The sequence below is a fragment of the Tenrec ecaudatus genome, chromosome 1 (assembly GCF_050624435.1).
Source record: "Tenrec ecaudatus isolate mTenEca1 chromosome 1, mTenEca1.hap1, whole genome shotgun sequence".
NCBI classification, from domain to species: Eukaryota; Metazoa; Chordata; class Mammalia; order Afrosoricida; family Tenrecidae; genus Tenrec; species Tenrec ecaudatus.
The window spans coordinates 144,493,408-144,554,355 of NC_134530.1; the positions used below are offsets into that span (position 1 = coordinate 144,493,408).

The 60,948-nt window shown below is 55.1% G+C and overlaps 1 protein-coding gene across 2 annotated transcripts; it reads left to right on the forward strand.

Moving 5' to 3' along the window:
• Nucleotides 1-19,967: 19,967 nt before the first annotated feature.
• On the forward strand, nucleotides 19,968-54,347 carry SLC6A17 (solute carrier family 6 member 17). Of its 2 annotated transcripts, none has more exons than XM_075540294.1 (11): nucleotides 19,968-20,250; nucleotides 25,190-25,347; nucleotides 28,741-28,867; nucleotides 29,453-29,634; nucleotides 31,098-31,208; nucleotides 47,272-47,513; nucleotides 47,746-47,938; nucleotides 49,763-49,955; nucleotides 50,445-50,604; nucleotides 53,025-53,187; nucleotides 53,976-54,347. In XM_075540294.1, exons 1-11 carry the CDS (start codon nucleotides 19,968-19,970, stop codon nucleotides 54,342-54,344), a joined length of 2,181 nt encoding a protein of 726 aa, XP_075396409.1. In that variant the 3' UTR covers nucleotides 54,345-54,347. The 2 variants fall into 2 exon arrangements, with proteins under 2 accessions (XP_075396409.1, XP_075396410.1); XM_075540295.1 differs by having other exon boundaries at nucleotides 49,772-49,955.
• Nucleotides 54,348-60,948: the final 6,601 nt, after the last annotated feature.

The window sequence follows — 60,948 nt, forward strand, 5'->3', positions numbered from 1 at the left end:
GCCCTGCCACAAAGCGGCACAGGCCTAGCAAGGGGAAAGGCAGGCTCTCCGTTCTCCAGAAAGAGACATCATGCCCGGGCTCTAATTAAGGGTTTCTGATCACCTTCCTTCAAGGGCTCTTCAGCATTCCAGTGGGCTAATGCAGGTAATTGGCCGCCTTTGGTTCCCTCTGCGAGCCGCTCGCTCTCAGAGACAAGAGAAGCTAGCCCTTGGTCATCACTGTGGGGCCCCCACGAATGAGGGAAGGAGGGAGGGAGTGAGGCCCTTGCTCCTCCGTGTCTGGACTTCGTATTTCTGAACTCTTCAAATATATATTTTTTCCAAGTTGGAAAAGTCACAATCCTTGTCTGGGAACTTGAGTGCCATCAGCACCCCAGGGCCCTCTTCCTCTCTCTCTGCCTTTGAAGCCTAGTCCAGGTCACCGTCAACGCTTACCTGCCCTCCCTGCTTTCCTACCCGCTGCCCGCTGGCACCCAGCTATGCCATTTAAAACAAGCAGCCCACGCATGGCATCGCCTCCTTGAAGGTTCCCAGCAGTTTCCTGTTGGCTTTGGGATAAAGCTCAAACTTCTCCCCACCATCTGCGAGCCTGCCTGCTCTGCCTGCCTGTCTCAGCGTCTCACGCTGCCCTCCCTCAGGACGCCCTGTGCACCTGGCCCTTCCTTCGTTCCCTCGTCCTCTCCTGGGGGTCTATCCTGGGGGCCTCTCCCTCATCCCGCAGTGGACCTCTGCATTTCCAGGTCCTTCTGTCCTGCGCGCTTTCTCACAATATCCACCTGGCTTATCCGCACCCTCTACGCAGGTCACCTTATCAGAGTGTCCTGCCCAAACCTCCCACACAGTGCAGCATTGTAGCAACCTCTGCCACACGCTTCTCCCATTACCTACAGCTTCTTGTCCAGCGATAAATAATGTTTAAGCTATATATTTATTGGATGTATTTATATATACTACAGATATTACACAGTAGCCCTGGTGGCACGGTGGCTACTCATAGGGCTGCAACTGACTGCAAAGTTAGCAGTTCACAACCAGCAGCAGCTCCAAAGAAGAAAGATGAGGCTTTTGACTCCCATCAAGAGTACAGTCTTGGCAACCCACAGGGCCGTTTCTGCACTGTCCTGTGGGTTGGACTCGAATTGACGGCAGTGAGAGTGATAGGTATTCCATATATACGGTATAGCTATCTCATTTTTGTTATCCCTCTGTGAAAAACAGAAACACAAGCACATTGCCAATCCCAACTCATGGGAAGGCCCCATGAGTGGCCGAGTAGAACCGGGTGCCACACTGGGCTGCTAATCAGAGGGTCAGCAGTTTGAAACCACCAGCCAATCTTCAGGAGAAAGATGAGATTTTCCATTCCCATAAACAGTTGTAGTCTCAGAAACCCACGGGCAGTTCTAGCCTGTCCTTTAGGGTGTCGTCTGAGTCTAAGGGCAGTGTGTGTGTGTGTGTGTGTGTGTGTGTGTGTGTGTGTGTAACCTTTTAGAAGTAACTTGCCAGACATTTCCTCCAGGCTGCCCCTAGGTGGATTCAAACCACCGACCCTTTGCTTAGTAGTTGACTGTTTAGCTCAGGGACTCTGTGTCCTAGGCTGTACCTCCCGCAGGGCAAGGGCTTTGCTCTTTCTGCTCTCTGCTGGCTGGTGCCCATAAATAAGCGTTGAAGGCAGCGGAAGGAGCGAGGGAGCAGCAGGGAGGAGGCTTTCTGTCAACAGCAGCTCTAGTTTATAAGAGTCCTGGCCTCTGTCCCCCTTTCAGCACTGACAAAGGCAAGTGGAGAGTCGCGGAAGTACAGACTCCTGTCCCTGCACTGGCCACTGGGTCCTCAGGTGCAGAGCTTGCTCCCTATGGGCAGCGGGGCATGGAGGGGGCGGGTGGTGAGCAATGCAGCGTGAGCCTGTACCCCCATGTTCTTGGGGGAGTGCCCCTCCCAGGCCTGGCGGGAGCACTGGTGTGCTCTCAGTTTATCCTCGAGAAAACCCTGTGAGGTAGGCACACTCACGTCAGGCCTTCAGAGCCAGAAACCAAAAACCAAGATGCTATGCACTTTTCCAAAGACTCAGCGAGCCAGTGGGTGTGCAGGACTCACATGCAGATGCCTCTGACCCCAACACCCATGACCTTTCTACCATGATTCTGGGTTGAGTCTGGGGCTCAGGGTCTGACCACACTGGCCAGATGAGGGACCTTCACTCTCTGGCTGTGTGGCCACGGAGCAGCTACCTTATTCCACTGGTTCCGGGATGCATGTGTTTGCAGGCTGTCACACCTTCACCTTAGGACATGGTGCACGGCCTATGATATCTCAGTGTCTGTTGGTTAAGTGATCTGGTTGGCTGACACTCTCTGGTGGGTTCAAGAACACGCCAGCACCAGAGGATCTGAAATCCAACGAGATCATACCCCCTGGAGCTGCCGTCCATGCCTTCACTTGTGAATGGGGACGTGTGGTGCCCGCCTCCTGCCCTTACTGGTGGGGGTGGAGAAATTGGTTGATGTAAGGCGACATCAGCACAGTGGCTGGTGCTCAGGAAGCATTGTCTGTATCAGTGGGTTTCAACTTTCCTGATGCCACGACCCTTTCATACAGTTCCTCATATGTGGTGACCCCACCCCCAACCATAAAATTATTTTCGTTACTATTTCATCACTTTAATCTTGCTACTGCTATGAATCGGAGGTCCCCTGTGAAAGCATCGTTCAACCTCCAAAGGGGTTGAGACCCACAGGTTGAGAACCGCTGGTCTATATGCTGTTGTTGCCACCGTCATCATTACCACACTCTTATCTTTAGATGAGGAGTCCAGCACATAGCGTAGCAGTTATGTGTCGATTGCTATCTGCAAGGTCAGCGGTTCAAAACCACCAGCCACTCCGGGAGATAAAGATTGGACTTTCTACTCCTGTCAAGAGTTACAGTCTCACAAGGGACATTTCTACCTTATCCTGTAGGGTCACTGTGATGGCAGAGAGATTGAGATCTTTAGGTGGTCCACCAGCGGGTCCCTCAGCATCTAAGTTCTAGTAAAAGAGTGAGTCCCCCCCCCCACCGCACCCCATCCATGGGGTAGCTGCCTGGCTGCTCTGGCTTACATCCTCCTAAGCGTCATCTTCCCTCCCCTCACATGAAATGGTGAAACACAACCAAAATGTTCTATCTGCACCGGCCCAGCTCACATTCTCCGGTGCCAATTCCTCCCCCTCTGGACCATCTGCCCCCGTTCCTGCTTCCTTTCTGTCTTGACCAAGCAAACAAAATACCGACTGTGGAGAACGCTCCACAAAGGCGGCAGGAAGGGGAGATGGGCTTGCAGGAGGCTCCGTGGCGCTCTGCAGTCTTTGTTGTTTGGGGTATGGGCTTAGGAGGCAAGACCGTGCCCTTTCCAAGTTTACTCCTTCACAGGAGGAGAGTGAAGCGCAAATACTGGCCCTTCCTTAGGAGGCCTGGTAGGGCGTGATTAAGGGCAATGTAACTGAGAGGAATTACTGAAACCCAAATGAAGGCTGAACATGACAGTGGCACAAGAGGAAAGTAAAAGGAAATAGAGGAAAGAACTAGGAGGCAAAGGGCATTTATAGAGATATAAATACAGGCATGTACATATGTAAATATATTTATATATGAGGATGGGGAAATAGATCTATGTGCATATACTTATAGGTTTAGTATTAAGGTAGCAGATGGACATTGGGCCTCCATTCAAGTATTCCCTCAATGCAAGAATACTTTGTTTATTAAACTGGAATTCTATGATGATCACCTTCCCAACACAATCACTGAAGACAAAGCGGGTGCATAAGCAAATGTGGTGAAGAAAGCTGATGGAGCCCGGCTATCAAAAGATATCTAGGGACTTAACAACCTGAAGGTAGATAAGCGGCCATCTAGCTGAAGCAACAAAGCTCACATGGAAGAAGCACACCAGCCTGTGTGATCAAGAGGTGTCGAAGGGATGAGATATCAGGCATCAAAGAACAAAAAAATCATATCATTGTGAATGGGGTGGGGGGAGTGCGGAGTGGGAACCCAAAGCCCATCTGTAAGCAATTGGACATCCCCTTACAAAGGGTCACAGATAGGAGACGAGCCAGTCAGGGTGCAGTGGAACAACGATGAAACATACGATTTTCCTCTAGTTCCTAAATGCTTCCTCCCTCCCCCCTACCTACTATCATGATCCCAATTCTATCTTACAAATCTGGCTAGACCAGAGGATGTACACTGGTACAGCTAGGAACTGGAAACACAGGGAATCCAGACGGATGATCCCTTCAGGACCAGTGCTGAGAGTGGCAGTACCTGGAGGGTGGAGGGAAGGCGGGGTGGAAAGAGGGGACTGAATACAGGGATCTACATATAACCTCCTCCCTGGGACAGTGGAAAAGTGGGTGAAGGAGATGTTGGACAATGTAAGATATGACAAAATAATAATTTATAAATTATCAAGAGTTCATGAGGGAGGTGGGAGCAGGGAGGGATGGGGAAAATGAGGAGCTGATGCCAGGGGCTTATGTGGGGAGCAAATGTTTTGAGAATGATGAGGGTAATGAATTACCAAATGTGTTTTATATAATTGATGTATGTATGGAATGTGATAAAAGTTGTATGAGCCTCCAATAAAATGATTTAACAAACACTGGCCCTTCTTTAAGAGGAAAGGAGGCCGGTGGCACAGTGGGTTAAGTGGCAGATGCAAGCGTGATGGTTCGACCCCACCAGTCGCTCTCTGGGAGAAAGTTGAGGCTGGCTGCTCCTATAAACATCGACAGTCTCAGAACCCTGAGAAGCAGTTGTGCCCTGTCCTATGCTTCAGAACAGACTCGATGGCAGTGGGTGCGCTCCAAGAGGCATAAAGCTATTGACTCGTGGCCAGTCAACCTTCTTAGACCATCTTGGCTTTAAAAATACACGTGGGCCTCCCTGGAGCAGGATGCTGTGTCCGTAAACGGGGAAATGTTGAAGCTGGGAAAAGACATTAAAAAACTCACTGCCACCGAGTCAATTTTGACTCACGGTGGCCCTGTAGAACAGAGTAGAATTGCCCCTGTGGGTTTTCTGAGACTGCAACTCTTTACGAGAGTAGAAAGTCCCATCTTTCTCCCACGGAGCCGCTGCTGGTTGTGAACCGCTTACCTTGGGTAAGCCCCCGACGCCACCAGGGCTCCTGAGGGCAAAGGCAAAAGGCGCTGGCAAACGTGTTGGTTGTTCCGAATGGACCCAGGCTGTTCATCCCTGGCATGTCTACTGTATTTACGGAGCATGTTTCGTCCGACCTGGTCCGGCAGAGACAAAGATGGACTGACTGCAGAGATGGCTGGAACAGAAAGCAGAAACCAGGCAACTCCATGCACTGGTGTCTGAAAGTGACCGCTCTGTGGCTCGAGCCTCAATACGTGTTACTTTCTCTTTCTCCTCCCCATGTGGCAGCCAGATGCAGCGGAAGCGAAGCCAGGCGCCCTATTTTACAAAAGGAAAGCTGGCTTCTAAGCCCGGGTCCTCCCCACACGTGCAGCCGGGCTGTGCCCCATTAGCTAAGCCAGTGCATGCTGACTTCCTGGGGGCTCAGCATGCCCCTGGTCAATCTGATAGCTTTTCACCCCTGCTGCTTAGTTCCAGAGGCAAAGGCTGGGATGAGGACCCAACATCGGAAGCCTGTCCTTCTCGGAGGGTAGAGGCAGAGGGACCCCAGGTCACCTGCCAGCGCCATGCCACATCGGTCCATGCAAACGTTCGGACTAACCCGTGTGTTCTTGATGCTGCCTGGGCAGGGTGTTGGGGAGACTGGAGGCGTCCTGGCTCTCAAGTTACTTCCTGTTTAGCAAAGGAAGCCAACAGCTGAACAACTAGTTCTACCTGGAGGCCGAATGGCGAGAGTGGAGAGGGGCGTGCAGAGGAGGGGGAGGAGAGCAGCAGAGGCTGACTCAGACCGCCATGGACTGGGCGACAGAGGCTGGCCAGGGGGGCTCGGCCCGCCTCTTGGAAGACGGAGGCAGAGGGAGTGGTGAGTTGGTGGGCAGTGGCGAAGGTCCCCCAGTGGGAGAGCCTTTGCTGCCTTGGAAAGGGCACTGCGATCTCTTCAGGAGGGGGAGTCGGGCGACTTGATAGTTTCAGTAAATGTCTCAGGAGGCAACGTGAAGCTGTGGAGAAGCCTAGAACACGGGGACGGCAAAGAGAGCCCGCCTCCACAGACTGGAGTGTGGGCTGGTGGAGAGGGGCCAGGGGCGGTGCTGGGGCCCCGCCTGTGTCCTGGGCAAGAAACTCCAGGGCCCAGCCCTGTCAGGACCAACGTGCCCCAGGTGGCTGGCTGTCAGAGGTCTCACCAAAACAGTTAAAAATAACCTGGGGGACAATTTATGTGTCTGATGACACTCAGGCCCGCTTTGGGTTCACCAGAAGCCCAGAGGCCTGGAGGTAATTAGGATGGCTGTCTGGGCCATGACCCCTTGCCACATGGAAATTAGGAAGTTCTCGGGGATTCTCTGAGGGAAAGGGTCCCTTCCCACCAACTTTATTCATGAATTGGGCCCTACCTCTGAGCCCTTGGATCCCTGGTGGTGTCGTGGTTTACACATTGGGTTGCTAGCCGCAAGGTCAGCAGTTTGAAACCACCAACTGCTCTGCAGGAGAAAGGTGAGGCTGTTTAATCCTGTAAACATTGGCGGTCTCAGGGGCCCACAAGGGCAGTTCTACTCTGCCCTATAAGGTTGCCATGAGTCGGAACAGAGCTGATGTCAGTGAGGTTCTTTTTGGTTTGGTTTTGCTTAGCTTTGAGTTTGAGGCCCTCAGGCCCAGGCTTCCACCCACTAAATGCTGCTTCTTTGGGGTCCTTCATGGTTTCCTTTTAAGAATGTTCTTAAACGCATTCTTCCCAGAGCCACAGGACCCCAGTTAGGCACAGCCCTGGCCTTGGCCAAACGGAGCACTGTGGGGCCTGCAGTCACCCCGGCTGCCTGCATCCCAAAGATGGCAGCTTCTCCACTCAGCTTCCCTGGGGAGGCTGACTTGGAAAATAAATGATTCCGGTTTGTCCCCTGAGTTGCCTGGTACAACCTTCCCGAGAAAGAGAAGCTGGGACCCAGGAGGCAGGTGCTCGAAGGGGCTGGTTTCCCTTCTTCTTCCTCTTGGGGCAGCTTGGGGCTGGAGGGGTTGACCTGCTGGGGCGAGGGGAGCCAGCCCTGCCCCCGAGCTGATTGCCCAGGGCTGAGCTGTACCCATTGTTGTGCCGCCTTCAGCTCTGGCCAGAGATATTTTTACCTGTCTGCCTCCCAGCCACACTCTTTTAAAAAATATTCCCCCTTCCCCTTTGAAGAACATTCACTGTTCACTCGCCCGGCCCTGTTTCTAGCTGATGTGCTATTCTGAGCCGTAAGCCGCATCTGTTGCTAAGTGACAAATCTGGCAACGGAGGGTTTCTGGGCCCTCGCGCCCCTTCCGAATTGTGCTTTAAGTAATTGAGGCTTTCTGTGCTGAGACGGCCATGGGACTTAATCATCTGATGTGTTGCTCATGAAAGCAACTTTACAACCCACCTCAGCTACTACCGGGGGCAATCGGAGTACGGCGGAGCTGCGTGTTAGCCAGCTCCTACCACGGCTCCCGGAGACAGGCCGCTGTGCCTGGAGGGCCACAACCTGGGCCCAGGAGGCCACCCAGACCAACCCATTTTGCACACTGGGAAACTGAGGCCCAGGAGGCTGCAGCAGTGGTGGCAGGCTGTGTACTTGCGTGGCGGTTGGCCAGGACCAGCCCCTGACTAGCCCGGCAAGAGGGGCTTCTCTGTTCTTGGTGCTCATGCCAGTGGATGTTTCCGGTGCTGGCTAGGTGCCTACTGGGACTCTGTGCCCTGGCTGGGAGCTGAGCTTGTGACAGCACGTGGGTGCTAGCTCCTAGGGAGAAGGGTGATTCCAATCAGCCACCGCCACAGAGGCCCTAAGAGAAGTGCTCATCCGTAGAGTGGCAGGCACCCAGGCATCAGAGAGCCGGCAGCTCTCTGTCAATGGCAGCAGGCACTGCACCCCCAGCCTTGCTGTCCCCAGCCGTGACGTAGGCTCATGGCTCCTGCCCTGCTCACCTCCCTGGGCAGCGGTGGCGGCAGCAGAGGCAGCCGCGTGACCCACACAAGGCCCGTCACAGAGGAGGCGGCACTCGGGAGTAGGTCCAGGGTGCCCGGCACTGTTCTCAGACCGACACAGGGTACAACAGTGTCCACGCAGCACAGAGCAGTGGTGCTGTTTGTTGTCCCTCGCTTGGCTGGGACTTCTGGTCAGCTGCAGGGTTTCCAGGCAGCAGACTACCACACCTGCCTTCCTGCGAGGTCGGTGGAAACGGCCATGCTTTCAGGGGGCGGTCGGACGCGGGGCTGGCGGCGGCCCCCATGGCAAGGTGGGCACTGTCCCTCTTCACTGTCTGCAGCTCAGCGAGGCTGAGGAGTGCACCCAGGTCAGGCAGGTGGTAGGATTTGAACGCAGGTCTCCTGATCCCCAAGGAGAATCACCAGCCCAGAGGTGCCAGCACAAACATGTGTTTCAGTGGCTTCAATTGTGAGCTGTTGTTTTCAGCAGGCAAGGGATTACTGACCCTCTGAACCCCAAGCCAGGAGCCTCACAGTCCCTCGCCGGCTTCTTGGGACCCTGCGGAGTGGTGGGAGGTTCTGGACTCCCTGGGTCCTGCTCCACAGGGGCGGACGGCGCTGAGTGGCGTTGCTGTGAAACGCATTTTTCCTACCCCACCTCGCCCCGGGCCCATCCTGAGGAGGGCCGGGAGAGTCACGGGGACTGAGCTGTTTTTAGACACATGAAGTCCCTCGGTGCATGGCTGCCAACACTGGATCCTTGCTGTGTGCCAGGCTCTGCTTGGGTGTCGTCCATGTCGACTCAGTCAGCCCTCTAGCCACCTTCTCTGGGAAGTGGACCCTGTCCCCAGGCAGAGACGGCACCTGCCTTGAACTAGACTACGGGTCCAGGGGGTTGGGAATACCTGAATGAGCAATTTTCTTCTTTTCTTCCTGTCTCTGGGCATCAGTTTCCTCCTCTGGAAAATGAAAACATTGAGGCAGGTGATTGGGAAGGGCCCACAAGCTCTGAAATTCAGAGCATGACTTCTGTCACCTGAGCATGTCCAGCAGGCACAGAAGCTATGCCCCTCCCCCATGATTGCAGTGTCCCTGCTGCTGCTGTGGGTGTCTGTCTCAGGCTTGACCAGAGTGTGCCAGCTTTGTCCTGGAGCCCACCGGGTTCACAGCGGTGACGTTCACCCACCCAGCCCTTCCTCATGTTGGTCCATGGGGCACCTGTTCACCAGGCTGGTTCATGAGCAGTGTGGGCTGCTGGACTCCTGGGAGCCCACACCCCACCCCTGGTCAGCTCCCGCCATGGCATGGCCAACGATAAATCAACTCGGTGCTGCTCTAATCCCTCTGCAGGCCTAGGCGCCGGAGAGAGGCTCTGAGTGGAGGCCCTGCTGAGTGCAGGCTCCAGTAGCTCAGCCCGTGTCCCTACCCCTGGTCTTTAAGAAGTGTTCCTGACAGAGAGCTGTCGGGAGAATGTGGGCCGAGACCAGCAGCCACTGGGTAGGCCCGAGGGGCCCTGTGTTCCAGCAGCCTATGGACAGGGCCCTGCTGGCGGGGCGGAGCCTCATTCTGGCACCTTGGGCAAGGACCTGCGTCCCAGTGGTCCAATTCTCAGGGACACCATTCCCCTTGTTTAGCCTGAGTCATGCTGGGCCTGGGGAGACGGACAGGCCCATTGACTCTCAAGGGCCACCTTGGGGTAGCCTCCAGGACACTTGGGGTGTTCAGCTGACCCAGGGCCACACATATCCCCTTTCCCCACAACACACACACACACACACACACACACACACACACACACACACACACACACACACACACACGGTGAGCGGTGAGGGCACCAGCTCAGGGCCCTCCCGGCAGACTTGCCTCTACCGCCCTCCCATCGTGCGCTCAGGCTGCCTGGCCGAGCGTCCTGGTGGCTTGGGCACTTAGTCTGTTAGGCATTATTCTAGGGACCCTGGTAGTGGAGGGGTTAAGTTGGGCTGCTAACTGCAAGGTCAGCCTTTTGAAACCACCTCGGGAGAAAAAAACAAAGCTTTCTATCCCCGGAAAGCATTAACTGTCTCAGAACCCACAGGGGGCGGCTGTGAGCTGGTGTCGGCTGGATAACAGTGAGAGAGGGAAGCGTTATTCTAAGTGCGTCACACTTGATGATGTGTTTTTCTAAAGTGGAAACGTGATGCTATGTCGAAGTGAAATCCACCTCGCCAACAGCTAACCGTGTTGAAGTGCACACTCCGGGCCCTTGAAGGAATTCCCAGTGCCGGGCCACCTCTCCCTCTCTTAGCTGCAGCACTTGTGCATCCACCCCCCACACACCGAAAACCCCACTGTGCACCCCAGCAACCGCTGCCCACTGCTCCCTGCCCGCCCCTGAGGGCCCCCGGGTCGCCTGTTTCTGGGTCTGGTCTTCTGTGGATACCACACAGAGAAGGTCAGCGACAACCCGGCAGGGCCTTTGGTGTCAGGCTTCTGTGGGGCACACGGCTGTCTCGGAGGTCATTGATGTCAATGGGCACGCCAGGGTTGAGTAACAGTCCCTTGCAGGCACTCAGTCACGTCCCTTGTCCCCAAGATAACCCTAAGATGAAGAGTCCTTGCTTAACAGTGGGGAGAGAAGGTCCAGCCAGTCACTTGTCCGAGGTCACCCTGCTGGTAAGTGACGGTTCCGGGCACTTCGATGGTCCAGCCACGCGGCTAGCCCACGTGAGTCAGGGCTGTGACCCCATCCAGCTCAGGCACCGCTGGATGGACTCGGACCACCACCTGTCCTCAGTAGGCAGCACTTCCCTGTTTGTGACCCCAGTGGGTGGCCCAGCCCGGCTTGCCTACAGCCTGTGCTCAGAGAGAGCCCGGCAGCCTCTGAGGCCTCGCTCCCTGGTGCAGGCCTGCAGGGGGCTGGCTGGGAACGTAGTCCAAACAAGATTCCGTGGGCTTTGAGGCAGTCTGCCCCAGTACCAACACAGCCCAGGACTCAGACTGTGCCCCTGAGCCTGAGGCCAGGTGGGGCATTGCCCACTGGTGGGGCCCAACGGCTGGCTTGGGCTGGGCTGACTAACTCCACCTCCATCTGCCGGGTCTCCCTGCCTCATTAGCAGGGTCTGGAGCCCCTGCTGGAGGGCTCTTTGCCAGCCAGCCAGGAGGGTGGGTCAGCACCCAGCCAGAGGGAGGCGCCCCTTCCCTGAGCAATGAGCTCGGCCTGTGCTGTGCGCATGGTACATGCCTGGAAAACAAACGGAGCCGGGCTTCCGGAGGCAGTTGGTTCCCTTAATAAAGTAATTACAGAGCCGGGTAAGTCACATCCCTCGAAAGATGCAGGACGAGGCAGGCCAGGGCGTGCACATGTTTCATTTTAAATCCTCCAGCCTCCTCCTGAGGAGGTGCTTTGGAATACGGCCGAACGTTGGGATTCTTCAAAGGACTCCTTGTCTTCCTGCTTGATTTCCTTAAGGGGAAGCATGGCAGACAAATGAGGGCGGGAGGCAGCAGGGGGAGGGTGCGCGCCCTCGCCCGTGTTGTGCAGGCGTCGTCTGCTGTAAAGCTGTCGAGGGAGGATGGAGATCCAGCTCCTGGCTGCGGCAGCCGCAGATAATGTCAGTGCTGAGCGATGACCCGGGCATTGCTGGCAGCGAGCAGACACCACTCAGGCGCGGCTGCCAGAACTCGTAACTGAGCCTGGCCAAACCCCGGTCGTGCCTGGAGAATGAAGGGCCACAGGCGGTGATGTCCAGGGCACCCAGGCGGGGATCCTGGGCCTTTCTTTGCAGACAATGTACACGCGCCTTTTACTTCCCTGGGAGTCTGTTAAAAGCTCAGTGGATGATTTGGTAGATGTGGGGGGCGGGGGGCTCTGCATTTCCCACCGACTCCTGCTACTGGTCCATGGAGTGCGTTTCAAATAGAAAGACCCCAGAGAGGGCACACAGGTGGTCCCACAGCTGACCAGGTGACCTAGGGTGCTTTGGGTGATAAGAACCCGAGGGGTGCTGATCTGACCGCAACCTTGGCCCCCCGGGGATGGAGAGGCTGTGGAGTCAACCCAGGGATTTTAAAAGCCACCCTTTTTAGAGGAACCCCTCCGGTAGGCATGTGCAGGGCTGCTCACGCCAGTAAAAATTTACAGCCTCTGTGTCAGGCCAGGTTGACCAGAGACACGAATCCAGTGATACTCTTATGGCTAAGAAGGGGCTTTACATCAAGGAGTAGTTGGTTACACATCAAGAACGCTTTCCAGCCCAGTCCACCTCAAGTCCGTAAGTCTGACACTGGTTCCTAAGTCCCTCTCGGGACTCACACAGCCACCTGCAGTGGCCCAGACTGCGGGAAGATCACAGGCCCGTGGGTGCAGAGTTGCTTGGGCCCAGGGTCGGTGGAAGCAAGGCAGGGCCCCGGCAGTCTCAGGGTCTGCCAGCAGGGAGAGAAAAGCAGAAACGGGGAGGGGCCGAAGGCCTTCATTCTAAGAAGACCACACCCCCAATGAAACAGCGGCAGGCTCTACCCTGACTGACAGGTTGAACTCCACCCCGGCCAGGCTACGTGGCTTCACATGAACATGAAATTAGGTAAGGGACATGCTCAGAAATCCCCAGGGGCAGTCCTCCCCGCCCTACAGGGCCAATGATGAGTCCACATCGACTTGATGATTTAGGGTGGTTTTGTTCTTGTTAGCCGCCCTCAAGTGGACTCTGACCCCCAGCGAGCCCGTGCACAGCAGGCCTACCCAGCACGGTGCTGTGCCAGCCTCCCCATGGCTCCCAGGCCCGAGCCCACCGATGCAGCCACAGTGTCAGCCTATCCCGTCCAAGGCCTTCTTTTACCAGGCACGATGTCCTTCACCAGGGGCTGGTCTCTCCTGACCCATGTCTAAAGTATGTGAGACGAGGTCTTGCCATCCTTGCCTCTAAGGAGCACTCTGGCCGTGCTTGCTTCAAGACAGATCAGTTTGTTCTTTTAGCGGGACCATGGTACTTTCAGTAGTGTCCTCTGGCAGCACAATTCAAATGCGTCCTTTATCTTTTTTAATGATCTTCTTTATTCAATGTCTAACTTTCTTTTCTTTAAAATTAATAAATCATTCTATTGGGGACTCTTACGTACATTATAACACTCCACATACCCATTGTATCAAGCTAAGTCTAACTTCCACATGCATATGATGCAATGGAGAATATCCTGACTTGTGTCAGGTGCACCTCAGTCCTCAAAGTAGCATCCTTGCTCCCTTCAGAACTCCAAACAGGCCTCGTGCAGCACATTTACCTAATGCGATACATCTTTTGCTCTCTTGACTGCTGCTTCTATGAGCATTGATTGTGGATCCAAGTACGACAACATCCTCGACAACTTCAGCCTCCAACCTCCTTTTATCACGAGGTTTCCTATTGGTCCAGTTGTGAGGCTTTGGGTCTTTCTTACATTGAGTCGTAATCCAGGCGGAGGACTACAACCCTTGATCTTTGTTAGCAAGTGCTTTGAGTCTTCCTCACTCTCAGCAAGCAAGGGTGTGTCACCTCATACCGCGGGCTTTTTATAAACCTTCCTCCAATCCCGATGCCCCACTTGTCTTCATATAATCCAGCTTCTCTGGTGACTTGTGCAGTGTAGAGACTGACCACGTACGGTGAGAGCACACAACCCTGACACATGCCTTTCCTGATTTTAAGCCATGCAGTGTGCCCTTGTTCTGTTCGCCCACTGCCTCTTGATCCACGTGCAAGTTCTGAAGGAGTGCAATGAGCGTTCTGGAATTCCCACTGTCCTCAAAATTGCCCACAGTTTATCATGGTCACACAGTCGAATGCCTTTGCATAGTCAATGAAACACAAGTAAACAACTTTCTGATACCCCGTGCTTTGAGCCAAGATCCATCTGGCATCAGCAATGATATCCCTTGTTCCAAGGCCTTTTCTGAATCCGGCCTGAACCTCTGGCAGCTCCCTGTCAATGTACTGCTGCAACCTTTGTTGGATGATCTTAAGCAAAATGTTGCTTGTGTGCAGTATCAATGATACCGTTCTATAGTTCGAGAATTCTGTTGAGTCACTTTTTTCTGGAATGGGAACAAATATGGATCTCTTCTAGTCAGTTGATCAAGTAGCCGTCTTCCAAATTCCCTGGCGTAGATGAGTGAGTGCTTCCAGTGCTTCTTCGGTTTTCCATGGGTATTCCATCAATTCCTGAAGACTTGTTTTTGGCTAGTGCATTCAGTGTAGTTTTAATTTCTACCCTCCGCACCATTGGTTCTTGTCCATATGCTACCTCCTTAATTGGCAATGTGCACCAGTTCTTTCTGGTACAGTGACTCTGTGCATTTTTTCCCTATCTTCTCTTGATGCTTCCTGCATCATTTAATATTTTGCCCATAGAATCTTTCAAAATTGCCATTTGAGGCTTGAATGTTTTCCTGAGGTCTTTCCGCTTCAGGTATGCCGAGTGTGTTTTCTCAGGTTTTCTAATTCCAGGTTCTTGCACATTTCATTATAATATTTGGCTTTGTCTTCTTGAGCTGCCCTTTGGAATTTTCTTTTCAGCTCTCAGACTTCATCCTTTCTTCCAGTTGCTTTAGCTACTCTACAGTTAACAGCAAATTCCAGTCTCTTCTGACATCCACGTTGATCTTTTTTTTTTTTCTCTCTTGTCTTTTTAATGACCTTTTGATTTCTTAATGAGCTGTGGTCCTGATGTCCTCCCACAGCTCTTCAGGTCTTCTGTCGTTATTGTTCACTGTCTCAGCTCTGTGCTTGAGATGTTCTCTAAATTCAGATGGGGTAGACTACAGGTTACATTTTCACGCATGTGGATTGGTTTTAATTTTCTTCAGCTTCAACCTGACCTTACATAGGAGCAATTGATGGTCTGTTCCACAGTCGTCCCCTGGTCTGCTTTTAGCTGCTGATATTGAGCTTCTCCATCGTGTCTCCCCCCAGATGCGGTTGATTTGACTTCTGTGTATTCCGTCTTGGAAATCCATGTGGATAGTAGTCAGCTTTTCTGTTGTTGAAAAAGGTTTTTGCTATGAGCAAGTTGTCAAGTTCGCAAAATTCTATCATGAGATCTTCAACTTCATTTCTACCAGCAACTCTATATTTTACAATGACTGTTCCTTCCTCTTAGCTTCCAACTTTTGAATCGAAGGCAGGCTCTATCACTAATAGCTGTCAATGCATCTTGATTGCGCGTTTGATCCATTTTCGACTGAAGTCATCGGTAGAATCTTGTATTTCTTCATCACTAGCTTTTGCGGTTGGTGCATAAAGTTGAAGAATTAAAAAAAAGTTGAAGAATAGTTGTGGTGACTGGATTTCCGTGAATGCGGATAGACACATTCTGATTACAGATAGCTTAGTACATCATGATGGGTTTTGCAAGATCCCTGCTGACAGCGAATGCCACACCATTCCTCATTCCTCTTGATAGTGTTGTCCTGGCATAGGAAATCGCATGCTTTTCTGGTTCAAAATGGCCAACACCAGTCCATTTCAGCTGACGAATGCCTAGGATATCGATCTTTCTGTGTTCTTTTTCATTTTTGAACTCTTCCAGTTTTCCTAATTTCATCCTTTGCTCAGTCCCAAGCTCCAATCATCAGAAGATTTCTGCAGCTATTTCTCTTTACCTGAATCATACTCCATCAGCAAATGGAAGATCTGGAAGACTCCATTACTACAGGCTTTACCAGACTCACATCACCATGGTCATCCCCCACACACACAGACACAAGAAATCAGCTCCCCTGCAGTCACATTTTGAGTACCCTCAGACCTGAGGGGCCCATCCTCCAGCCGTATCTCTGACAATGTTCTGTCTCCTTTGGTTAGGTTTCAGTATCTGACAGTTCTTTGAAGCTATGCATAAGGTTTTCAGTGGTTTCTTCCTCCCAAATGGGGCACCCAGGCTTTCTTTGCTGTCTGTTCTTAGTCTGGAAGCTCCACTGAAACCTGTTTACTTTGGGTGACCCTGCTGACACTTGAAATAACAGTGACATAGTGTCCAGCATCACAGCAACACACTGGCACCCACCACAGTATGACAAACTAACAGTCAAGTGGGGGAGAGTGAGTTTAGGTTTATAGAAAACTAGACCAGAAATACAGAGTTCTCATTTGCTCCTTACTCCCTGGATGCTTTCTTCCCGTTAACATTTCACATTGGTGGGGCACAAAGTGTTAGCTAATGATAGCCGGGCACCATCAGCTTTCTTCACCACATTTGCTTATGCACCTGCTTTGTCTTCAGTGATTGTGTTGGGAAGGTGAGCATCTCAGAGTGCCCGATTATTAGAACAAAGTGTACTTGTGTTGAGGGAGTACTTGAGTAGAGGCCCAATGTCCATCTGCTTCCTTAATACTAAGCCTATAAATATATGTACTTAGATCTATTTCCCCATCATCATATATAAATATGTTTTCATATGTACATGCCTGTATTTAGACCTCTATAAATGCCCTTTGCCTCCTAGTTCTTTCTTCTATTTCCTTTTACTTTCCTCTTGTCCCACTATCATGCTCAGTCTTCATTTGAGTTTCAGTAATTCCTCTCAGTCACATTGCCCTTGATCAAGCCCTACCAGACCTCCTACATCCTCCTCGCCATTGATTTTCAATCACTTGTTCCCTTGTCCCAGGCTTTGTTAACACCACTTCCTTTCCCCTGACTCCCCCTTTCCCAGGCCCCCCCAACTGTCGTCCCATTGTTCTCTCTTCCAGCTTATCTGCCTATCCCATTCAGATAGACATGCAGAGACAACAATATGCACAAACACAAGACTGAGAAAAACAAAGCAACACTAGAATATAAAACAAAAGCTACCACAAAGCAAAACAAAAACCAATGACAAAAAAAGAAGAGTCTATAAATAGTTCAAGGTCTATTTGTTGTCCTTCACTAGTGTTTTCCAGTGGAGTCTGATGGGGTGCAATGCCCTGGCCCCACAGTCTATTTTTGGTGTTCCCTTGGGACTTCATTGCTCTGCTCTCCTTGCTGCTCTGTTGCATGCCCCCAGCGTCTCGCCTTGGTGTGGTGATGTCAGAGCGGGCACAGTTCCTGCCTGGTGTCTCCAGTGTTGTCGCCCGTGGTGCTATGGGTCCCTGAGGAACGTCATGTTTCGTGGTGGAGCCGGCTCTTTGGTTCTCTCTGGGCATTGGCTGCTTTGAGCAGAAATATTGTCCTCAGGGCTTGGTGGGTCAGGTTGTGCTTCACTCTTTCCTCCCGCCCCCCCCCCCCACTCTTGTGCTCCTGTGTGCTCTGATCAGACCTGTCCCTCTCTTTGAGCTGTAGCTTTGGTGCTGTCCTCTGAAATGAATTCTTCTGTGGGGAGGGGGTGACTGTCTGCTTAGTTGCTAATGGGGTCGGCCCCTCAGGCCTCTCTATTGGTTCCCTGCTTCATGTCAGTGTGTTGCGTTCTTGTCTTGGAGCACTGGGTTGAAGTCTGGTCCCTCTCCCTGTGGAGATATCAACAACACCGGGTCTTCAAGGCTTGAAGGTAAACAAGTGGCCATCTAGCTCAGAAGCAACAAAGCCCATATGGAAGAAGCACACCAGCCTGTTCAATCACAAGGTGTTGTTGGTATCAGGTATCAGGCATCAAAGACCCAGAGCAAAAAATCACAATGTGAATGAGGTGGGGAGTGTGTAGTTGAGGCCCAAAGCCAATCTGTAAGTAATTGGACATCCCCTTACAGAGGGTTATGGGGGAAAAAATGGGCCAGTCAGGGTTCAGTATAGCACCGATGAAACATACAACTTCCCCCTCCCCACTATCATGGCCCTAATTCTGCCTTACAAATCTGGCTAGACCAGAGCATGTGCATGGGTACAGATAAGAGCTGGAAGCACAGGGAATCCAGGACAGATAAACCCCTCAGGACCAATATTGAGAATAGCCGTACCAGGAGGGGAAATGGAAGGTGGGGGAGAAAAGGGGAACAGATTACAAGGATCTACATATAACCTCCTCCCTGGGGGATGGACAACAGACAAGGGGATAAAGGGAGACATCAGACAGTGCAAGACAAATTATCAAGGTTCACGAGGGAGGAGGGAGAGGTAAAAATGAGGAGCTGATACCAAGGGTTCAAGTAGAAAGAAAATGTTTTGAGAATGATGATGGCAATGTATGCACAAATGTGCTTGCCTCAATGGATGTATGTATGAATTATGATAAGAGTTGTATGAACCCCAATAAAATGATTTTTAAAAGAGAAAAATATATATACAAATATAAAATAATTAATCACATAAAAAAATGGGAGCTAATGAGGTGGGGCGGGTACAGGGTGCATTGTCATTAGCCAAAGCCCAAAGTTCCCATCCTCATCAGGGTTGACACCTCGTTGTACCTTGCATGGTGGGAAGGCTGCCTGGTACTGAGCCAGCCCTGGGGATTGGACCTGAGTTCACATCAGGTCTCACTCTTTGTTTTCTACTGTCCTGTGGGTTTCAAGTGCCTAATGCCATGTGTCCACCATCATACAGCAAGAAACACTTCTCTGACTTCAAAGATCCCTGTGTTCTCCTCTTTCCCAAAGACTTTGAGTCTTCTCAAAACAAAACAAAACCTCACTGCCTTTGATTCCAAGCTGATACATAGCAACCCTGTAGGACAGGGTGGAACTGACCCTGCAAGTTTCTGAGACTGTGACTCTTTATGGGAGTAGAAAGCTTTGTCTTTCTCCCACGGAGTGGCTGGTCATTTCGGACTGCTGACCTTGAAGTTAGCAACACAATTCATAACCATGATGCCACCAGGGCTCCTTAAACCTAAATAAAGATGTTTATGATTGATATTGTTCCTTTTCATCATGGCAGCCCTGGTGGCGTCGTTGTTACACACTGGGATGCTAATCGTAAGGTCAGCATTTTGAAACCACCAGCCATCCCACAGGAGGAAGACAGGCTTTCTACTTCCATAGAGAGTTACAGCCTGGGAAACTGGTGGGGGTGGTTCCACCCTGCCCTATTGGGTAGCTATGAGCCGGCATCCACTGGGCAGCAGTGAGTTTGGCGTGGATCTTGCATATTGCTCCCCATCAAGGTTGCTTTTCTGATGAGGTTTAGGGGTGACCTGTGGGGAAACTGAGTTTGCAGACCCAGAGCTCCTCAGCTCCTCTCCCCGCGAAGGCAGGTTCTACTCGGACCGAAAAGCAGCCTGAGGAATACTCCTCTGGTTCCTTGAGGGTTCCTCCCCCCTTTATCATGACCTAGTCCCGCCTTTCAGTTCTCGCTAGACCAGAGCCTGTATACGGGTACAGGTCAGAGCTCACGACACATGGAGTCCAGGTCAGATAACCCCCCAGGAACAGAAATGGGAGTAGCGATACCAGGAGGGTAAGGAGAAGGTGGGGAGAGGAGGGGAGGAAGGGGGAACGATCGCAATGATCGACACATCAACACACACACACACACACACACCCCCGAGGGGGAGGAACAACAGAAACCGAAGGGGGGAGGGAGACAGCCTGTAGTGTAAGCTATGAAAATAATAGTAACTTATAGTTTATCAAGGGGTCACAAGAGTGGGAGGTGGGGAAGGGAGGGAAAAAAGGAGCTGATACCAAGGGCTCAAATAGAAAGTAAATGTTTAGAAATGATGATGGCAACATATGTATAGATATGCTTGATACAATTGATAGAGAGATTGTTATAAGAGCTGTAAGAGCCCCCAATAAAATAATCTTGAAAAAAAGAAAAGCAGTTTGAAACCGAAGCTGCTGACCACCCCCAAGTGTGATGGGGGGTGGATCTGGGTTGTGGCCTCTGGGCTCCAGTGCCCCGGCTCACCCTCTCCCGCCCGCCTGGGTCCCCAGGTCCCTGGATGAGAAGCAGCTGACACGGCTGAGCCCTGCCTTCTCTGTGTGCTCCGGAGCAGGGCTTCCCAGCCCCGGTGGCACCAATGCCGAAGAACAGCAAGGTGACCCAGCGGGAGCACAGCAGCGAGCATGTCACGGAGTCGGTGGCTGACCTGCTGGCCCTGGAGGAGCCGGTGGACTACAAGCAGAGCGTCCTGAACGTGGCCGGCGAGGCGGGCGGCAAGCAGAAGGCGGCCGAGGAGGAGTCGGCGGAGGACCGGCCGGCCTGGAACAGCAAGTTGCAGTACATCCTGGCCCAGATTGGCTTTTCTGTGGGCCTGGGCAACATCTGGAGGTTCCCCTACCTGTGCCAGAAAAACGGGGGAGGTAAGAGGCAGCTCTGCCTGGCCTGGGTGCCCAGCCAGAGGGTGGGCTGTGGGGGACAAGGGAGGCTGGCCGGTGCCCTGGTGGGGAGACACCCCTGGGACAGCCATGGCAAACGTTAGCAGCTCTCCAAAGCTGCAGAGCAAGGTGATGAGAATATGGACTCTGGCTCCCAAACTGACCGAAGGAAGATCCCCGTTCACCCAGTCAGCCCTGGGAGCCGGGGGTGGGGTGGGGGGGCACCAGCTGCCGGACCTCTCTGTGCCGCAGCTGTTGAAATGAGGCGGAAGGCGGTTCCTGCTTCCCCAGAGAGCTGGAGGCTTAAAGAGCTTCACATGCAACGTGGTTAGCGCAGTAACTGAAGCAGAGAACCAAGCACACTGCCATCTAGTCAATTCTGATTCAGTGTGACCCAATAGGACAGGGGAGAGCTGCCTCCGTGAGTTTCCGAGACGGTAACGCTTTACCGAAGTAGAAAGCCCATCTCTCTCCCACAGAGCGGCTGGTGATTTGGAATTGCTACCTTGCAGTTAGCAGTCCATCCCGTAACCACTGGCACGTCAGGACTCCTAGCTGGCAGTTAGTAAAGACAAAGGGAGGCCACGAGTCACTGGACGCTTACTAGGTGGTTCTAAACACGTCATGGACAGTAGGTGCAGGGTATTTGCTTCCTGGACGGAAATGAACCTGAGGCTGTCCGCATCTTCTTCTCCACGTCTAACTCCCACCACCAGCCAGCCCCTTTGTGTGTGTGTGCCACCACCCAGGACTAGATTTGACCTTGTCAATCAAGTGACACTGCCCTTGGCTTCATGAATGCACTGGACCAACTCAGAAAATACACTGGAGTCTTCAGGAAAAGGAAGCAAGCCAGGCCCGTCTTGCAGACAAAGTGCACCGCTCCAGTGTGGGGAGGTTCCCAGTGCAGACCAGCTGTGCCTCAGAGGGCACCCGCCCTTCCCTGACAACCAGGAAGCTCTCCAGGCTTTTCCTGGCCAGTCAGTCAAACCATGCCTCCGAGGCTACTTAATGCCAGCCTCCCAAGTGCATCTTTCTGGTCTGGCCAGCCTGGATCCCCAGCTGTGGCTGGAAGGGCCAGGCTCAGGCACCCCACTCACTCCAAAGAGTATTTTCCCAGAGCCCAAAGCAAGGGATTTCTTTGCTTCCTTATTACGTCCTTTGCCCACAAGTTAACCCAAAGACTACCAATATCGGAGCATTTTTGAACAACCAAAGCCCCCACTTCGGCTGCTTCCACCTGCTCAGGAACTCTCTGAGACTTCCCAACACTCCGTGAGAAAAGAACTATTGTCTTTATTTTAGCGATTGCAAACCAAGGTGTACAGCGGTCAGGTTACTGGCCTCAGTTCACCCAGCCAGTGAGAAGGTCAGGATTCACATCTGAGAGAGCCTGGCCCAGGACTTAAGCCCTTACCCACCATGTGGACTGGCTGCCAGGTGGGGGGACCCCTGCTGGCCTCTGTCTTTCATCTACCTCAAGGATCTGGTCTCCATAGCACTCCCAGTCTGTGGGATAGGCAGATGCCCCTAGGACTTGTCTCCACCCTCCCCTGCCCCCCAACAACTCAGAGGCAGGCTGAATTTTTCCAAAAGCAGCTTTCTCCAACATGAGGGAGAAACGAGTGGAAAATAAACAAGAAATCCCGCAGGCGTGTTTCCAAGCTTAGCCCTCTGGTCCTGAGAAAGTGACTTGCGGCAACTGAGAGCGATCTTGTCCCTGGGACTGCCACATTTCAATTTTGCAGGCATCTGCCCCACACTCGGTCTCTCCCTGCTCTCAGGGACTCTTTCCAGGTCGGCTGTCCCCAAAGATGCAGCCCCGTTCAGGGCCATTCTCCTCCTTTCCAGAACTTTCTTCCCTGGGCCAACAGCACAGCCTGGCCGGGACATCTCCTCTCTAGCTTCTCTTGCAGGGCAGGTGTGTGCTGGCCTGCTTGATGCCTTGTGTTTGAGTCAGATCATGGGTTTCTGCCTTCCCAGCCTGGCATCATATATCCTCCACATGCACTTGGGCTCCAGGGTTGGCACGGCACAATCCGGTATCACGGTGTGGGTGTCAGTCCATCCCGAAGCCAGCCCTCAGATACAGGCGGGCAGTGTCCTTTATGCTCTGTGTGATGTTCAGAACCGTGCCGAACACAAATCAAACTCACTGCCGCCCAGCCAGTGCCAACTCACCGCAAACTTATAGGACAGGGTAGAACTGCCCCTGTGAGTTTCTGAACTGGAACTCTCTATGGGAGTAAAAAGCCTGTCTTTCTCCTGCGGAGTGGCTGGTGGTTTTGAACTGCTGACCTTGTAATTAGCAGCCCAGTGAGTAACCACTATACCACCAGGGCTCAGAGTTTCCCCCAAATAACTGGCAAGCATGACATTTGGGGGCTCCAACTAGGAATTTTTACCTTGTCTTTTCTGGCTTCAGGTGGTCACGCGTGTCCTAACGCTTGGGGCGGAATCATAGCATCCCTCGATGCATGCACACTCAGTACTGGCAGTGCTCTGGCAGAAGCCAGCTGGTCACTACGGCTGGACAGTTCCCGTGGCCCCAGCTTCCCAGCACTCCATCCCACCTTCCCACCGCTTCTCTTCGTCTGCTCGGGCTCCTGGAATCCCTTTCTTACCTTTGCTTAGAGCCCCCCCAGGGACTGATGGTTTTCCAGTAAGTCAGCCTGAGCATGTTTGGGAAGCCAGTTATCAAGAGGAGGCGGCAGCAGCGATGTGTTCTGAGGACGATGCTCTCTAGTTCCCAGTCCTGGGTGGCACTTTTGCTCACTTTTGCATCTAAACCCTGCAGCCCCGCCGAGCTCTCCTGGCTGCTCACGGTATCTCTGTCTGGCAGCTTGTTAGTTGGCCTCCTCTTGCTTTCTCCTGATTTGTATGAGAAAGAACATATGCTCGTCACGTGCAAGCATCTCCTTCCTGTAACCCTCACAGCAAGCCCGGGCCGGAGGAACAGGCTTGAGCCATATAAGATGGCATTTTTGTCAACCAACAAGGGTCCGACATCAGAGATGGTGTATTTTCAAGGAGCGGGAGAAAGGCGGGGACTCCCACGCCAGTAAAGATTCACAGTCTCGGACACTCACAGGGGCAGTTCTGTCCTGTCCTAGTGGGTACCTGAGTCAAAATCGACTCGACGGCATTAAGTCTGTCCTGGCTTATACCTGGCAGAATCAGGCAGCACAGAGAGGCCAAGTCACTTGCCTGAGGTCACACAACTAGGAAGTGTCAGAGGTAGGATTCAAGCCCAGGAGGTCGACTCCAGGTTCTGGCTCTTAACACAGTATGTAGCTCCGCGGCCTGAGATCAAGGTGACCTTCTCACCCTTAGTCATGGCTGCAGGGTTTGCCAAGGCGCCAGGGCAGACAGAGGCACGGGTTGTTAGAGATCACGGGGTCTTGTGGCCGTGCTCTGCTGGACTTCCTGAGACCCTGACCGGTGCTCCAGGGGTTCAGACTCATCAGCTGAGGTCCCCAAACAGCAAAAGAAGCCCCATTGGGCCCCCAAAGTGTGTTATCTGAGGTGGAAGAGGGTCTTGTTACGTTGCTCCAGGAGTAGTTCTAATTAGCCACAGATGCTGAGCCCCTTGGGCAGCTGGGCCGCAGCATGGCCTTGCCTGCAGGCTGGCCCTCTGCATAGCCCTCCCCAGACTCGCCCACTGGTGGCGCGGGGAGAGGAGAAAAGCCACAGAGTGGACTGGCCCACTCCACTGACAGCCGACACCCATCTCCCTACCCCACACTGTGGCCGGGCCAAGGACACGAGGGTGAAACAACGCCCAAGAGGCTGCACCCTGTTGTCTTCCTGAAGCAAATCCATCCCTCCTCTTCCTGTCCCCAAGCCCAAGACTAGAGACTGAGTTAAAGCCAGACCAGGGGTCTCAGGGTGGGACCCTGCCCTGCTGGAGCGCGGTGGGCCATGAGCTGTGTGCGCTTCCTGGGTCAGATGCTGCGGTCTGTGGTCTGAGACAGGGGCAAGGCGCCCCTCCCTGGGAGGCCTTTCTTGATGAGCTCCACTGGGCCCAGCCCTGTCTTTACAAGCCCTGGGCTTGTGTGTGCTTTGGTGGCTGTGTGTGTGTGCATGCGTGCATGTGAGCATCTCATGAGGCTCCACTGACAGATTGGGGCGCACAAGGAGGTAGTGTCGTGGGAGGAGCGGTGTGAGGAGAGTCCACTGGGGGGCTTGGCCTGAGGTGCTGAGCGGGCAGGCTGGGCTGCCCGAGCTGCTGACGAGCCTCGGCGGGTGTGGGCACAGCCCTCCTCGGGGGCACTCATCTGTGTCTGGAGGCGACTTTAATTCTCCCGCTAAACGCCCTGTCACTTGAAGTCGAGATTGTGTCTGCAGCCGGCCGGGACAGCCAGGTTCATTTATCATCTGGAATCTTGAGCGAGAGCCATCCTCCCCTTTATGACCCTTCTGGCTACGCTTCCCTGAGCTGCTAATTTCTCTCCCGTTCCTCCCAATTAGCTGTAGATTAATGGGCAGTCTGGTCAGATCCTCCGTCCCGGAGAGCGGCTGTGCTCCGCTCCCCTGAAGCTGTCCAATCTGCTGAGTCAGCACCGGGCGCTCGGGGATATTGTGTCTGGGGTCCTGGTGGCGGGGGAGCGGGCAGGGGCCCCCACCCAGGTCAGCTGCTGTGGCCAGAGGGAAGGGCGCGTACAGCCACATCACGAGGTGACTGTGTCCTTCTGTCTGTCTGTGCATAGCCGAGTAAGCGAGCGGCTTTGACTGCACTTGGGGCCCTCCCCTTAGTGTTTCGGGTCAAGGGACATGGTGGCCAGGAGGTGTGGGCCAGGGTGGGGTGGGCCCCAGTGAGCCCAAGGACTGGGTAGTGTGTGGGAGTTAGAGAAAGAGCAGCCGCTTCCTCCCTTCCCTGAGTGTCTTCCGGAGGCTCGCCAACGCCCCTGCTCTCCTCGCCTAGGTGCCTACCTGGTGCCCTACCTGGTGCTGCTGATCATCATCGGGATCCCCCTGTTCTTCCTGGAGCTGGCAGTGGGCCAGAGGATACGCCGCGGCAGCATCGGTGTCTGGCACTACGTGTGCCCCCGCCTGGGGGGCATCGGCTTCTCCAGCTGCATAGTGAGTTACAGTGGGGGGCTGGGGATGGCTCCATGGGGGGCAACGGGGATGCTCTTGGCTTCCTGGGAGGAGGACTTTTACAGACCAGAGGCCTGGGCTGGGCCAAGGGCAGGGAGGGGGCCCTCAGCTGGGGTCCCAGGAAATGGAAAGGTGGCTATACTGCCTTAAACAGGATGCCTCCTTTGAAGTGGGTGCTAAGTAGGAGAGCTGGGACACATTTCTGAGGGGCTCAGGGAGGCACCTCAGGCTGAGCCCTTTGGGGACCTGGGGACCTCTCACACACTGTGCCCTGTACCCGCCCCCCTCTGCCCCTCCCTAAGGACAGGCCCTTCCTCTTGCCTTGGTTAAAGTGCAGGTTCACTGTCTCAGCAAGGGGGTCAGGGAGAGGCAGCTCAGCTCCAGGGTCTCATTGCCATTTTCTTTGCTTTACACACACACACACACACACACACACACACACACACACACACACACCAGATTTTTTTTCAAAACGATGTAATTTTTTTTAACAAAACAACCTTATGACCTTCAAAGTATTCTCAATTACACTTCATACATTTGTCAAATCTGCGGTTCCATTCTTGCTCGCCTCGCAGGGGAAAATTGCATACTATGAAAGCTCTGCCCGGCGGAGCTTTTCCCCTTTTTTGGGGTCTCTCCATATATATACATAGTTTGTTTTAGTAAAGCTGGTACAGCGTCCAGTGACAAGTCACACCCCAGGACGCACATTAACAAGACAAGGGCCACGGCCGCCTGTGCACACTTCTGCATGAGTAGCTTTATGAACTTCTCAGGAAACTGGGGACTTTCCTCGGACCTTGTGACTAGAATGTGGGTTCAGTTTGCCGATGCCATGTCTCTGCCGTGAAGAAGCCACCACGGGGTGAGACGTTCCTCTCGCAGCTGGGCCATTCTGTTTCCAGTCCCTACAATTTCAGGAGTAGCTTCCAGTTCAGGAGCAACCACAGTTTCACAGAGAACCATGGGCCAGGCGGGAGGCAGCCCCGAGGCCGACCTTCAGGGCTGGTGGACCGTCATCAAAGCCCCCAGTGTGGGTCCCTCTTAATGATCCCCTGCCAGCCGGGGAAGGCACAGTCCCCGGAAATGTGGCCCAAGTCACGGAGAAGAAGGGGGCTGGGTCTGGAGCACCCAGAATTCAGCACAGGGACACCTAATGATGAGGAAGAAGGGGCAGCAGAACTCAGGATCCCAGAGGCGTAGAGAGGTGCCGGTGTTGGAGTCCGTTCTGTAAGACCAAGTTCTAGAAGGACCACTTCGAACCGTGAGAAAGGGACGGAGGGAATTAAAAAATGAGCCGTCTATCTCAACTGTTGGGGACACTCCGCACACAGGCCCCTCGCTGCTGTTGCTCACGAACCTCCCTCTCTGTCTCTTGCCCTGCTTCCTGCTCTGTGGGAGTGTGACTCTCCTGGGAACATCCACGAGAAACCCGAGGGAGCTCATTGGAACTGCCCTTCTTTGAGATGCATTGTCATGGTCACCTTGAAGGGACTCTCACTGCTGGGCAGGCCGATGACTTCCAGTTGGATGTACTCTCCTTCTTTCTGAGCACATCCTGGCCCGCCCCTGCCCCCAAGTTCTCCCCTTGAAGGTTTTCCCTCCTGATCAGACCTGGTGTGCGACTCCCAGAGGGTGGGGGTCAAGGGGGAGGAACATTCACAGTAGAGACTGGAGGCAGCAGATTCTCCCTCGGGTTTGCTGAGCTGCCTGCCTTCCCTGCCTCCCAGGACTCAGGCTCTCCTGCCGTCTCTCTCTGTCCACGAGCAGAGTTAGAGAAGGCTCAAACAGGATTCCTGTGGCCACCCAGGAAGGCAGTTGGAACAGTGGAGACAGGGTGATCCTGCTGGCCTTGGGTGGGGACTCCGTGAGGGTCCCGGCTCCTCCCAGAGGGCCACAAAGCTTCCTCAGAAATGGAGGCAGGGAACCTGAATGCCCATTAAGGACAAAGCCTGGAGACACACCCATGCTCACACCAGGAAGCCTTTCTCCCGCAAGCCTGGCAGCAGAGCCCACCCATGCAGCCTCAGCCTGAAAGTGGAGGAGGATCTGTGGCAGACTGCTGCCACCCAGGGCATCACCTCCCCAAGGGTCTAGGAGTACCAATTTCCCTGGGGATGTAGTGCCTATGCATTGAGATGCTAACCACAAGGTCGGCAGTTTGAATCCACCAGCTGCTCTGCAGGAGAAAGATGAGGCTTTCTGCTCCACTAAAGAGTTAAGCCTCAGAAGACCACAGGGGCAGTTCTACTCTGTCCTATAGGATCGCTGTGAGTTGGAATCAATTGGATAGCATCGAGTGTGGTATTTTGGGGCGGGGGAAACTTGTGGTGACCCCCCTGTGTCTGAGGGGAACTAACTGTGCCCCGCCGGATTTTCGGTGGCTGATTTTCCAGAAGTAGATCTTTGGTTTTGTCTCCAAGGTGGACGTGAACTGCCACCCTCTTGGTTAACAGCCTAGGGTGTACGCTGTTTGCACTGCCTAGAGACCCAACCAAGCCCCATGCCCCCCTGCTGGGGGTATATGCAGGAGTGTATGGGAGCCTGGGAAGCGTCCAGTGAAAGATGAGGGTCCCCTCCCAGTCCCCGTAAGGCTTGCTGTGTGAGCATCTGCCCCTGCAGATGAGACGGGGCTCAGCTCAGGTGTCTTCAGAAGGCTCTCCCCCTAAACGGAGTCTCAGTGATGTGCAGCCAAGCCAGTACAGCCCCTGGTGACACAAGGGGCCTCTAGCACCCACCAAGGATGCAGCACACCACTGTGCAGGGAACAATGCCTTGTTTCCCAGGAAGCCCTCACCCCCTCAGCCAGAGCCCATGCCCTCTCCTTCCAAATCACCCTGCCCGGGATAGCAATTGCGTTTCCAAGCCTAGGCACGGACGACAGCTGAGAAGCCAGACTGGAGCATAGACACCTCTCTAGAAGCAAGGGGAGGGAGAACAGTGTCCTCAGAAGGGAGGACGTGGGAAGCCAATCAGCAACATCCAGACAGAAAATCTGAAAACCAGGCACGGTCTGGGGTCCTATTTGCCAAGGGGCAGACTGCTGAGCTTGCCTCCCCAGCCCCGAGGGTGTCTCTGCCCAATCCTGATTCTGAGTCTTCAGGAAATGCCTCCGGGGAAGTGCTTCCAGCCTTTTGGAAGGATTTCAAACCGGAAAGGATCGGCATGGTTGGAGTTTGTTGCTTGAAGGAGACACGTGTTCACCAGTGAACATTTATTTCGGAATCCCCTGGAGACCAGAGTAGTGGGTGGAGCCTCGGCGGCTCCTGTGGTCTCGGAGGATGGTCCCCCTCCCCGAGGCTGCACTGAGCTCTGGGCGTCTGCAGTGGAGAGTGGGTGGGCCTCCCCTCCACCGCTAGCCTCTCTCTGCAGGTCTGCCTCTTTGTCGGGCTGTACTATAATGTCATCATCGGGTGGAGCGTCTTCTATTTCTTCAAGTCCTTCCAGTACCCGCTGCCCTGGAGTGAATGCCCTGTCGTCAGGAACGGGTCGGTCTCAGGCAAGTGTGAACCCCCAGCCCCTAAGGGGCCCCAGCCGCTTCTTTCCCAGCAAAAAGTGTGAGAGATTGAGGATAGTGATTGGGATGCCACCCATTTACTGGGCCACTTTAGAGAAGCCACTTAACCTTTCTGAATCTCACTTATGCCCCCTGGCGAGGAAGACCTCCCTCTGGTGCACCCCAGCAGGATGCTTGTGGGAACTGAGTGAAAGAATGAGTGTGGGCAGCAGTCCGGACATTCTAGCACTGGTGTGTCAGCTGCCTTGTGTAACTGACACCATCCTAGCCATCTACAGGGGCCAGGTTGCTGCCCCACCTCGCAGATGGGAAAGCTGAGGTGTACGGGAGACCTTCCCACAGCCACCGCAACCATGTCACTGAAGAGCTGGGCTGAGAATCCAGGTCTCCAGGCCCAAGCGTAGGATCCTTTCCAAGTAACACTAAGGCCTGTTCATCCCAATGAGGGCGTGACCTGGAGGGAGCCGTGGGTGAGGACCCCAGGAGCCCTGGGTTCTGGTTGGATGAGCCAGGTCCAGCCAGCCCTCCCTGCTGCCCACTGAGGTCGGGGCCCTGGCTGCCTTTCAGTGGTGGAGGCTGAGTGTGAGAAGAGCTCAGCCACCACGTACTTCTGGTACCGAGAGGCCTTGGACATCTCCAACTCCATCTCTGAGAGCGGGGGCCTCAACTGGAAGATGACGCTGTGCCTCTTGGTGGCCTGGAGCATCGTGGGCATGGCCGTCGTCAAGGGCATCCAGTCCTCAGGGAAGGTGAGTAAGGGGTGCCCACACCCACATGGCAGAGGGTCTGAGAATGAGGGGTGGGCTCTGCTGGGAGGGGGGCTCAGGGTGCAGACACTGTCTCCCAGCAGCGGGGGACGCCCGGACAATGGTGCTTTAGATGTGGAGCAAGAGGGTGCCTCCAGGGACCTCGCTCCCCCATGCCCTGCTGCCTCTGTGCTCAGCAGACGTTAAAGGAAACGGAAACCAGGAGCATGGGCCCAGGGACAGCTGGCTGGAATCTAGACTCTGCCTTCTGGGCTGGAGGGTGCAAGCCAGCAGCCTGTCAAGTCTATAGCCAAAGTGATACTCAAGCCAGCACGTGCTGTGCAGGAAGAGCCTTGGGGATGTTGGGGGCTGCCCTGTACCAGTGTCTGATGGTGGGCTGTGGGTTTCTGCTCAATCAGGGCCCCTTCTTACCCATCACATACTGGTGTTCAATGAGTGCCAGGGCTGCAAAGGGCATTGAGATCCTCCTGAATGTCAACCCACTCCTTTTATAATTGAGGAAAGTGAGGCCCAGAGAGGGAAAGCTGCCTGACTCAGGCCACACAGCCACTCAGTCTCAACCTCCAAGACCTGAGAGAAAGCTAAGTCACCCAGATGGGAAGAGAAGACTCCCAAAGGACCCCCGACTGGCTGACACTTGATGGCATGTGATAGGCACTGCCGCATGCATGAACATGTGTGGTATCCTCACAGCCACCGGGCGAGTTAGGAATATTACCCATTTTACAGACAAGGGAAAGGTGGTAGTGGGGGGGGGCACGCTGAGCTTACATAAGTAGTCCGGGGCCACATGGCTGGTAAATGAGCCAGGCAGGATCAAAACTCAAGTAGACCCGCCACGCCCCCTCCCCTCCGCCCTGCTGGAACAGCCCTCCGGGATTGGTTTCCGCGCAGCCAGCGTTCTCTGAGCTTGCCCTCTGCGTGAGGTCCGCACCAGGCACATGGTCCCGGCTACAGTTACAGAGGCCAGGACCTTCTGCTGAATCTGGGGCTTTGTGTGTGCGTGCTGGGAATCTGCCTCCGTAACCTCCCAAAGGTCTTTTGTTGAAGGAGTTCTAAGGACAGGGAGATGCTTTGGGGGCACCAACCCCCCATCCCCGGGGGTAGGGATAGACAGACAGCAGGCATGGAAAATGAGAAGGGAGAACAAAGGGTTCCCTCACCCCTTGGTGGCCCTGAAGCCTGGGGGGGGGACGTGAACTCCTGGGCCAGCCCCCCCAGTCCTTGAAAGGAAAACACCAGCCTAGGCCGACGCCAGCGTGGCCCTGCTCCTGCCTCCACCTCTGCTGAAAGCCAGGCATGCTGTGGATTGGTCCCGGGCCCAGGGTGCCAGGGCTCTGTCTCTCTTGCCATCAGTGGAGGCTCGTGGGGCCCAGCTGTGATGAGGGTGGGTGCCCACTGCGGGAGGGACTCAGGCCCACGGTGTGTCCCTGTCCTCTCTGCAGGTGATGTACTTCAGCTCCCTCTTCCCCTACGTTGTGCTGGCCTGCTTCCTGGTGCGGGGGCTGCTGCTGCGAGGGGCCATCGACGGCATCCTACACATGTTCACCCCCAAGGTATGCGGCTCGGGACGCAGCTGCCCCCACCACAGGGCAAACTGGCCAGCTGCAGGGAGGAGGGGGCAGCTGAGAGAAGCCTGAGGGAGCAGGCAGGACTTGGATGAGAGACAACAGGGAACCGGATGGGGGAGCACATGGTGGGGAGTGCTGGGCCTGTGTGGCCCTGGGCAGTGGGCAGTGGGGGGCTTCATCGAGGGGCTCCCTGACAGCACCACTGGAGGGAAGATGTCTGAGAGGAAGCTCGCCCGGAATCCCAGGTCATTCCCTGCGCGGGGCAACGAGCTTACTGTTGCCAAGAGATGACCACTCGGGCGGATAGTGATGGGAACCACATCACATGCTTTCACGTCTGTCTCCCCTTGGACTCAGCGGGGAGGACAGAGCAGAGCGGGACCAGGCTCACAGTGGGGTGGCCGCAGAGGTGCGGGCGTGGCGAAGAGGAGCACCCAGGTGTCCTCAAGGCGGCCTCGCCAACGTGTGGCCTTGCCTTTCTGGGACCTTCAGACCACGGGACGCAGCTGGCTGGAGCCACTAAGGAGTCAGTTTCAGTTGCAGATGGGCACGCCCATCAAGGTGCCCCTGAGCAGGGAACATGAGCCACCTCAGCTGGCCAGGCTGCGAAGTCCCCCTCCAAATGCCCGCCGATGAGTAAGCAGCCAGCTGCTGTACCCCTCCCTGCCCCCACCCCTCTGGGTTAGGGCAGAGGTCGGCAGGTCAGCTCCAGCCCTCCCCCTTGACAGCTTGCACACATGTTCTTGGGCACTCATGCACGTGACCACTGACACAGGGCGACTCCGACAGAAGCGCATAGATCTGCCGGGGTCTCCACGCCCCCCTCCTCCTCTCTTCTCCAGTCTTCCGCTGTGATGTTGCGGGGGAGGAGAGGGGGGGCAACAGCAGGGCATCAACCACCCCACAGTCACCAGACACGGCACACATGGTGATCGCCCCGGGCAATCTTGGATGAAACATCTAAGCTTTCCAGAGGAGCCACCACACAGGCCCGCTTGATGAAGCCCTGGGTGAATTTCTGCAGGCAGGAAAGTGCATCCTGAGCTGGGGAACCAGCCGTCTCGGGTTGTTAAGAAGGGAAAATAAGACAAAGCACACATGAGCCTAGCTCTCTGAGGGGTGAAAATGCCATGGAAAAGAAGGGCCCGGAATGGCTTTGACCATGATTTCCAGACTCACAATCAATGAATGCGTGCACTTGGTTTGCTCTCCTTCTTCTTCTTCTTTTTTTTTTTTTTTTGTGAAGTAACAAAGCAAAACTTTATTACAGAAAGACAAAAAGACAAATCCAGATTTGGGCTACAGCATGGCCACGCAGGGTCCAACACTGCAGCATCTGGCCAAATTTTTCTTTCCCTTTTATACACTTAAAACCAGCAAGGCGAGCGGATAGAGCAAGGAATGGGAAAGGGTGTTTACACAAGATAACAGGGATGCGGGCAGTTCAGCACGTCCTGCTCAGCTTATCTTGGACCAGATGATTTTGCAAAACTTCTTGCTCACATTTACGAGTAGAGAGTTGTAAGGTCACAGTGACTTGCTTTTCCAAGATAACGTACCTCTCTTAGAATGGGGGTGGCACTTCAGCTTTTCAAAATGGAGTAACTTAAGACAAATTATTTTATTCTATTAAGCCGTAACATTCCCTCCTCTTCTAGTAACTAAATCAAATCCTTGATTCCCTAACTTCTTTATTTGCTAAAACCTGATAATTGGTTTTAAGAACCATCAACTTGATATCTTGTAGCGAGTTCTGATCAACTTGAGAAGGGCATTGAACGCACACGGGCCCACAGTGAGGGCAAGTACGAACAGAATAAGGGGCCCAGCAATGGCACTAAGTAAAGATGTGAGCCCGGGAGAGGCTGAAAACATCTGTTGATACCAGTTTTCTTGACTGGTTAGGGCCTTTTCTCTATCTTGCAGTTGTTTTTGGAGTTGACTTATATATTTTTTTAATTACACCAGAGTGATTTACATAAAAACAGCATGCTTCTCCTAATGCCATACACAAACCCCCTTGTTTAAGAAACAGCAAGTTTAGGCCTTTTCTATTTTGTAGCACCACTTCGGCTAGGGAGCTTAGGGAGGTTTCAAGAGCAGTTACTGGCTTTTCTAGAGCCTGGAGATCATGATTAACTTGCAGGCTGAGGGAAGTAAGTCAGCCCCTTCTTGTATTAGGGCTGTGCTCCCAATTGTGGTGGCTCCAGCAACCCTAGTGCTAGCAGAACTGGGACTAACACAGGCGCGCGTTGGAAACGTCCCATGAAGTGGTGAGAGTCAAGGTTAAGATGTTCACGCCCCCCTTCTCCTGAATGATAATACACCTGCGGAATGATGTGCGTTAAAATACAAAGGTTGTTAGTTAGTAAGGGAGCATACGCCCAAGGGGTATACATAGTCCTTGTCCCGAGATGTCTCCCAGCGTTAGTTTGGGTTCCTTCTTTCCAGCAACCTTTGCTGCAGTTGGGGTACTCAGGACAACAGGGTATGGTCCTTCCCAGCGAGGTTCTAGTTGACCTGGACTTAGTCTTTTTACTCACACTAGGTCGCCGGGGTTGAAGAGGGGCTTTCGGCTTTCCTTGTCGCAGGCTGGAGTGTGGTCGGAGGGCACGTTGTTTCTGATTCGCTGGCGCACTGCTTGCAAGGCCTTCAGGCTAGCCAGCCCTCCCTCTTTTCTCTTCTCTAATTCTGTGAACCAGGTTGACAGGTGCCAATCGGTTTGCTCTCCTTCTTACTAAGGTTACGAGATGCCGTCTATTTAGAAGGGTGGCGAGCCCCTTGGTCTCCCCTGGCCCGTGGTGGGGTTGTGTGCACGGTACCGGAGGCCCGGAGCCAGAGGAACTGACTGGCTTCCCATCTGGGCCTACACAGTACTGCTCTCCACTCGATCCAGACCCTCTTGAAAACCTGTAAACGTGAAATATTTCAGGCCACGAACACATGTAAGGAGTACCTGTTCAAGTGACGGTGTAGCTTCATCCCCTTCCCACCTCAGAGGGAACCCCGACCCTGAATTTAGAGTTTGACCTGCTGAAAACAGAACACAGCAAACAACAACAACAAAAACCACTCCCTGCTGACCCACAGTGACCCTAGTGGGAAGGGTGGAGCTGCCGCTGTAGGTCGTTTGAGACTGGAACTCTTTATAGGAGATAAAGCCTCGCCTTTCTCCCCAGGAGTCCCTGGCAGTTCTGAACTGCTGACCTTGCAGTTAGCGGCCCCATGTGTAACCAGCGATGACTCCGTGGCCGAGATACCGTGGCTAACCCACCAGCACCTTCCATGGGCCAGCAGCTGACATGAATGACTGGTGGGCAGGCTGCTTGAAAGGCTTGCACAATTACCTTCTCTCTAGCCAACTCATAACCCTGGTCAGCGTGGGGCACCTGGCAAGCCATCCTGTGATCTGTTCACCATGACACTGCAGGTCATGGTTAGTCGCCTAATCACCCAAACTTCCCCGGGGGTGTTTATCAAAACGATCACTGTCAATGCCTCTCAACTCGACAACTCCGCTTTGGGGTAGTGACCTCCCGAGCATTGGCTAGAGTAGCAGAAGATTGACAGTAACTCAGGCGACCAACCGTCATCGGGCCATTCGCTTCGCAGACCGTCGCGGATGCCCGTCAGGTGTGGGAAGGCAATTCCCGGCCCCGGGACCAAGCAGTGAACCAAGCAGGCTCACAGCCCAGCCCTCGGCGTGCTTACGCTCCAGTGGAAGGCTGTCAGCTACACAAGACAAAAATTGTGGAAAGGTGCTACTGAGGTGTAAAACAGCAGAACAAGAAGGACTGCAGGTCTCAGAGGAGAGGATCCAGGAAGGCCCTGCTGAGAAGGTGACATTCGAATGACGACAGGAGGGAGGTGAGGGGGCAGGCCGTTTGGATGTTTGTAGGTCGCCCATTCATCCCAAACAGAATGAATGGGTACAGAGCAAAAAAAAGAAACAATTATCTGGCCGCCCATGAATGCAAATAATGCGATCTGTCGACACAGGGCGTATTATTCGGACGCAGCAAGGCGCCAGAGGCCGAGGGGAGGAGCCAGCTCTGAGCCCGCATGTTCTGCCCGGCTCCATCTGAATGAAATACCCAGAAGTAGCAAATCCTGAGCGACAGGCTGTGCCAGGTGTGGGATAGATGCAGAGCCCTGGGCACAGGGGGCCTTGGGGTGAGAAAGAGCTCTAAAATTGATGGTAGGGACAGCACAGCTCTGTGAATAGTGCAAGAACCACATCGAATTACACAACGTTTAAAAAGCCAAAATCCTGATCCCAAAGCAGCAGAAAGTGCTGATGGAAGGGAGAAGAGCCCAAATGCTCCAAGTCAACAACAGGCGTGGAGTTCAGCATCCACGTGAGAGAGGGGGTCTGATCTGGGCTTGCCACCTGATCCGCAGAGTCTCAGCAGGGCGACTGTGGGTAAGCTGCTGGGTTGGAGACAGACTGTGGAGACATGTTCACTACAGAGCAGTAATAAGCACAGGTAAGCTCCTGCTTCCTTCGCTGACTGGGTAGTCTGACCTTCTGAGAGAACGGGCTGTGACCGCCCTCTCCCGCTGCCTTGTCTCCCGTTCCTCAGCCGAGAGGTGAGAGGTGGGCGTGGGTTGGAAGCTGAGATGATGCTGGCGTAAAAGCATCAAGTCAGAGACCTGGGGGGTGCCTCACCCGGCAGCACATCCTTCTCCAGGTCCGGCCCTCCTGACCACATGTCCAGGGTGGGCGAGATGGCATCTTAGCCTCCTCTCTCCCAAGGAGCATGCCGGCAGCTTTCCTTCCGACACAGGTTTTTTTCCCCTCTCCCTTTCATTTTTCACGCAGCCCGTGGAACCTCCCATATTCTTCTCTCACCCCACCATCCCAACGCATCTACCCTCTTCGGTCTTTCTTATTCGTGGTCCAGCTTTCCTGGGCACCTGAGCCGTGACTGAAGACACGGTGGCTTGGATCAGGCGCACCCTGGGACTCAGGGGGACACCTTTGGCCTCTCTCCCTTGGAAGAGGTCTCATGCAGCTGATTCGCCCGAGGCATTACTTGATTTGATGTCTTACCTGCTGCTCCCGTGGGCATTGATTGTGGATCTAAGTAACATGAAATCACAAACAGCTTTCGTCTGCTAATGCTGCTCGTTGGTCTCCGTGTGAGGAGCGTGGCTTTCCTCGGGTGGAGCTCTGATCCATAGTGAAGGCTGGCTGTTCGGATCCACTCGAAGGTCCCTGAGAGGTCGGAGCCTTGAAACCCCTGTGGAGCAGTTCTAGTTTGCACCCATGGGGGTCGCCATGAATCCGGATCAACTTGATGACCATGAAAATATAACCGCTTCCCTGTCTTCCTGTCTGCCCATCCTCCCATCCACCTGCCGTCTTCCACCCAGATGTCCCGGGCCTTCCAACATCACGGCCTCTCAGTGCCTTTGCCAGTCTGGTGGGGATGGGTGCAGCCTAGCCTGAGCTATGCAGGTGGTGTGGACCCTTCTAGGGTCTCCACAAGCAAATGTTCCCAGGCTACAGGCCACCCTGGTGCCAGGATCAAGGGTGTGCGTTCACGGTCAGAAAAGAGAGACTGGGTCTGTGCAGGTTCTAAAGTCGCAGGTGCAGAGCTTGGTGGTGAAACCTCCTGCCCGCCCCCCCCCCCACAGTTAGTGCGAGTGCTTTGCAGCCAGGGCATGAGGCAGTGTGGGGGTGGGGTGGGGCGGGGTGGCTCCAGAATCCCCTCCTCTGGGCCAGCAGCTGCTGGCGGCAATGACACAGCTCTGGAGTGGGCCAGCTCCTTGACCTCCCCAGCCGTTGGTGTCCTCAGCCACAGGGCGGGGTGCACCATGGCACCCCCTCCCCAGGCTGTCAGGAGAGCACGCACGTCGGACTGCGCCTGATGAGTGGAGCACGCCCGACAGGCATTGGCTATTTTTATACTAGTCCCTGCGAAGGTGACTCTGTTCTTGGGCAATGGGAGCCATCTGGTGTCTCGTGGCCCGTCTGGCTCTGCACCGCTGGAGCTGCCGCAGAGCTGGGACACAGGGGTGGGAGTGTCTGTCCCCTGCTGCTCACAGGGGCCCACTTGCTGTGTATTGACTCAAAGGGGATCTTTGTGCGTCAAATGCCCAGAACCAGGGCTTCCTGCCAGAATTTCCACTCCAGGTGCACTGAATCTCAAGCTGCATTTTTTCTTGAAACCGTTTTACTGATACACAACTCACAGATCATACAATTTGTTCTTTAAATCATATTAAGAAGACTTGTGCAATCATCGACACAATCAATTTCAGAACATTTTCTTCTCATGCTCGTCGGCTGGCTCCCCATTGCACACACACTCCCCCACATCGTCCCCTGCCATGGCCCTTGGTCCTTAACCATCCAGTTACTGTCTCCATGGCTTGCCCTGTCCTGGATTTCTTATGCAGAAAATCAGACAGAACACAAACAGGAAGCAAGCAAACAACGGAAACCCACCACGACTAGACAAAACAGAAAAACCTCAATGGAAAAAGCGAGCAGAAAATACTTAAAAAAACTGAAGCAACTTTAAAAAGGCCCCAAGGGACTATCAAATGATAAGATATTACCCTTCAACCTAACCACATCTGCCCAATCGACTTCACAGGGATCGCTGTCTGTCATCCAGCCAACACATTCCTCAACCGTAGCCAAAGGGGATGGATATTCACTGCAGGCTTAACCCACGCAGGGACCCTGCAAATGGACTGTGGGCTTCCGCGATACCATTCCCTCATTCGAATCTGCACTGTATTACGTACCATCCTTGGATCCCACAGGCCGGTGCGTGGTTGATGCCTCCCATGGATGTCTGCTTGTTGGAAGACAAGCCTGTAAGGCCCAAGATGCTATTCTTTCTGATACCGCACACCGTCTGGCTTCTTCACCGCACGTTGCTAAAGCCCCCATATCTCCTGTGATCTCTTCATGAGGGCGAATTTCGAGTAGGGTCCTGGCTTAAAAACCAAGTGATCTTAATTGTGAGCCCAATATCTATCCATATATATATATATATATATATATATATATATATATATATATATATATATATATATATATATTCACACACGTTTCTGGTTCACTTTAGTATTGTCATTCTATGATAGAGAACGTTAGAAATCACCCCCCCACCGCCGGGGCACACATCTACATTTGGACACAATCATGTGTGAAGCACCTGGGGGTCTTGTTTACGGCTCCCTGGTGGTGCTGTGGCTTAGGGGTTGGACTGCTAACCGAAAGGTCAGAGGTTTAAACCCACCAGCCGCTCCAAGGGAGAAAGAGAGGCTGTCGGCTCCCGTGCACATTGTTAGTCTCAGAAACCCCATGCCCAGGCACTCTAAGTCAGAATTGGGTTGGGTTGGGGATTACGTTACTCAGTAATTCTGGGGTGGGAAATGGACATTCTCTGCAGGGGCGGGGGTGGTGGTGGAGAACAGTTGACCCAGAATGAAAGGGTTTGAAACACCTCATTCCCTGGGTGAGGAAGTGACTCAGTCATCTCAGCCAGGAAGTAGTCGGAAGCTTCCATCGCTGCCTCAGAGCAGGCACCTCAGGGAGGGAAGGTTGTTTCCCATGTGCCCCCTGGTGGCCACATCCGATGTCTGCAGGGAAGCCGGCAAGTTATGGAAACATCACCCCAGGAACCCTGGAGAGGGTCCCTTTCACCTTGAGGAAAAACTGGCATTCTGCACCGGAGGTCCCTGACTCAGTTACCCCCCAGAGCAGTGTGGGGCATTTCCATCAAGAGTGCCCCTCCACCAGGCCCCCAGAGAACACTCACGCAGGACTCTGTCCTCAGAGGCCCAGCGAGCTCTGGCTCTCTCGGGCGCTTTCCTGTGGCCTGATACGGACAGACGGCTCCGTCAGTGTGCTTCAGGAGCGATTTAGGGTGAGGAGGGCGGGCCACTGGCTGGCACTCAGGGGGACTGCATGGCACTGCCCTCCCCACTGGTGCGCTTTCCATCTGAAATGTCCCATGTGAAAAAGACAGTAGCTATATCCCAGTGGACAGGAGGGGACAAAAGGACACCCCCCCTCACTGACATAGTGAGGGTCTCAACCCAGGTGGTTCTTTGAAAAGGCAAAGGTGGAGGGTGAACACCTGACATCGCCACCCAACTGCCGAATTGCATCATTACACAACTGTCAGACCATGGGGCCTCTCGACCCCACCGCCGGCTTGGCGGCTTGGCCTCGGCGTGAGTTACAGCCGCCTCTCACTTTGATTCGGAGAGGCTTCGGCGTGGGCGCCGATGTAGAATGCCGGACAACAAGTAGACATGTGAGCAGTCGTACAGTTTCCGTTCCTTTCAAGATGACCGGCTCGAAGACCACCCTGCCTGTCCCCTGAGACATTCCCCGGGCCACTGAGGCAACTCTGGCTTTTGGGGGTGTGCTGCCTTCCCAGGCTGACCACCTTCCTTGGTGATGTGAGCGGGGGCCCGGGAGCTGACGGAGACCCCGGGGTAAGATTTAGGAAGGGGTGAGAATGGGCCTGGGTCTTTGCGTAAAAATGTTCAGAACAACTGACGTGCGTAGATCAACACTGAGATGTCTGAGAAAACAATGAAGGGAGGGGGAGGAGAAGGGAAATAAAAACCCGCAAGGTTTAGAAGGCAGAACTGGAGAGTCCTGAGGATCTTCCCGCTCCAGGAAATTCCACCTGCGCCCGGAAAGGCAGGGCCGGTGTGCCAAGCTCCTCCTTGCCGGTCCCTCTGCTCGCCTGGGGCGCAAGCCAGCCATTGTCCCAGAGCTCGCTCCTCTTGCTCCCCACTCAAACTGGCCTCTACATGGCAGGTGCCCTTCTCAGAGAGGTGCACAGGAGGAAGTCAGGACACACTGTATTGAAAGGAAGACAGTGACAAGAAGCTGACAGCGAGAGGCGGGAGCCACCAGAAGAGGTGACGTGAGTTTTGGAAATGACTTGGCGTTCTCCAGAAAGCCAGCAGGAGGAAGGGCATCCCCTGCAGAGGGAACACCAAGGTGAAGGCAAAGGCTAGAGGTTCTAAACTTCACTTGGCCTCCTACTGCCCCTTCTCATAAAATCAGTTACTCAGCACTTCTGTTTTTTTTTTAAATCACTTTATTGGGGCCTTGTACAACTTCTTACCACGATCCATCTATCCATTATGTCAAGCACATTTGTACATTTGTTGCCATCATCATTCTTAAAACATTTGCTTTCTACTTGAGCCCTTGGTAACAGCTCCTCATTTTCCCCTCCCTCCCCACCCCCTCTCCCTCATGAACCCTTGATAATTTACTAATTATTATTATTTTGTTATGTCTTACACTGTCCGACATCTCCCTTCACCCACTTTTCTGTTGTCCATCCCCCAGGGAGGGGTTATGTGTAGATCCTTGTAATTGGTTCCCCCTTTCTACCCCACCTTCCCCTTCCCCTCCTGGTATCGCTACTCCCATTATTGGTCCTGAGGAGTTTATCTGTCCTGGATTCCGTGTGTTTCCAGCTCTGGTCTGTACCAGTGTACATGCTCTGGTCTAGCCGGATTTGTAAGGAAGAATTGGGATCATGATAGTGGAGGGAAGGAAGCATTAAAGAACTAGAGGAGAGTTGTATATTTCATTGGTGCTAGACTGCACCCTGACTGGCTCGTCTCCTCCCTGAGACCCTTCTGTAAGGGGATGTCCAGTTGCCTACAGATGGGCTTTGGGTCTCCACTCCACACTCCCCCTCATTCACAATGATAGGATTTTTGTTCTTTGATGCCTGATACCTGATCCCTTCGACACCTCGTGATCACAAGGCTGGTGTGCTTCTTCCATGTGGGCTTTGTTGTTTCGCAGCTAGATGGCTACTTCTGTATTAGCACCCATAATGCAACAGTAAGTAAAGATGTCTGCTTTTGCAATGCTCCCCCCACCCCCCTATTGTTCCAGGGCCTTCCAGGTGGAGTTATTGCCCTCTTTGGGGAACACTGGGCTCCAAACTCCCTGACATCCAGTTGATGCCGACTCCTAGCTGCCCTACAGGTCAAGGTAGAACTGCCCTGTGGGCTTCTGAGGCTGTGCCTTGTCCAGGCAGTACACAGCCTCATCTTTGTCCTGAGGAGCAGCCTGGTGGGTTCGAACTGCTGACCTTTTGGCTAGTATTCCACTGCTTTCACCCACTGCACCACCAGGGCAGCTACCACATTCAGGGACCTGGATTGCACTGTCCTTGTGGGGCCACTATTGTCAGAGTCCTTTTCCAAAGTGCCCCACTCCACTAACATAAACTCCACACTCCCCAAACAAAAGCTCCCCTTTATCCCGCTCCCTCTCTTGTTGACCCAACTTCCTGCCACTGAGTGGATCCCGACACACAGACACTCCAGGCCGGGGTAGAATGGCTTCATGGGATTTCAGAGCCTGTCAATCTTCATGGGGAAGAGACTGCCTCTCTTTCTCCCCAAGGCGGCTAGTGGGTTTCAACTGCTGACTTCGCAGTTAGGAGCCCACCACTGAGCCCACAGTACCACCTGGGCTCCGATGTATGACATTTTTTAGCAACTTTTTTTGTTTATGGTTTTTTATAAAGATATCATTTTTAAGGTATCATTTTATTGGGGGGCTCTTACAGCTCCTTTAACGTTCCGTTCATCAGTCGCATCAAGCATATTTATATTTATGTTGCCATCGTCATTTTCTTACCATTTACTTTCTGTTGGAGCCCTCGGTGTCAGCTCATTTCAGCAACTTTGATTTCTTCGCTTCCTGTGAGTGAGATCACCCAGCATTTGCCCTTAGCTGACCGGCTTGTTTCTCAAAGCACCGTGTTTTCCGAGCGCACCCCATTGCGGCACGCATCAGGAATTCACTTAACGCCCCTGCGTTAGGAAGCGGTGGACGTGCTCAAGGAGTTCTTCTTGCCTGGCTCCATCCGTGCTCATGGAAGCAGCAGTCAAGAAGTCCACCGACACACTGCACAAGGATGCTGCTTTGAAGACCCAGGTGCGCCTGACCCGCGGCCTTTTCAGTCACCTCCTGAGTGTGTGAAAGTTGGCGATGGAATGAGGAAGACCAAAGAAGATTTCTCCGTGTGAATTGTGGTGTTGGCAAAGAATGTGGAAAGTACCTGGACTGCCGGAGGAGCAGACACATCTGTCTTGGAAGAAATACAGCCGAAATGCTCCTTAGACATGCGGGTGGCGAGACTTCATCTCACACCTTTGGACGTGAAAAGCACTTCATGGGTGGCAAAGTGGTGGGGGCAGGGCAGTGAAAAAGAGGGAGACGATCGAGGAGGCCGCAACCCTGGGCTCAAACAGAGCAACCAGGTGAGGTGGGCAGTGTTTGGGTCTGCTGAGCCCACTCGACAGCACACCAAGACAAGGATGCCCCCCTTGACTCCTGGCCCTGCCAGCCTCCCCTGCACTGCTCCCTCCTCGTCCCCCCGACTCTGGCCACACGGCCTGCTGCCATTTGCCTCCACAAACCATCTTCCGTCCCCCTCAGGGCCACTGAACATGCTGTTCCCTCTGCCTGGAACATTCTTCCCCTTGAGGCCTTCGTCTTTCAGATGTCAGCTCAAGGCCCCCTTCCTCCAGGATGGGCCTACCTGGCCCCACCTCAGTCACTTCCCCTGGACTCCCTTGAACATCAAGGCCCACCCTTCACTGTCCTGGTCACATTCGGGAATTTAGCATCTGTTTGTAGGAACTAAAGTCTGTCTGTCCAACCAGAAGGTAAATTCTGTGAAAGCCAGTACGTCGCCTGCTCTTGCCGCCCCGGTCTCCCGCACCTGGCCGCTGGCCGCTGGCCGGTAGGTGTTGAGCGTTTGACGGCTGGGCAGGTTTATGACTGAGCCGCAGAGGCCGTCACTTGTTGCCGCTCTTGGGTGCAGAGCTGGGAGACGGGCAGGGTGGTGGCCTTGGCGTGGACTCTAAGGGACTCTCCACTCCCTAAAGGTCTGGGCTTGGGGCTTTCTTGGTGGCCCAAAGATGGCTTTATCTGTAGGAGGGGGTGAGAACCTTAGTATCTGCCAGACAAAGATTCTCCCAGCAGCCCCTCTGTTTTCTCCTCGGCATGGAGGCAGGTGAGGGCTGCCCTCCCCACCTCCAGGCTTCCCAGTACCTGCTCAGGGGCTAGAGTGCCCCCAGGTGCTGGTCTGGCTGGAGGCTGAGAGGGGCACCCCTTCCTGGATGCTAGGGCTGTCAGACACTAGACCTGGGTGGGCCCTAAAGTCAACACTCCATTTTACAGAGGAGCCACCGGCTCAGTGCACACAGCAAGGGGCGCCTGGGCTTAGGGCTACAGAGCTAGCGAGTGTGCCAGCTCACCCTGCCTCTCAGCTGTTGGGAGTGGGCTTGCTAAGGTGCCCCTCCGGCACAGAGGGTCAGTGCGGAAGCGCTCTGAAGAGCAGGGTGACACGCAGACCGAGGCAGGTGAAGGCGTGAGCAGGTTGCGAGCGCCCAGAGTCAGAAAGCCTGCGTTGGGTAGCCCCTCCGCCCCAGCTAAGGAGCTCTGTTCATTTCGAATCAGTCATTGCACGTCGGGTCCTCAGTTTACTCTTTGCCAGTGTGGACAGTAAGCCCTCTTCTCCCCAGCCCCGAACCCTGCTCCTCTGTGTAGGTCGCTACAATAGGTTGCTATGAGTTGAGCCAGCATCTAATCAACGGCAGTGAGTTCAGTTTAGTTTTTTCTTTTTTTTAACGTGTCAGACAGAAGCCCTAATGGTGCAGTGTTTAAGCAGTCGTCTGCTAAGTGAATCGCTGGTGGTCCAAGCCTGCCGGCTACTATGAGGAAGAAGGATGGGCTGCCCGCTCCCATCCCAATGGGCAGTCGTGGAAACCCCGTAGAAGGTCTCCGTGAGCTGGAAGCGACTCCTGACAGTCGGTTTGGTTTTGGGTGCACGTGCCAGACATTGCTTACAGCTCTATGTTTGATTCTCACAACCAGCCTGGGACAGTGGTTCCGTCTTTTAGATGAAAAACCTGAGGCTCACGAAACAGGCTCTGTCCGTGCCCACATTTTCACAGCCACTGTAATATGGGGTCAAAAGATGGGCCTGGGACAGTCCCTGATGCTGAGTGCTCTGTCGTAGCCTTGGCTCCTGCCTCAAGGATCAAACAGGAAAAGGGAAATAGGTGTGAACCGTGCCCTGGGAATTCTGCCAGGCCCAGGGAAGGAGGGACGCCGGGCAGAGGCTGCCCCTCCACAGCAGTGCTTGAGTTCTATGCCCAGAGTTCGGTGGAGCACCTCTGCGACCTGGGGCATGTGCGTGTGTTAGGGTGAACACTGGGTCCTTCTTCTTTCTGGTAAAGGAGACCTTGGGGGAGGGGGAGAAAGTGGGGCCTCTGGATCGCTGAAGGTCAAGGCAGGATCAAGAAAACCCTGGAGTGCTCAGTTTTCCCTTCGTGCTGTGCATAGGACACACCACACAACCTCAGGAGCATCATTCACACTCTAGTCTAAGACGTCGCCGATAACGTGAGAGACGGGGTATCGTGCGCGGGGCGATCCTAAAGTCGTCAAGAGTTACTTGTAGACCCTAAGTGGAGGACGCCTCTGGAGTTGTGCGCTATATAGCCTCCAGGCTGGCCCTGGCGATACTATGTTATAGTAATATTATAATATATTATAGTATAGTTTAGTGCTAGTCGAGGCGATTCTAGCTCCTAGCCACCTGGAAGGATGGAGTTGAGCTCCCCTCTGAATGTCTGAGACGGCCACTCTCTATGGGAGTCGAAAGCCTCAGCCTTCCCCGAGCAGCAGCTGGTGGTTTCAAACTGCTGACCTCGAGATTCGCGCGCCGCAGCACCGGGGCCCCTCAAGGCAATGACAGTGACGGTAGATCACTGGGAATCACATTGTGTCGTGCATTGAACGTCCCCCTCCATAGGTGTTCGAGTTGTACCCTCTGGGTGAAATCCAGTGGGGGAGGTGGGAAGAAATCTCTCCAGTGAGGGCCTCCAGAGCTGACACAGCAAGAGAGAGACAGAGAGAGAGCCTTGCCACAGAGCTGGGCCCAAAGGTGGCTCTCAGCCTCCCGAACTGTGAGAAAATAAACGTCTTTTTAAAGCCCCCCGCTCGTGGGGTTTCTCTGACCCCAGCACTGGAGAACCAAGACACTATGTCAACACTTAGCTTAAAACAACAACAGCGTTATTGACATGTGATTCACATGCCAGACAACCCAAGCATTTGAATATTCTGTTTAAAGAGTTGTATCATCATCATCACGATCAGGTTGAGAACATTTGTTAACTCACTGCTATTAGCTCCCCATCCCCTCCAGTCCCCTTGCCGTAACCGTAAGAGACTGTTACTCTAGTTACTGTCTCTATTGAGTTCCCTATTCTGGGCTTCGTATACAGAATCATACACCCTCCCACCCCGCCAACACATGCACACACACACACACACACACACACACACACACACCACCACCACCACCACCAACAAAACAGAAAAACCTCAATCCAAAAGAAAGCAGAAAATAATAAAAACTAGAACAAATTAAAAATGGGTCAAAAGGGAAAACAAATGACAAGATGTTAGCATTTAGCCTGACGATATCTTCATTGGGTCCCTTGCTGAGGTACTCTTCTCTGGACGCGGGGCTGTTCACATCCCCGGTCAGTGGTCCAAGGGAGTCCAGTGGACTCTGCAAATGGACTTTGGGCTCTCACTGTCATCCCTAGCCTTCTGCAGACCAAGTGCTCAGAATTTAACTCTACTATAATTTCCCTCCTCCGACCTTATGTTGTACGATTTACTATCTTTGGATCACACAGGCTGGTGGACAGCTTCTGTGTGGGCTTAGCTGACACCTCACTTATATGACCGCTTGCTTTAAGCCAAGCTTTTAAGACCCCGGATGCCATTCTTCCGGATAGCCGGGCCCGGTCTGCTTCCTTCACCACACTTTGCTGCAGCACCCATTCATGTCTTCAGTGACCCCTTCATGTGGGTAAGTGTCCAATGGGGATGCATCATAAGGACTCATTGTTCTTAGGTTAGGGCTGGCTGTTACGTAAGAGCGCAGAATCCTCTCGTGTATCTATGACCACGTAGCTTTCTGCAGGGCTGTTTCACGTAGGCCTCACACTAATCGTCTGGATTTGATGCTACTGTGACCCATGCTTGACCGGTGGGGGAACCGAGACTCAGGGTGGGCAGGAGACTCCCCCGGTCGGTCACGCAGCTGCAGCTTCTTGACCCCTATGCCGGGCTCTCCCGCGGGGTGTGGAAAGAGCAAGGAGACCCGCATCTCTGAACCTCTTCGACGGAACAAGCCACTTTGAGGGAGGGAGCCACTGGACGGGAGAGGTCAGGGCCATGGTTTCTGAGACCCTGTCCACGGGGATACCACAGTCACCAATTCCTACATCCTGCTGAGCGGGCAGCAGTCTGGGGTGCAACAGGTGGTCTCTCCTGGTCTGGACCGAGGACGAGTGATGGACATTGAAAGACGGATGGGAACAAGGAGCACAACCAACTTAATGGGCCGTGAAAGCATTGGTGTCCAAACCCTGAGATCAGAAGAACGAGATGGTGACCGGCTACCACTGCCAACTGCTCCGGAAGGGATCCCGTTAGAATTGGACGGTCCCGGATAGAGTGGAGGAAAAAACATGAAACAAAACTCAAAATGATGTAAAAAGACCAGGAGCACTGCTCAGATAGAGGTTCCTGGAACCTCCAGTTATGAGCGCACCGCCTCCCCCTCCCCGACCCGGGGTAAGCACAACCAACCATTTCAGATCAAAGGGGCGGCGATGACCCAACGACAGGTCCAGAGAGCTGGGATGGCTCAGGAAGCAGGGAGGAGAGGGGTCGGTACATCGAGGGGGCTGCCATGGCTGGATGGGAACACTGTCATTGCACAATGTGAACGTGAAGACCGGCTCTGTAGCCTCTCACACCCCCACGTGCCACATCACCAACCAACAAGACACCGCAGCCTCAGAGGCCCCGGGCCAGCATGGGGCAGACACGGCTGGCTATGAGCAACACTGGGCCTCCCACCGTAAAAACGCAAAAGGTAGAAAGAAAAACACACGGGCCCGCCCTCACCTCTGTGTCTCTTTCCTCCCCCGGCAGCTGGACAAGATGCTGGACCCTCAAGTGTGGCGGGAGGCAGCCACGCAGGTGTTCTTCGCCCTGGGGCTGGGCTTTGGTGGTGTCATCGCCTTCTCGAGCTACAACAAACAGGACAACAACTGCCACTTTGACGCGGCCCTGGTGTCCTTCATCAACTTCTTCACCTCGGTGCTGGCCACGCTCGTGGTGTTCGCCGTGCTGGGCTTCAAGGCCAACATCATGAATGAGAAGTGTGTGGTCGAGTAGGTGGCCTCTCCGCTCCTCTGTCCGTCTGTCCCAGGAGAGGGGGCCCCCACCCCAGGCGGAGGCTTGGGAGTTGACCCTGTCCTGGGCCCCAGGGCTGAGCTCAGGGACGACTCTACTGATGGCCCATGTGTGAGGTGGGGGAGGAGGGCGTGGGGAGGGGTGTGTCTTCAGAATCATGCCACCCCACCTCTGGGTTCTGACCTTGGCCTTCTCCACCTGGTACTCCAGAAACGCCGAGAAAATCCTGGGATACCTCAACAGCAACGTCCTGAGCCGCGACCTCATCCCACCCCACGTCAACTTCTCCCACCTGACCACCAAGGACTACGCGGAGATGTACAACGTCATCATGACCGTCAAGGAGGACCAGTTCTCCGCGCTGGGCCTCAACCCCTGTCTTCTGGAAGACGAGCTCAACAAGGTAGGGCCCGGGCCGGCAGGTGGGTGGGCTTGGGCTCAGACAGGCTTCAGCAAACTTACCAGGGGACGTTCCCGTGCTTAGGAACGCGTCTGGGTGCCCAGCCAGAAACAGAGGCAAGGCATCAGCTGACACCCCTGCCTTCAGGCAGCAGGGAGTCTCCCTAGCTGCATTGTTCTAGTCCCTGCGTGTGGCGCAGTCGGACAATGCTGCTGTGGGTGCAGTCTGCACACAAGAAGGGTTGGAACTCTGTCTGCCCTGGCAGCCCTAGTGGTGCTCTGGGTTCAGTGCTGGGCTGCCAACCCCTGGGGTGGCACTCGGTGCGAGAAAGAGGAGGCCAGCTGCTCCCGTGAAGATCTATGATCTTGGAGACCGCCCACAGACGGGGTCACTGTGAGTCGGAGCCAGCTCGATGGCGTGGCTTTGGGTTGGGTTGGGGCTTTCTGCTCTCGACCCCACGTGACCCTCACTCACAACTGCTCGCCGAGGTGCGTGTCGATGCTGGCCCCGTTTTACAGATGCGCTTGGCCATGCTCCCACAGCGAGCCGGTGGGGAGTCTGCTGCTCTGGCCCCCACGACTGTCCCCACTCTGACCCCCACTGCCACAGCGGCTCTCAGCACCCCCAGCCTGGGGCAGGGTGAGGGGGAGTTCTCTCTCCATCGTCACTCAGGCCCCTCTTAGTCCAACCTACGCAGCTTGAATCTTCCAAAATGACAGCTCAGGAAGAAAGAAACAGGAGACAGCGAGACCCCGGCCACTGCCAGCAGGTCCATTCCGACTGAGAGTGACTCTCAAGCACAGGGTAGGACCTCCCCCTGTGGGTTTACAGGAGTGGAAAGCCTGTAAACCCCTGTGGGTTTACAGGAGTGGAAAGCCTCATCTTTGTCCCAAGGAACAGCTAGTGGTTTTGAACTACTGACCTTGAGGTTAGCAGCCCAACCGTAACCACTAGGTCCCCCTGGGAACGTGGAAAGTCGCGCCCGTCTGACTGTCAGTGTGTTGCTGGGAAGGGTGCACCCAGAGTCCCTGAGCTCTTCCCAGGAGGTCAAGTGCACAGGGCCCAGCTGGGGTCCTCGCCTGGTGTCATCCCGACCCTCGTGGCGGTGACCTGGCCCCAAGTCAAACTGGGAGTATAGTTCTCCTCTGTTCTCAGGGTCGCTGTGAGTCGGTGTCCACTCCATGGCAGCAGCTGTGGGTGGGGCAGCTTTGTACAATGAGCTCTCCCTGGGCGGCACACAAGAGTCACACCCCACACCTCAGGGGGAAGGTGGTCCCTCACATCGCTGGCCCTGCACAGCAGATAAGTGGGACCCTGGGCAGACTCCCGGGAGCAAGGGCCCAGGCACTAACATTGCTGGCCCGCGCCTGCCTATCACCTGGGCTGCTCAGGCGGGCTTCAGCCCAGACCAGGCGAAGAACCGGTTTCCCCCAAGGAAGCACAGGCACCTCCTTTTTTGAAAGGATCCCAAGGATTCCACTGGGCAGCCCAGGCTGAGAGCCACCATGTCTGGGAAGGCAATCAGGAAGGCTTCCTGGAGGAGGAGAGTCTGGAGCTGGGCATGCTTCTTGTCGTGAGGATCTTCATCTGAGTCACCCGGGCCCTTGTTCACACTGTGGATGCCGCCTCCCACAGGAGAGAGACTCCGAATTGGTGGTTTACACTCCTGGGATTCTGACGGCCCCTGAACTTGGATACCCTCAGGCCCAGAAATGCAGCTGGGTCTTGGTGGGGGCAGGGGCCCCTGTGAGAGAGGGCTGAGTGAGGAAGCAGGGGGCTCCTGGGATGGAGTGGGCTGCCCTCCTGAGACCCGCGCCCACCCCTCAGTCCGTGCAGGGCACCGGCCTGGCCTTCATCGCCTTCACGGAGGCCATGACCCACTTCCCCGCCTCGCCGTTCTGGTCTGTCATGTTCTTCTTGATGCTCATCAACCTGGGGCTGGGCAGCATGATCGGGACCATGGCGGGCATCACCACGCCCATCATCGACACCTTCAAGGTGCCCAGGGAGATGTTCACAGGTAACTCTGCCGAGGCGCGCGGCCAGGGGCAGACAGGGTCATTGGAGGTCCCCAGCCCACCCAGCACGACCTGGCTTTGCTCCAGAGAAGGGTGCCTGTGGTGTGGCCTCACCTGGACTGGAGAAGGCCGTTTTCTTGGGTTCCTTTGCCCCTGTTCAGTCATGTTGGGAAGGGGTGCCCTCCCTCAGCCCTGTACCCTGCCCCAGCCCCGACTCTGCCCATGGTCTCCCTCCTCTCCTCGCCCCTGCATTCCCAGAAGGGAGTACTCCGCGATGTCAGAGGGGAAACTGTGGGCAAGGACGTGAGATTCCTCATTTAGATGAATCCTGGCAGTGTCAGGGCACTCCTGTTCAGCGCCGGGCACAGTGTGGGCCAGGGGGGCATGGGAGAGAGGACCTCTGACTCTGGAGCCTGGTGGACAGAGGGGCAGGTAGGGTGGGAGGGCCCCATCCCCGCCCACCCTGGCCTTGGCCCCCCGGCTCTCTGCAGTGGGCTGCTGCGTCTTCGCATTCTTCGTGGGGCTACTGTTCGTCCAGCGCTCCGGGAACTACTTTGTCACCATGTTCGATGACTACTCGGCCACCCTGCCGCTCACGGTCATCGTCATCCTGGAGAACGTCGCTGTGGCCTGGATCTACGGCACCAAGAAGTAAGGGGGTCCCAAGGGCAGGTGTGGCCCACCTCGGCTCTCTTCCTGGTGAAAGAGCCGGGAGATGGGAGAGTCAAAGCGTCAGGTCATCGAGGCGTGAGTTCCCCAGGCCACGGGGGCGATTTGGGCAGAGCACCCAGGTCTCCTGGGTGCAGGCTAAACGTGTGGGCCTCCTCCTGGACTCGTGTTCAGGACTCTGGCCCGTTTTTTCAGCACTCTGTGGGTACGAGAGAGCTGCGTTTCACGTGCTTGCGGGCTTCGGCAGTTTTAGGGCTCCCTAGGCAGGGCTGTGGGGCGAGGCCTGGGTGCAGTCCCATGCGTGAGGCTGGGTGAGGTAAAAGAGCTCCATGGTGAGAGAAGCTTAGGTCATGACCGGGCCCTGGGTAGGGCGATGCCCTCCGTCAGCTCCCAGCCTCAGTCCTCCATGACCTAGCAGTGCTATAGGGTTAAGTGTTCCACTGCTAACCACATGGTTGGCGGTTCAAACCCACCAGCCCCTCGGCAGGTGGAAGATGAGGCTGGCTGCTCCCCTAAAGATCTACAGCCTCAGAAATTCTATTAGGGTCGCTGTGGGTTGGAACTGACTCGGTGGCATGGGCGTGGCTTGATTTGGGGTGTGTCCACAGGAAGCCAGGACTCGCCCCCACCCCCAACCCCCACTCACTTAGCCGGGCGGCCCTTGCAGGCCAGGGCCACACTGACCCACACAGCTCTGACCTCTCCAGGCATGGGCCCCGCCCTAGAAGCAGGCCTCTTTCCCGGCTCCCTCAGAGGGCTGTCTGAGGGGACAAAGGGTGTTATGCAAGGGATTCACTGCCTGCACCTTTGCCAGCAAGCCCGGAGGTGCTCCCTGGTACAAGGGTTCGTGTGTGTGTGTGTGTATGTGTGTGTGTATATGTGTGTGTGTGTTTGTGTATGTGTGTGTGTTTGTGTGTGTATGTGTGTGTGTATGTGTGTGTGTTTGTGTGTGAGTGTGTGTTTGTGTGAGTGTGGGTGTGGGTGTGGGTGTGTGTGTGTTTGTGTGTGTATGTGAGTGTGTGTGTGTATGTGTGTGTTTGTGTGTGTATGTGTGTGTGAGTGTGTGTGTGTATGTGTGTGTGAAATTCCTCGACCTTTCCTTCAATGATCATCTTAAATGATCATTTACTATGTCTGTCATGAACTAGATAATAAAACCCCAAACCAAACTCCCTACCATGGAGTGGATGCCAGCTCCTAGCCCCCTATAGGACGGTATATAAGTGCCCCATGGATTTCCGAGACAGACTCTTTCTGAGAGAATAACGTTACACTCCCCGTCTGGCTCCCTCAGAGAGGCTGGTGGTTTTGAACTGCGGACCGCCACACCACCAGGGCTCCCCCCCATATGGCAGGAAGTAAAACAGATGCAGTTCTCATGAAAAATAGCAAACCTGGCTTAGAGTGTGTGTGATCCCATAAGTGCTTGAGTGACGGGCTCTCACAGTGGGTCCCCTAACAACGGCGAGTCCAAAGGGGCGCTGAGCAGAAGTGACATCTCAGCGCACCGCCAGCAAGTGCACTGTGATAGGAGAAGTCTGGTTTCACCTGCTAGCGACAGTGTTTGCTGCTCACCTTTATAATAGAGAGAGGTGCTAGGTTTCTGTTAGGGGTCAAATGCCAGCCTGCCACCTCCTGGAATTCATTCCACGGACCCGTGTTTTGAAATAAGCTTAACCAGATCCCGATCGTGTCCAAGTGTAGCTTCTGATTCAGTGTATCCAGGGTGGAAATGGAAATTCTCAGAACCGGAATGAACGGGTCGGAAGGCCTGGTTTTAAACACACACACACACACACACACACACACACACACACACACACACACCCCACCCTGGTCTGGTTTTAAAAACACACACACACACACCCCACCCCCTACCCCCCCACCCCCCAACCCATCGGAAGGCCTGGTTTTAAACACACACACCTTCAGCCTTTGGAGATCAGGGGTGCACTTCTCCCTCGTGCCCAGCAGGGGAGCCTGGCTGTAGATGACTTCATTGCGGAGCTGGGCAGTAGAAAGCGGTGGGGGAAGGGCTGTGTTCTCCTACACGGCCTGCCATGTGGTCAGAGTAGAAGTCCGCACCAAAGTTTTCCGTGTCGGATTTTTTTAGTAGATTGCCAGGCCTTTCTTTCAAGGTACTTCCCGGTGGACTTGAGCCTCAATCAGTCAAGCCCTTCGCTGTTTACACCACCTAGGGACTTCCACTGGGCGTATGGAAGCTCTCTTCAGTGATGTCACATTCCTGGGAGGGGGCTTGAGGGAGGGATGGCTCAGGGAAAACAGGGAGCGGAAGGCGGGGCCTGGGCGTAGAGGTTTCAGAGAGGAGGTGGCTGCCTTGGAGGGAGGCCCCGAGGTGGGTTTGCCTCCGCTGACGGCTGGGTCTCCGCTGTTCCTGGCAGGTTCATGCAGGAGCTGACGGAGATGCTGGGCTTCCGGCCCTACCGCTTCTATTTCTACATGTGGAAGTTTGTGTCGCCGCTGTGCATGGCCGTGCTCACCACGGCCAGCATCATCCAGCTAGGGGTCACTCCGCCTGGCTACAGCGCCTGGATCAAGGAGGAGGTGAGGGGTGAGCCCCCCTAAACCCTGGGGGCATTTTATCCTCCCAGGTCAGCTGCCACTGGCCATGGGGCTAAACCTTTGGAGGGTACCTACTGAGTGCCCGGGGCTGCACGGTGAACCTGTGAGAGCCGGAACTCGCCCAGACTGCTGGCGGCTTCCAGCTCTCCCAGGTGGTTTTAGGTGACAGGGTACAATCTCTATCGGTCGCCTCATTTCTCTCTGCTGTGAAGTCAGTACTGACTCGCAGCGACCCTATGGGACAGGGTAGAAATGCCCTGTGGGTGTCCCAAACTAACTCTACGGGAGCAGAGAGCCTCTCTTCATCCCTGAGAGTGACTGGTGGCTTTGAGCCACTGACCTTACGCTTAGCAGCCCAGTAGGTAACCCAGCACTGCACACCAGAACTCCACCATCGCTCTATGTGGTGGGAAGTCTGGGCATCCCTTCTCCGACAGGTTTCAGCCTTAGCAGGCGCTGGCGTTCACAGGCTTTCCTGGAGTGCCGATGGGGAAACTGAGGCTCAGGAAGGTTGCCACATTTGGCCTTTCTATTCCGCGTTCTCTCTCCATGTCTGTAGAGTAGAACTGTGCACCCATTCCACAGGCACAGAAACCAAGGCCCAGAGCGGTTCAGGCTCCTGACCAAGGGAGCCAGCTGCTCGTTCAAGGAGTAACTCCTGATGCCCCATCTCTCTGCGGTGCCTGGCTGGCAGGATGGCGGGGTTGGGTGGGAAGAGGCTGCCCTGGGGTACTGGCAGCAGCCCTCCCCCCATGTGTGTCCCCCCCCAGGCTGCGGAGCGCTACCTGTCCTTCCCGGGCTGGGCCATGGCCCTCCTGGTCACCCTCATTGTCGTGGCCACCCTGCCCATCCCCGTGGTGTTCGTCCTGCGGCATTTCCACCTGCTCTCCGACGGCTCCAACACCCTGTCCGTGTCCTACAAGAAGGGTCGTATGATGAAGGACCTGTCCAACCTGGAGGAGAACGACGAGACCCGCTTCATCCTCAGCAAGGTGCCCAGCGAGGCACCCTCCCCCATGCCTACTCACCGCTCCTACCTGGGGCCCGGCAGCACGTCGCCCCTGGACACCAGCGGCAACCCCAACGGACGCTATGGGAGCGGCTACCTCCTAGCCAGCACCCCGGAGTCGGAGCTGTGACCACTGTCCCCAACCGGCCCGCCTCCCCGCCCCCACACACCCCGCCCACTTGGCCTGACCTGGTTTCTCCCTTGTAGCAGCCGCCAGACCCTGCCCCGGCCCTCTGCCCAGGAAGAGCAGGTCAGCCCTGCCACACCCCCACCCAGCCCCAGCTGACTTCTTGGAGGCTAGGAGCACCTCTGCCCCCTAGTGCAGTCCCCACCCCATCCAACCCTCTGTAGCCATGTAACAGGAGCAGTCAAGTCCCGACTCCTGCTTAGGAAAGACCCACAGCCCTCTCCCTGCCCCCTGCTGTTCTGAGGTCCTGGGGTTGCCCCTGGACTTCCTGGTCAAGGGGTGGGGTGACTGTACCCTGGAAGCAACCCTCCCTGCCCTGGGGTGGGGCCAGGGACCTGGGCATGCTGCAGGAGCCTGGGCTCTGTTCTGTGGGGTAGAAGCGGACTCTGGCCAGCACAAGCCTTGGCAAGAGTCCCTCAGCTCTGGGCCCCTGTTGGAATCTTGGGTGGGTCCTACCCCTGTCTGAATGTGCTCCTGCCTCCTGCCTGGGAGGCCAGTGACTAGTCCAGAGTTTTCCCCACGTCCATTAGCACATTACCATCTCCTGCCCCCGGCCGCCAGCCTGATGCCCACGGTGGGCATGAGGAGAGGGGACAGTGCACCGAGAGGTTTCCAGAGCACAATGTTTGGTTCGAGCACAATTGTGAAGCACACTCCCCCCACCCTCTCACCGGGGGCCACATTTTCTCTCTAGTGGCAGCTTCTCCCCGACCGGGGCCCCCCACAACATCACTGCCCTTTGGGCCACCACCCCGCCTCCCCATGACACAGCTACAGACGCCCAGCGTGCAGTCCATGTGCACAGAGCCCCTGGAAGCCTTGGCCAAGCCTCCCTGACCCGGTGGGAGCACCAACTGGAGTGCTGTGGACTGGGGGCTGCTGCAGGGAGGAGCACCCCCAGAAGAAGCACCCCACAGCAGCATCCCACCCTTCCTCGTCGACTGCCCTCAGGGTCGCAGGCTGGAGAGGCCCCACTGGGGACGGACGGTTGGGCAGACGGACTGGTGTGGGCGGGAGAGTGGAGAGAGGGAAGGATGGACGGAGGAAGGGACCACTGGGAGATTGGTTGAGGCACCGAGCCTCCATCTGAGAGCTGTGGTTGGCAGGGCAGGACGAGGTCACAGGGAGCAGACCCCCCTCCATGGAGGGTCCTGGATGACTGGGAGGGTCGACTAGGCCCAGGGCCCCCTCTTCACTCTATGGTCCCTTGGTCTACCCCATACCCAGCCTATCTCCCATCCACCGCACTCACCCTTCCCTGTGCTTTCTCCCCCTTCCTGCCCCTCCCGCCTCCTTCTGCTCCTTCTGGGTGTGTGAGGGGTGAAGGGGGCCCACATCTCCCCAGAGAGACGAGCTGGGAGGCGCAACACCCATGCTAGGCCCCCTCGCCTGACAACACCTCCCAGCCCCAGGCAGGATTCACCCCAGGAGAGACTCCACTTGGCGTACTCTCCTTCGTAGCCTATTTCTATTGTATATTCAATCTGTACATGTGGGTGTAAATGCTGTTAAATGACAAACCCAATATTATACCGTGGCTGGTGGACTATTTTCATCCTCAGTGCTGTACAGATCTATTTTCATTGTACATTTGATATATTTTTAATTTTGTAGCGTGCGGCCGGGCCGAGGGCGGGGGCTTGGTAGCAGGGACGCCTGGCTGTGCCGTGCTGCGTGCGCGTTCGTCAGGGGACCCAAGCCTGGTGCGCACACCCGTGCCGGGTACGGATCCATGACCCCAGTGTCCACCACGCCCCGAGCCCTCCCCAACCCCCCCCCCCTCGAGCTCCCGCAGGCAAGGGCTCGGTGGGGGCTGGGAAAGCCCCTGCCAGAGATAGGCAGAGTATCTGGCTGGTGACTCACTGCCTTCACACCACGGGGCTTGTCAGCAACAGGGAAGGAGGGCCTGGGGGGGGGGGCGGAACATCCCCCGGATTTGTTTTTCCACAGGCCTCTTGGCATTCCCACTGGTGTTGTGAGCCTTCTTCGGGAGGAAGAGTACGGGCGAGACCGCCCCGGAAGGCATCTCAGTGCCTCTGCTCCTGTGTTTGTCCAAGGGAGCAGCTACCCCATCCCCACTGGCCTGGACACCTCTCTTCCCTCCCTGAGGGGTGGCAGCCAGTAAGGGGCAAGGCCAGAGGGGCCCAGGCAGGTGGCCCCCTGACAAGACAAGGGGAGATCCAGTCCCAGACTCGCTGGAGGAGAAGAAGGGGCACCGCCCCTGTACGGGAACCTACGAACCTACCCCCAGCTTTGGTGCTGTGGATGAAGTGCCCACTAGAGACAAGAAGGCAGAGCGGGCAGGACCCGGGGGCTGGGAGTCAGGGAGATGGGGGCCCTTAGCTCTTGCCCGCCCCCAGCTGCCGTCATCAGCTTCTTGCATAGGGGGCATTGTGCCCTCCACGGAGGCCAGGGAAGACCCAGGTGGCACACACAAGTTGATGCCAAGGTATAACAGCGTCTGCCCTCCACCCGGAACTGTCGCAACAGAAGCAGCGCCCTGCCTCCCCCTGAACCGACCAGAGGCAGTGAGGTGAGGCCAGCCGCTGGGGGGCCTGGACCCGGCACAGGGCTACAGTATTACAGGGTGTGAGGCCCACCCTCGCCCACTGTGGAGGAGAGATGGCCGTTAGAGGGAGCCCTGCTCCTCGAGTGTTCCGTGCCCTGAAATGCGGGGTCTGCTGCTCCTTGGCGAGGGCCGACAGTGGGCTGAGGAGGGGGTCTGAGTGTCCCTGCTCATCTCCAGTGCCGCTTTGTACAGACCCGAGCACACACACTGCGCTGCCAGACCCATGCAAGCCCATGTGCCCCTCGGGGGTGGTTACCCTGGGCCACAGCTCCTCAGCCCAGGGAGGGGACACGGCATTGTCATCCTTCCCCCACTCTCCCTCGCCGTGGTGTACAATAAAGTGTCTGTTCTTACCAAGCCCCTATTGCCTTTCTCAGCTGCCTCTGGGATTCAAGAGAGGGGATGGGGGAAGCCCAGGGCCCCAAGGGGAGCTCTGGGGTAGACGGTTGGGATGGACTGGACAGGGTGGTGCTGTTGGCACGTTGTAGGTGTGGGCGGGAAGACAGGGAGGGGACAAGCCTTTGTTTTGTGAGGACGCAAGTTCAGGTGTCAGCATACAGAGGAGCGGTGGTGGGTGGCTCAGTGGCTGAACGCCTGCCTCCCATGTGGAAGACCGGGCCACCTCCCGGCCAGCACCCCTCGGGTACAGCCACCACCGTCTGTCAGTGAACAGCTTCTCTGGCCAGGGCTTGCTGTTCTGTAATGGGACTGAACAGTTTCAGGGGAGCTTCATGCTAACACTAGGAAGAAGGCCCGCTGATGGACTTCTGAGTCAGCCAGTGAGAACCCCTGGGTCATGTCAGTCCCAACTGGCCCTCCTGGGTCACCGTCCATTGCCACGAGCCGGGGCCTACTCCAGGGCAGGAAACTAGGTCAGTGCATACCCTGGAAGTGGGCCTTGTTAGGTCCCGCCCAGAACTCTAACTCGCTACCGTTGAGTCCATTCCGACTCCCGGTGACCTTACAGGACAGGGTAGACCTGCCCCTGTGAGTTTCCAAGGCTGTCTCTCTTTACAGGAGAGGAAAGCCCCCTCTTTCTTTCTCAGAGAGGCTGGTGGTTTCAAACTGCTGACCTTGTGGCTATCAGCCCAGCGTGTAACCCACTTCACCAACAGGGTTCCACTCAAGGTTTTCACAAACCTAGTCAGACGTGGGAAGGGATGGTCTGATGTGAGGACAGTGCCTGGTTCCCTCTCACAAGACCACGTAAGGGAAATTCCTGGCCACACTGCCATAAAGAGGCTTACCTTGAACTAGGTGAGGGTGGGCCATGTGGAGGGCCTTCTCCGGGAAAGGTCTGGGGGCTGGGAAGGTGCCAGGATTGGGGGCTGAGAGCGGCAGGGAGGCAGGGGCATGTGAGGATGCTGGGCAGAGGGCAGGGTGGTGGAGAACAAGTCATGCTCTAAGTTCTGAGGGACCTGCCCCCCTTGCAGGGCAGCGCTTCCTGAAGATTAAGTCCAAGGTGGAGACAAAATTAAGGACCTGACATCCTTTGTTAGCTCACATGTCAACACCAGTGACTGTCCGTACTGAGTGTGGCTGGGTGGCCAGATGGGCCCGGCCTGGCCAGAGGTTCTGGTCCACTCAGGGAGGTACCTGGGAAGACAGCCCTGCAGATGGACTTCCAAATCAGCAGTGTCCACACCGACCGACGTGATGTCCCTGGTAACTGAAAACAGCCCTGTGAGGGACAGACGGAGGGGCTCTTCTTGCCACCACCCCCTTCCAAGAGCAAAGATATGGAACAAGGGAAGTCTGGCTTTCGGACCGCCCCACCCTCTCCCGTCTGGGATGCTGCTGCTCAATCTCCAACGCATGCTAGGGCCTCAGGGGAGCCTCCTTCCCCTCCGGTGTACATAGGTATGCTTGAGAGGGAAAGTGTCGTTCCAGAAATAGCCACCAGATGGCAGAAACCTGTTCTCCTCAGCTCTCAGCTCAGCCCCCTCTCACACACCCTCCTCTGTGAGTTAGTTTATTGAATGAAGGAACCTGGTGCGAGGTGGCTAATCCGCCCACCAGCCACACCGCTGAGGGAGATTTGAGATGGGGCAGTCTGCTTCTGGAGAGCGTTACAGCTTCAGAAACCACAGCGAGGCGGTGCTGCCTTGTTCTGTAAAGGTCAAGGTCGCTACTAGTTGGAATGCTACCCCACAGCAATATTTGACTTATGTATTTTTGCTCCTTGGACATTTATTAAGTACTCTCCGTGGACAGGCTCTATGCAAGCTCTGGGCACACGAAAGCACACAACTTAGTCTCTGCTGCCTTGAGTTCTGCAAGGGGCACCTCACCCCGTGACTCCAAACCTGGCCCCCAAATCTGCCCAAATTTCCCATACTGGAAATGCTGCTCCTTGCCAAGTCATTCAATCCTGTAGTGTTTCTGATGGAAATGCCAACTTGTGCCAGGTGGGACACACAGACCCACCAAGGAGGAGGGGCGGCAAAGGGTGCCAGGGGTCTTGGCAGACTTCCCAAGTTCCAATGCCTGATCCACCTCCTCCTTCCTGGGCGAGCCTGGGAAACTTACTCATTCCCTCTGAGCAGAAATGTCCTAGCCTGTGACACAGGGGCAGCAAATGGGTTGAAGGAAACAATGTATGTTGCTCCAGCAATCTATTACTAGGTACTAAGCCCCCAGAACTTAGGGAAGTAGGGCCTGGAAAGTGTGCCCGTGGAGCGACGTCACAGATGTGGTGGCTGCACCTGGAACATGCCTGTCCCAGAGTGCTAGGGGTCTTCATCCTCAGTCAGTGGCACCCCGGTGGGAGCAGCTTTCTTTGGAGGGGCTTCCGGCTTAGAGACTCAGAAGTGGACCGTGGAAGAGGTAAGTTCTGGTGGGGAGGGGCCCTGGCTGAGAGAGCAGGCCAGGAGAGGTCGGGAGGAGGAGGAGGACGGCTGTGGGAGGGTGTAAGAAAGAGTGTCTTGTGCCTCATGTTTGTCTGGGGCTGGACACCTGATATGGGCATGAGCCAGGGCTTGGTCACCATTGTATGACCTTGGGCAGAGCATTACTCTCTGAAATTCCCACTTTCTGATCCATTAAAGGGGTAGGGAAAGAAAACCTCTTCCTTGCAGAGATGAGAAGAGGGAGGAAAATAACCTCCACATGGAATACATACTGGGGTGCACTCTGAACTGTATCCCACCCTGGAATACAATAACCCACACTCCCTGCCATCGAGCCCATGCCACCTCAGAGCGACCCTAGAGGACAGGGTGGAACTTCCCCTGTGGGTTTCTGAGACCCTAACTCTTGACAGGAGTAGAAAGCCTCATCTTTCTCCTGATAAGCAGCTGGTGGCTTCAAACTGCTGACCTTGCGGTGAGCAGGCCAGTGCATAACCACTATACCACCAGGGTGCCATTCAGTATTAGAGTCCCACCTTCTTTCAATCCTGGGGTCTGCTGATGCAGTGAACCAGTCTCCCAGAGGTCGAAGAATAAACGCCCAGGAAGGAGGGGACAGAGGGCAGTGTGTCCAGGGAAGGGGATGGCCTGCATGGGTTCCTCCACCACTCCCGACAGCCCTTGCCCAGCTCCAGCTGGAGGGACTAGGACGGCACTGACGGACTTCACAGACTGCAGGAAAGAGGTGGCTTTTGAAAGGCCCCCAAAGCTGCAACATCTCTCTCCCAATGCGAAGAGGCGTCTACACCCTCCCCTGAATCTCAGGCAGCAAATGGCCCCATGCCCCTGTAGAGGATCGTAGAAGTGAAGCTATGTGACGTCCCACGCTGGATTGGAAAGGCCATGCCCCTCCACCTGGCATTCTTGGGATACCACTGAGTTGGGTCTACCTCTCTAGACTGCTGCTTCCTCATCCCACATACATGGCTGGTGGGGCGGGGACCAGTAGGGCTTATCCAGAACCACACTCCCTGCCCTCCTGTGGATTCCCTCCCACAGCGACCCTATAGGGCAGGCTAGAACAGCCCTTAGGACTTACAAAAGCAGCTGGTGGTTTTGAACTGCCAGC

Excerpts from the sequence above, each read along its gene's own strand:
- SLC6A17 (XM_075540294.1), top strand. The coding sequence starts at position 19,968 with ATGCCGAAGAACAGCAAGGTGACCCAGCGGGAGCACAGCAGCGAGCAT. Across the intron at positions 31,209-47,271 it reads TACACATGTTCACCCCCAAG|CTGGACAAGATGCTGGACCC; the intron begins GTATGCGGCTCG and ends CTCCCCCGGCAG. Across the intron at positions 50,605-53,024 it reads TGGATCTACGGCACCAAGAA|GTTCATGCAGGAGCTGACGG; the intron begins GTAAGGGGGTCC and ends TGTTCCTGGCAG.